This window comes from Triticum aestivum, chromosome 5D (genome assembly GCF_018294505.1).
Source record: "Triticum aestivum cultivar Chinese Spring chromosome 5D, IWGSC CS RefSeq v2.1, whole genome shotgun sequence".
Classification (NCBI taxonomy): domain Eukaryota; kingdom Viridiplantae; phylum Streptophyta; class Magnoliopsida; order Poales; family Poaceae; genus Triticum; species Triticum aestivum.
Genome location: NC_057808.1, coordinates 442,481,197 through 442,538,017, shown reverse-complemented (window position 1 = coordinate 442,538,017; position 56,821 = coordinate 442,481,197). Strand labels below are relative to the sequence as shown.

General features: G+C 45.6%; 2 protein-coding genes and 1 pseudogene across 2 annotated transcripts; 2 read left to right on the top strand and 1 right to left on the bottom strand.

The window, feature by feature from the left end:
• Positions 1-22,462: 22,462 nt before the first annotated feature.
• On the top strand, positions 22,463-24,397 carry LOC123125397 (uncharacterized). The gene is made up of 2 exons (XM_044545898.1): positions 22,463-23,795; positions 24,032-24,397. Exons 1-2 carry the CDS (start codon positions 22,466-22,468, stop codon positions 24,064-24,066), a joined length of 1,365 nt encoding a protein of 454 aa, XP_044401833.1. The 5' UTR covers positions 22,463-22,465; the 3' UTR covers positions 24,067-24,397.
• Positions 24,398-29,822: 5,425 nt separating this feature from the next.
• Positions 29,823-30,620, top strand: LOC123120864 (uncharacterized; annotated as a pseudogene).
• A 24,527-nt stretch (positions 30,621-55,147) lies between these two features.
• On the bottom strand, positions 55,148-56,428 carry LOC123125396 (uncharacterized). The gene is made up of 3 exons (XM_044545897.1): positions 55,883-56,428; positions 55,712-55,789; positions 55,148-55,493 (listed from the first exon to the last, which is right to left on the bottom strand). Exons 1-3 carry the CDS (start codon positions 56,285-56,287, stop codon positions 55,377-55,379), a joined length of 600 nt encoding a protein of 199 aa, XP_044401832.1. The 5' UTR covers positions 56,288-56,428; the 3' UTR covers positions 55,148-55,376.
• Positions 56,429-56,821: the final 393 nt, after the last annotated feature.

Genomic DNA, 56,821 nt, shown 5'->3' with positions numbered 1-56,821 from the left:
AAGATCTAAAAAAAGGACATATAAATAGATATACACACATACATATACTCATACATATACATATAATCAGAAAAAACATCATATATATGTGCAAAAAAAACAGGGAGGAAGGGGGCAGTGCCGGCCCTGACCAAGGCGACGGCGGCGCGTCGGGGCAGGGGCAGAGGCGACGGCGGCGTGGTCGGGGCAGGGGCAGAGGCGACAGCGGCGTGGTCGGGGCAGGGCGAGGCAGAGGCGACGGCGGCGTGGTCGGGGCAGCTGGGGCGACGACGACGTGGTCGGGGCAGGGGCGCGCGGCGTGGTCAGGGCGGGCCGCCGGCGGCGTGCTCGGGGAAGGGGCGGCTGCGCGTCGACGAGGCAGCAGAGGGCGGCGACGGCGTCGATGGGGCGACCTCGAGCAGCCTAGCGGCGTCGTCGGGGCGGGGGAACTGATGCAGAGATTAATCTGAAAAACGCTAAGTGCTTTCTTATATACTGAGAGCATTGGTACCGGTTCGTGGCACCAACCGGGACCAAAACCGGGACCAATGCCCCCCTTTAGTCCCCTTTGGTCCCGGTTGGTGGCACCAACCGGGACTAAAGGGGGGCATTGGTCCCGGTTGGTGCCACGAACCGGTACCAATGCACCCCTTTAGTCCCGGTTGGTGGCACCAACCGGGACCAAAGGCCTCTTGCTGCCCGTGTCGCGGCCAAAAGTTTAGTCCCACCTCGCTAGTTGAGAAGGGCTCGGAGTGGTTTATAAGCCCCGCTGCGGCTGCTGTCTCGAACTCCTCTCTATAGCAGGCTTCTGGGCCTAACTTTGGCGCGCTGCCCGTTGAGCCCTCTAGCCCTTCTGGGCCTGTATTTGCAAACCCGAGGGTTGGAGGGCCCAGCTGGCAGCGCCCCCACAATTTTTTTTGCTGTATTTAGTTTTTTTGTTTTCTTTTTTGCTTTATTTATTTTGTTTTGTTTCTACTTACAACAAAAAACTTATTTATTTTATTTTATTTTCTTCCCAATTACTTATTTATTTTACTTTATGATAATTCTTTTTGCTATTAAAGTTTCTATCAAAAAAAGTTTTTATGAAAATTCTTTTTGCTGTATTTAGTTTTTTTGTTTTCTTTTTTGCTTTATTTATTTTGTTTTGTTTCTACTTACAACAAAAAACTTATTTATTTTATTTTATTTTGTTTATAATTACTTATTTATTTTACTTTATGATAATTCTTTTTGCTATTAAAGTTTCTATCAAAAAAAGTTCTTTATGAAAATTCTTTTTGTTGTATTTAGTTTTTTTGTTTTCTTTTTTGCTTTATTTATTTTGTTTTGTTTCTACTTACAACAAAAAACTTATTTATTTTGTTTTATTTTGTTTCTAATTACTTATTTATTTTACTTTATGATAATTCTTTTTGCTATTAAAGTTTCTATCAAAAAAATTTCTTTATGAAAATTCTTTTTGCTTTTAATGATTTTGAACAGAAAATACTTCGATAATTTTAGTTGCATCAATTTTATATGATTTTAGTTTCAATAATACTAGAGGTTTCTTATAATGTTTTGAACAGAAAATACTTTGTTAATTTTAGTTTCATAAATTTTATTAAAGTTTATTTTATTTTGTCGGAACACAAGAAGTCCGGAGTTGTAATAAGTTATTAAAAATAAAAAAGAGGCGCAATGCTCGTTGATTTGCTTCAAGCCTTTCGGAATAGTGTAGACTGCACTGCACATAGCTCCATGCAGTCTACCTTATTCCTCAAGGCTTGAAGCTAAGCAACATGAGCATGGCGCCTCTTCTTCATCGTCTCTGCACTCAGGGCTTATAAACCGCTCCTAGTGCCTCTCAGCTAGCGAGGTGGGACTAAAAAACTGCTTAGTAAGAAACTCTAGTACCGGTTCGTGCCACGAACCAGTACTAAAGGTGCTCATGGGGCCATAGCCTCATTAGTACCGGTTCGTGGCACCAACCGGGACCAAAGGGTGGAATTGGTCCCGGTTCGTGCCACCAACCGGGACCAATGGCCTTGCACAGCGGCGTGGTGCTGGGAGTTTAGTCCCACCTCGCTAGCTGAGAGAGAGCCGCACCTGTTTATAAGGTGCGGTGCGCCTGAGCTGTCGAGCTCCTCTCTAAAGCAGGCTTACTGGGCCTAACCTCTCTGTACATGCCTGTGGGCCTACTGGTCCTTCTGCGGGCCTGAATCCTGGCCCATGGATGGGTTTCTAATCGTATTCAGGCCGTGGTGGCCCAGTAGGTGGCATAATTTTTAATTTTTGGCCTGTTATTTTTCATGCATTTACTAATTATTTTGAGCTACAAGACCCTAAAATTGAAAAGCATTTCAAATGAACTCTGAAAAGGTTGAAAGTTGGCATGGTATCATCATTTCATCCACATAGCATGTGCAAGAAAGTTGAGAGGGTTACGGCAAAAACTAGATGCACTTCGTGTACAAAACGGACAATGGTATCATACTCGTCTGTTACAAAGTTGGCATGGTATCATCATAATAGTTGCGGGAGAAAGTCTTCACTTTTTCTTCGCTTGTGTCATTTGCTTATTACGCCGTAACCATGGATAATCTTCATCGTTTATCAGGATGCTTGGGTCAGCCTTGACTTTGAAGGGAGGAATTTCATGAAACTTTTCATAATCTTCAGACATGTCTGTCTTGCCCTCCACTCCCACAATGTCCCTTTTTCCTGAAAGAACTCTGTGGCGCTTTGGCTCATCGTATGATGTATTCGCTTCCTTATCTTTTCTTTTTCTCGGTCTGGTAGACATGTCCTTCACATAGATAACTGTTGGGAATCGTAGCATAATTTTAAAATTTTCCTACGTTCACCAAGATGCATCTATGGAGTCTACTAGCAATGAGGGGAAGGGAGTGCATCTACATACCCTTGTAGATCACGAGCGGAAGCGTTCCAATGAACGTGGATGACGGAGTCGTACTCGCCGTGATCCAAATCACCGATGACCGAGTGCCGAACGGACGGCACCTCCGCGTTCAACACACGTACGGTGCAGCAACGTCTCCTCCTTCTTGATCCAGCAAGGGGGAAGGAGAGGTTGATGGAGATCCAGCAGCACGACGGCGTGGTGGTGGATGTAGCGGGTCTCCGCAGGGCTACGCCGAGCTTCTACGAGAGAGAGAGAGGTGTTGCAGGGGAGGAGGGAGGCGCCCAAGGCTGTTGTGTTGCTGCCCTCCCTCCCCCCCCCTTTATATAGGCCCCTGGGGGGGTGCGCCAGCCCCAAGAGATGGGATCTCAAGGGGGGCGGCGGCCACAAGGGGGGAAGGGGTTGCCTCGCCCCCCAAGGCAAGGGGGAACTCCCCCCTAGGGTTCCCAACCCTAGGCGCATGGGGGGAGGCCCAAGGGGGGCGCCCCAGCCCACTAGGGGCTGGTTCCCTTCCACTTTCAGCCCACGGGGCCCTCCGGGACAGGTGGCCCCACCCGGTGGACCCCCGGGACCCTTCCGGTGGTCCCGGTACAATACCGATAACCCCCGAAACTTTCCCGGTGGCCGAAACTGGACTTCCTATATATAATTCTTCACCTCCGGACCATTCCGGAACCTCTCGTGACGTCCGGGATCTCATCCGGGACTCCGAACAACTTTCGGGTTTCCGCATACATATATCTCTACAACCCTAGCGTCACCGGACCTTAAGTGTGTAGACCCTACGGGTTCGGGAGGCATGCAGACATGACCGAGACGCCTCTCCGGTCAATAACCAACAGCGGGATCTGGATACCCATGTTGGCTCCCACATGTTCCACGATGATCTCATCGGATGAACCACGGTGTCGAGGATTCAATCAATCCCGTATACAATTCCCTTTGTCAATCGGTATGTTACTTGCCCGAGATTCGATCGTCGGTATCCCAATACCTTGTTCAATCTCGTTACCGGCAAGTCTCTTTACTCGTACCGCAATGCATGATCCCGTGACTAACGCCTTAGTCACATTGAGCTCATTATGATGATGCATTACCGAGTGGGCCCAGAGATACCTCTCCGTCACACGGAGTGACAAATCCCAGTCTCGATCCGTGCCAACCCAACAGACACTTTCGGAGATACCCGTAGTGCACCTTTATAGTCACCCAGTTACGTTGTGACGTTTGGCACACCCAAAGCACTCCTACGGTATCCGGGAGTTGCACGATCTCATGGTCTAAGGAAAAGATACTTGACATTGGAAAAGCTCTAGCAAACGAAACTACACGATCTTTTATGCTATGCTTAGGATTGGGTCTTGTCCATCACATCATTCTCCTAATGATGTGATCCCGTTATCAATGACATCCAATGTCCATAGTCAGGAAACCATGACTATCTGTTGATCAACGAGCTAGTCAACTAGAGGCTTACTAGGGACACTTTGTGGTCTATGTATTCACACATGTATTACGATTTCCGGACAATACAATTATAGCATGAATAATAGACAATTACCATGAACAAAGAAATATAATAATAACCATTTATTATTGCCTCTAGGGCATATTTCCAACAGTCTCCCACTTGCACTAGAGTCAATAATCTAGTTACATTGTGATGAATCGAACACCCATTGCGTCCTGGTGTTGATCATGTTTTGCCCTAGGGAGAGGTTTAGTCAACGGATCTGCTACATTCAGGTCCGTGTGTACTTTAAAAATATCTATGTCTCCATTTTGAACACTTTCACGAATGGAGTTGAAGCGACGCTTGATATGCCTGGTCTTCCTGTGAAACCTGGGCTCCTTCGCAAGGGCAATAGCTCCAGTGTTGTCACAGAAGAGAGTCATTGGGACCGACGCATTGGGAATCACCCCTAGGTCGGTAATGAACTCCTTCATCCAGACTGCTTCCTGTGCTGCCTCTGAGGCTGCCATGTACTCCGCTTCACATGTAGATCCCGCCACGACGCTTTCCTTGCAACTGCACCAGCTTACTGCTCCTCTATTCAAAATATACACGTATCCGGTCTGTGACTTCGAGTCATCCAGATCTGTGTCGAAGCTAGCGTCGACGTAACCCTTTACGACGAGCTCTTCGTCACCTCCATAAACGAGAAACATATCCTTAGTCCTCTTCAGGTACTTCAGGATATTCTTGACCGCTGTCCAGTGTTCCTTGCCGGGATTACTTTGGTACCTTCCTACCAAACTTACGGCAAGGTTTATATCAGGTCTGGTACACAGCATGGCATACATAATAGACCCTATGGCCGAGGCATAGGGGATGACACTCATCTGTTCTATATCTTCTGCCGTGGTCGGGCATTGAGCCGTGCTCAATTGCACACCTTGCAATACAGGCAAGAACCCCTTCTTGGACTGATCCATACTGAACTTCTTCAATATCTTGTCAAGGTATGTACTCTGTGAAAGACCAATGAGGCGTCTTGATCTATCTCTATAGATCTTGATGCCTAATATATAAGCAGCTTCTCCAAGGTCCTTCATTGAAAAACACTTATTCAAATAGGCCTTTATACTTTCCAAGAATTCTATATCATTTCCCATCAATAATATGTCATCCACATATAATATGAGAAATGCTACAGAGCTCCCACTCACTTTCTTGTAAACACAGGCTTCTCCATAAGTCTGTGTAAACCCAAACGCTTTGATCATCTCATCAAAGCGAATGTTCCAACTCCGAGATGCTTGCACCAGCCCATAGATTGAGCGTTGGAGCTTGCATACTTTGTTAGCATTCTTAGGATCGACAAAACCTTCCGGCTGCATCATATACAACTCTTCCTTAAGGAAGCCATTAAGGAATGCCGTTTTGACGTCCATCTGCCATATCTCATAATCATAGTATGCGGCAATTGCTAACATGATTCGGACGGACTTCAGCTTCGCTACGGGTGAGAAAGTCTCATCGTAGTCAACCCCTTGAACTTGTCGATAACCCTTAGCGACAAGTCGAGCTTTGTAGATGGTCACATTACCATCTGCGTCCGTCTTCTTCTTAAAGATCCATTTGTTTTCTATGGCTCGCCGCTCATCGGGCAAGTCAGTCAAAGTCCATACTTTGTTTTCATACATGGATTCTATCTCGGATTTCATGGCTTCTAGCCATTTGTCGGAATCCGGGCCCGCCATCGCTTCTTCATAGTTCGAAGGTTCACCGTTGTCTAACAACATGATTTCCAGGACAGGGTTGCCGTACCACTCTGGTGTGGAACGTGTCCTTGTGGACCTACGAAGTTCAGCAACTTGATCTGAAGCTTCATGATCATCATCATTAACTTCCTCCCCAGTCGGTGTAGGCACCACAGGAACATTTTCCCGCGCTGCGCTACTTTCCGGTTCGGAAGGGGTGACTATCACCTCATCAAGTTCCACTTTCCTCCCACTCAATTCTTTCGAGAGAAACTCCTTCTCCAGAAAGGACCCGTTCTTGGCAACGAAGATCTTGCCTTCGGATCTGAGGTAGAAGGTATACCCAATAGTTTCCTTAGGGTATCCTATGAAGACGCATTTTTCCGACTTGGGTTCGAGCTTTTCAGGTTGAAGTTTCTTGACATAAGCATCGCATCCCCAAACTTTTAGAAACGACAGCTTAGGTTTCTTCCCAAACCATAATTCATACGGTGTCGTCTCAACGGATTTAGACGGTGCCCTATTTAAAGTGAATGCGGCAGTCTCTAAAGCATACCCCAAAATGAGAGGGGTAAATCGGTAAGAGACATCATAGATCGCACCATATCCAATAGAGTGCGATTACGACATTCGGACACACCATTTCTCTGAGGTGTTCCAGGCGGCGTGAGTTGTGAAACTATTCCACATTTCCTTAAGTGTGTACCAAATTCGTGACTTAAATATTCTCCACCACGATCTGATCGTAAGAATTTTATTTTTCTGTCACGTTGATTCTCGACTTCGCTCTGAAATTCCTTGAACTTTTCAAAGGTTTCAGACTTGTGTTTCATTAGGTAGACATACCCATATCTACTTAAATCATCAGTGAGAGTGAGAACATAACGATATCCTCCGCGAGCCTCAACACTCATTGGACCACACACATAGGTATGTATGATTTCCAATAATTTGGTTGCTCGCTCCATTGTTCCGGAGAACGGAGTCTTGGTCATCTTACCCATGAGGCATGGTTCGCACGTGTCAAATGATTCGTAATCAAGAGACTCCAAAAGTCCATCTGCATGGAGCTTCTTCATGCGCTTGACACCAATGTGACCAAGGCGGCAGTGCCACAAGTATGTGGGACTATCGTTATCAACTTTGCATCTTTTGGTATTCACACTATGAACATGTGTAACATCACGTTCGAGATTCATCAAAAATAAACCATTGACCAGCGGGGCATGACCATAAAACATATCTCTCAAATAAATAGAACAACCATTATTCTCAGATTTAAATGAGTAGCCATCTCGAATTAAACGAGATCCAGATACAATGTTCATGCTCAAAGCTGGCACTAAATAACAATTATTGAGGTTTAAAACTAATCCCGTGGGTAGATGCAGAGGTAGCGTGCCAACGGCAATCACATCGACCTTGGAACCATTCCCGACACGCATCGTCACCTCGTCCTTCGCCAGTCTCCGTTTATTCCGTAGTTCCTGTTTTGAGTTACAAATATGAGCAACCGCACCGGTATCAAATACCCAGGAGCTACTACGAGTACTGGTAAGGTACACATCAATTACTTGTATATCACATATACCTTGGGTGTTGCCGGCCTTCTTCTTGTCCGCTAAGTATTTGGGGCAGTTCCGCTTCCAGTGACCACTTCCCTTGCAATAAAAGCACTCAGTCTCGGGCTTGGGTCCATTCTTTGACTTCTTCCCGGTAACTGGCTTACCGGGCGCGGCAACTCCCTTGCCGTCCTTCTTGAAGTTCTTCTTACCCTTGCCCTTCTTGAACTTCGTGGTTTTATTCACCATCAACACTTGATGTTCCTTTCTGATCTCTACCTCAGCTGATTTCAGCATTGAATATACCTCGGGAATGGTCTTTTCCATCCCCTGCATATTGTAGTTCATCACAAAGCTCTTGTAGCTTGGTGGAAGCGACTGGAGGATTCTGTCAATGACCGCGTCATACGGGAGATTAACTCCCAGCTGAGACAAGTGGTTGTGCAACCCAGACATTCTGAGTATGTGCTCACTAACAGAACTGTTCTCCTCCATTTTACAGCTGAAGAACTTGTCGGAGACATCATATCTCTCGACCCGGGCATGAGCTTGAAAAACCAGTTTCAGCTCCTTGAACATCTCATATGCTCCATGTTTCTCAAAACGCTTTTGGAGACCCGGTTCTAAGCTGTAAAGCATGCCGCACTGAACGAGGGAGTAATCATCAGCACGCTGCTGCCAAGCGTTCATAACGTCTTGGTTCTCAGGGATTGGTGCTTCACCTAGCGGTGCTTCTAAGACATAATCTTTCTTGGCTGCTATGAGGATGATCCTCAGGTTCCGGACCCAGTCCGTATAGTTGCTGCCATCATCTTTCAGCTTGGTTTTCTCTAGGAACGCGTTGAAATTGAGGACAACGTGGGCCATTTGATCTACAATACATAGTGTAAAGATTTAGACTAAGTTCATGATAATTAAGTTCATATAATCAAATTATTTAATGAACTCCCACTCAGATAGACATCCCTCTAGTCATCTAAGTGAAACATGATCCGAATTCGACTAGGCCGTGTCCGATCATCACGTGAGACGGACTAGTCAAGATCGGTGAACATCTCCATGTTGATCGTATCTTCTATACGACTCATGCTCGACCTTTCGGTCCTCCGTGTTCCGAGGCCATGTCTGTACATGCTAGGCTCGTCAAGTGAACCTAAGTGTACTGCGTGTGTTCCGAGGCCATGTCTGTACATGCTAGGCTCGTCAACACCCGTTGTATTCGAACGTTGGAATCTATCACACCCGATCATCACGTGGTGCTTCGAAACAACGAACCTTCGCAACGGTGCACAGTTAGGGTGAACACTTTCTTGAAATTATTATAAGGGATCATCCTACTTGCTACCGTCGTTCAAGCAAATAAGATGCAAAAACATGATAAACATCACATGCAATCAAATAGTGACATGATATGGCCAATATCATCATGCTCCTTTGATCTCCATCTTCGGGGCACCATGATCATCTTTGTCACCGGCATGACACCATGATCTCCATCATCATGATCTCCATCATTGTGTCTTCATGAAGTCGTCACGCCAACGATTACTTCTACTTCTATGGCTAACGCGTTTAGCAATAAAGTAAAGTAATTTACATGGCGTTTATTTAATGACACGCAGGTCATACAAAATAATAAAGACAACTCCTATGGCTCCTGCCGGTTGTCATACTCATCGACATGCAAGTCGTGATTCCTATTACAAGAATATGATCAATCTCATACATCACATATATCATTCATCACATCTTCTGGCCATATCACATCACATAGCACTTGCTGCAAAAACAAGTTAGACGTCCTCTAATTGTTGTTGCAAGTTTTTACGTGGTTTGTAGGTTTCTAGCAAGAACGTTTCTTACCTACGTATGACCACAACGTGATTTGCCAATTTCTATTTACCCTTCATAAGGACCCTTTTCATCGAATCCGTTCCGACTAAAGTAGGAGAGACAGACACCCGCTAGCCACCTTATGCAACTTGTGCATGTCAGTCGGTGGAACCAGTCTCACGTAAGCGTACGTGTAAGGTCGGTCCGGGCCGCTTCATCCTACAATGCCGCCGAAACAAGAAACGACTAGTAGCGGCAAGAAGAATTGGCAAACTCAACGCCCACAACTGCTTTGTGTTCTACTCGTGCATAGTAACTACGCATAGGCCTGGCTCTGATACCACTGTTGGGAATCGTAGCATAATTTTAAAATTTTCCTACGTTCACCAAGATGCATCTATGGAGTCTACTAGCAACGAGGGGAAGGGAGTGCATCTACATACCCTTGTAGATCACGAGCGGAAGCTTCCCAATGAACGTGGATGACGGAGTCGTACTCGCCGTGATCCAAATCACCGATGACCGAGTGCCGAACGGACGGCACCTCCGCGTTCAACACACGTACGGTGCAGCAACGTCTCCTCCTTCTTGATCCAGCAAGGGGGAAGGAGAGGTTGATGGAGATCCAGCAGCACGACGGCGTGGTGGTGGATGTAGCGGGTCTCCGCAGGGCTACGCCGAGCTTCTACGAGAGAGAGAGAGAGAGGTGTTGCAGGGGAGGAGGGAGGCGCCCAAGGCTGTTGTGTTGCTGCCCTCCCTCCCCCCCCCTTTATATAGGCCCCTGGGGGGTGCGCCAGCCCCAAGAGATGGGATCTCAAGGGGGGAAGGGGTTGCCTTGCCCCCCAAGGCAAGGGGGAACTCCCCCCCTAGGGTTCCCAACCCTAGGCGCATGGGGGGAGGCCCAAGGGGGGCGCCCCAGCCCACTAGGGGCTGGTTCCCTTCCACTTTCAGCCCACGGGGCCCTCCGGGACAGGTGGCCCCACCCGGTGGACCCCCGGGACCCTTCCGGTGGTCCCGGTACAATACCGATAACCCCCGAAACTTTCCCGGTGGCCGAAACTGGACTTCCTATATATAATTCTTCACCTCCGGACCATTCCGGAACCTCTCTTGACGTCCGGGATCTCATCCGGGACTCCGAACAACTTCCGGGTTTCCGCATACATATATCTCTACAACCCTAGCGTCACCGGACCTTAAGTGTGTAGACCCTACGGGTTCGGGAGGCATGCACACATGACCGAGACGCCTCTCCGGTCAATAACCAACAGCGGGATCTGGATACCCATGTTGGCTCCCACATGTTCCACGATGATCTCATCGGATGAACCACGGTGTCGAGGATTCAATCAATCCCGTATACAATTCCCTTTGTCAATCGGTATGTTACTTGCCCGAGATTCGATCGTCGGTATCCCAATACCTTGTTCAATCTCGTTACCGGCAAGTCTCTTTACTCGTACCGCAATGCATGATCCCGTGACTAACGCCTTAGTCACATTGAGCTCATTATGATGATGCATTACCGAGTGGGCCCAGAGATACCTCTCCGTCACACGGAGTGACAAATCCCAGTCTCGATCCGTGCCAACCCAACAGACACTTTCGGAGATACCCGTAGTGCACCTTTATAGTCACCCAGTTACGTTGTGACGTTTGGCACACCCAAAGCACTCCTACGGTATCCGGGAGTTGCACGATCTCATGGTCTAAGGAAAAGATACTTGACATTGGAAAAGCTCTAGCAAACGAAACTACACGATCTTTTATGCTATGCTTAGGATTGGGTCTTGTCCATCACATCATTCTCCTAATGATGTGATCCCGTTATCAATGACATCCAATGTCCATAGTCAGGAAACCATGACTATCTGTTGATCAACGAGCTAGTCAACTAGAGGCTTACTAGGGACACTTTGTGGTCTATGTATTCACACATGTATTACGATTTCCGGACAATACAATTATAGCATGAATAATAGACAATTACCATGAACAAAGAAATATAATAATAACCATTTATTATTGCCTCTAGGGCATATTTCCAACAATAACCTGTGCCACATCATTGGCTAGGACGAACGGTTCGTCAGTGTACCCAAGATTGTTCAGATCCACTGTTGTCATTCCGTACTGTGGGTCTACCTGTACCCCGCCTCCTGACAGATTGACCCATTTGCACTTAAACAAAGGGACCTTAAAATCATGTCCGTAGTCAAGTTCCCATATGTCCATTATGTAACCATAATATGTGTCCTTTCCCCTCTCGGTTGCTGCATCAAAGCGGACACCGCTGTTTTGGTTGGTGCTCTTTTGATCTTGGGCGATCGTGTAAAGTGTATTCCCATTTATCTCGTATCCTTTGTAAGTCAATACAGTCGAAGATGGTCCCCTGGACAACGAGTACAACTCATCACAAACAGTGGTGTCACCTCTCAGACGTGTTTCCAACCAACTGCTGAAAGTCCTGATGTGTTCACATGTAATCCAGTCATCACACTGCTCCGGGTGTTTGGAGCGCAGACTGTTCTTGTGTTCATCGACATACGGGGTCACCAAGGAAGAGTTCTGTAGAACTGTGTAGTGTGCTTGAGACCAAGAATATCCGTCCCTGCATATTATTGAGTCCCCCCTCCAAGCGTGCCTTTTCCAGTCAGTCTCCCCTCATACCGCGATTTAGGGAGACCTATCTTCTTAAGGCCAGGAATGAAGTCAACACAAAACCCAATGACATCCTCTGTTTGATGGCCCATGGAGATGCTTCCTTCTGGCCTAGCGCGGTTACGGACATATTTCTTTAGGACTCCCATGAACCTCTCAAAGGGGAACATATTGTGTAGAAATACGGGCCCCAGAATGACAATCTCATCGACTAGATGAACTAGCATGTGCGTCATGATATTGAAGAAGGATGGTGGGAACACCAGCTCTAAACTGACAAGACATTGCGCCACATCACTCCTTAGCCTTGGTATGATTTCTGGATCGATCACCTTCTGAGAGATTGCATTGAGGAATGCACATAGGTTCACAATGGCTAATCGGACGTTTTCCGGTAGAAGCCCCCTCAATGCAACCGGAAGCAGTTGCGTCATAATCACGTGGCAGTCATGAGACTTTAGGTTCTGGAACTTTTTCTCTGGCATATTTATTATTCCCTTTATATTCGACGAGAAGCCAGTCGGGACCTTCATACTGAGCAGGCATTCAAAGAAGATTTCTTTCTCTTCTTTCGTAAGAGCGTAGCTGGCAGGACCTTCATACTGCTTCGGAGGCATGCCGTCTTTTTCGTGCAAACGTTGCAGGTCCCCCCGTGCCTCAGGTGTATCTTTTGTCTTCCCATACACGCCCAAGAAGCCTAGCAGGTTCACGCAAAGGTTCTTCGTCACGTGCATCACGTCGATTGAAGAGCGGACCTCTAGCTCTTTCCAGTAGGGTAGGTCCCAAAATATAGATTTCTTCTTCCACATGGGTGCGTGTCCCTCAGCGTCATTCGGAACAGCTAGTCCGCCAGGACCCTTTCCAAAGATTACGTGTAAATCATTGACCATAGCAAGTACATGATCACCGGTACGCATGGCGGGCTTCTTCCGGTGATCTGCCTCGCCTTTGAAATGCTTGCCTTTCTTTCGATGAAATCGACGATGGCCCAGGTACACATTCTTCCTGCTTTTGTCCAGGTATATACTTTCAGTGTCATCTAAACAGTGCGTGCATGCGTGGTATCCCTTGTTTGTCTGTCCTGAAAGGTTACTGAGAGCGGGCCAATCGTTGATAGTTACAAACAGCAACGCGTGCAGGTTAAATTCCTCCTGTTTGTGCTCATCCCACGTACGTACACCGTTTCCATTCCACAGCTGTAAAAGTTCTTCAACTAATGGCCTTAGGTACACATCAATGTCGTTGCCGGGTTGCTTAGGGCCTTGGATGAGAACTGGCATCATAATGAACTTCCGCTTCATGCACATCCAAGGAGGAAGGTTATACATACATAGAGTCACGGGCCAGGTGCTGTGATTGCTGCTCTGCTCCCCGAAAGGATTAATGCCATCCGAGCTTAAACCAAACCATGCGTTCCTTGGGTCGGCTGCAAACTCAACCCAGTACTTTCTCTCGATTTTTCTCCACTGCGACCCGTCAGCGGGTGCTCTCAACTTCCCGTCTTTCTTACGGTCCTCACTGTGCCATCGCATCAACTTGGCATGCTCTTCGTTTCTGAACAGACGTTTCAACCGTGGTATTATAGGAGCATACCACATCACCTTCGCAGGAACCCTCTTCCTGGGGGGCTCGCCATCAACATCACCAGGGTCATCTCGTCTGATCTTATACCGCAATGCACCGCATACCGGGCATGCGTTCAGATCCTTGTACGCACCGCGGTAGAGGATGCAGTCATTAGGGCATGCATGTATCTTCTGCACCTCCAATCCTAGAGGGCATACGACCTTCTTTGCTGCGTATGTACTGTCGGGCAATTCGTTATCCTTTGGAAGCTTCTTCTTCAATATTTTCAATAGCTTCTCAAATCCTTTGTCAGGCACAGCATTCTCTGCCTTCCACTGCAGCAATTCCAGTACGGTACCGAGCTTTGTGTTGCCATCTTCGCAATTGGGGTACAACCCTTTTTTGTGATCCTTTAACATGCGATCGAACTTCAGCTTCTCCTTTTGACTTTCGCATTGCGTCCTTGCATCGACAATGACCCGGCGGAGATCATCATCATCGGGCACTGGTTCCTCTTGATCTTCAGCAGCTTCCCCCTTGCAGCATCATTGGGCACATCGTCTGGTTCCTCTTGATCTTCAGCAGCTTCCCCCGTTGCAGCATCACCGTATTCAGGGGCACATAGTTGTCATCGTCCTCTTCTTCTTCGCCGTCTTCCATCATAACCCCTATTTCTCCGTGCCTCGTCCAAACATTATAGTGTGGCATGAAACCCTTGTAAAGCAGGTGGGTGTGAAGGATTTTCCGGTCAGAGTAAGACTTCATATTCCCACATATAGGGCATGGACAACACATAAAACCATTCTGCTTGTTTGCCTCAGCCACTTCGAGAAAATCATGCACGCCCTTAATGTACTCGGAGGTGTGTCTGTCACCGTACATCCATTGCCGGTTCATCTGCGTGCATTATATATAATTAAGTGTGTCAAAAACCATTACAGAACATCATGAATAGATAAGTAAGTGACCAAATTAATAGAAGTTCATCATCACATTAAAACCAAAGTACATACATAGTTCTCATCTAACAACATATATATAGCTCTCCAGAGCATCTAATTAATTAAACTATATATTGAAACTATGTAAAACATTTCAATGCGAAAACAAATGCGATCATAATCGCAACCAAGGTAACAATTGATCCAATGGCATAATGATACAAAGCCTCGGTATGAATGGCATATTTTCTAATCTTTCTAATCTTCAAGCGCATTGCATCCATCTTGATCTTGTGATCATCGACGACATCCGCAACATGCAACTCCAATATCATCTTCTCCTCCTCAATTTTTTTTATTTTTTCCTTCAAGTAATTGTTTTCTTCTTCAACTAAATTTAACCTCTCACCAATAGGGTCTGTTAGAATTTTCGGTTCAACCACCTCCTAGATAAATAAAATCTATGTCACGTTGGTCGGTATATTTGTCATAAACAATAAATGAACCAAATAGTTATAAAAAGATAATATATACCACATCCGAATCATAGACGGGACGAGCAGGGACGAAGCCAGAAAATAGAGATAGGGGGGCAAGAACAAAAAACATCAAAATCTTTGGATACATAGTCACATAACTTAGTAAATATTGGAAGATAAAAATAGTCAATGTACGTATGTTGCTCCATAATAAGAAAAAAAATTACATATCTATTAATTTGAAGTCGGATTTACGAGCACCAGTATCAAATATCTCAATAATATCGTCGGAGCTAAACTTGGCTGCTATTTCCTTCTCAATGTAGACTATAGTGCAATGACGAAGAAAATCATCTCCCAATTTACTTCGAAGACGTGTCTTGACAAGTTTCATTGCGGAAAAGGCTCGCTCTGCTGTTGCAGTTGACACCGGAAGAGTTATTACTAATCGTAACAACCTCTCAACCATAGGATAATCAGAAGACTTGCCAGTTTTAATTATCCCTTTTGTCATATCAGCAAGTGATTTGCAATTTTTGACATCTGGATGGTTCAATGTATCAAGCTGAAAATGTGGTAATTCACACTCCAACCGATCTCTTTCTTGACTAGTAAAATCAGCAGGATAGAATTTTTCCACTAGAGTGCATATCTTTGACTTGTCGAAGGCATCATGTCTAGGGTCCAATGATGAACAAAGATCTAGAAGCTCCGTAACTTGAGAACTGAATCGATCATTCAACTCTATCACTTGTTGATCTATTGCAACATTAAACACATCTACTTTGTAATGATGGATAACGGTGGTGTTGTCATGCTTATTTCTTGATTTTGTTACATCAACATACCTATAATTGCAATATATATAAAAACATGAATTAGTTGCATGATTTAGACAATAATGAGTAAGTTTGTAAGTGACTAAATCTCTACATTGGCATTTAATGAACATAGAGATAGGGAAAGAGACATACCTTTGATCCATGTCCGGGATATCAATCTCATGTTTCACACAAAATGATTTGACATCTTCAAAAAGACTTTCCCATCCATCTTGTCTCAGTTCAGCAAGCAACGACTTTGTGTTAGAAACACAATCCAGTGCATTAGCAATATCCAAACTTTTATTTTGAAGTTTAACACACAAGATATCCGTGATTTTCATAATTCTTTCCATTAGGTGCAGAATGAAGACAAAATCAAATGTGTTTAATATCTTCAGGGCACCTGCAGCGTCTCCTCTTGAATTCCTTGTAGCTGAGCGATCAGTTGCTACACTTCTTAGAACTGAAATAGTTGCAGCAAACATCTTGAGCAAAATTTTGATTAACTTATAGTGTGAACTCCATCTCGTGTCCCCGTCCCTTTGTAAAGATCCTATTTGATTAGCCCCTCTTCCAGTGTCAAGCTCTCCCAATTCAGTCTCTCTAGCAATTTGAGCTGCCTGGTTTTCTAGCAAATTGTCTTAAATTAAATATATGTTTCTTACCTCATGGCATCAATAGAAGTCTTAAGCCTCAGTCTTGCATCAAGAACCATTTGCTTAGTTTGCTTTTTCATCACCTTGTCAATATGAATTGGATTACTTTTCAGATTTTCGTAACACCGAACTGCAAAGTTATGAGCAGAGCTGGGAGTAGTGCCCATATGTTTGAGAAAAGCACATTCTTTTCCATTGTTAACCTTCTTCCACTTATCAAATCCTTTGACAGTGAATGTGTCCGAACCACACTTCCCAACTGGCTTCTTCGAAAAGAGAAAACAAGGCAAGCAATAGGCACATTTTGTATCAGTCGAATATTCCAACCACCAAAAATTTGTGTACCAATCTTTTTGGAATCGCCGACGAACAGCACTTCTATCATTATATTCATAATTATCCAATTCGGGCTGATAGGCCCCCTCACATATGTAAAAACGCCTAGCATCATCTTGCTTTTCTGGAGGGAGCTGCCAAATTTGAGGGCGCCTCCCTGGGTCTCGATCATATTTTGTGGTTATGACTGTAGCTTCTTCTGTAACTTCTGGCACTGGAACATCTTGAGCATCACCTTCAGCATGACTAGGGTTGTTCTCTTCGCTAGGCTGCACATCATTTGTATTAGCACCATCACCATGTTCACATGGCTGGGAGATTGAACCAATTGGCTTGAAATAAGTATGGATTGATTGAGCTCTCTTCCTCTTCATGTCGACAGAACACAATTTTGGACAATAAAAAAAATTCTAATTAGTTTTTAATGTCTATATTCTTACAATTACATTCCAAGGCAGAAATTATTCTAATGCTGGTGCTGCAAAAAAACTAACCTTTCTTCCTTGTTTGGTCGCTCATCAGTGTGGCCGGCCAGAATACGCGGGGCCGCAGGGGAGTGTGGCCGTCTGGGTCTCAGGGACGATCGGACAGAGGCCTTCCCTTCTGAACGGAACGGATGGAGAGATTACATAGAGGATAGACTATAGAGGCGACCGGCGGCAGCGAGCAAGTTTTTCGGATCGCAAGAACGAGCAGATTGAAAAGGAAGCAGAAGACCTGGTACACGCCGCTGCGGCGCTGCGTAGGTCGTGCGTATTGCTTCCAACTCCTTGTCTTCCATCCACGGACCACGGTGGGCTGTGTTTCCTTTTCCCTTTTGCTGATATATTTGGGCCTTTGGTGTTGTGTGTACCGTGTATGTACATGCGGCCTGCGTACATGACTCTGGGCCTCTGCCTATGAGAGCATGGGGGGCGAGACAACTAGAAATTCTGTGTGTACGAGGAAAAATATCGCTCCTAACTAATCGCTATCAAGGGATAACGAGATCGTTGGGGGGGGTCTAGCCCCCCCTGGCCCCCCCTTAAAATCATCCCTGAGGACGAGGGCCAACGGGGGCGGATACCAAAACCATCGCACTATGTAATAAGAAGGAATAATAAAAGTAACAAAATTAGACAAGTAACTATCTAAAGTAAGAATTTTTTTCCTTTCAGAAAGAAGATAAGAACAAGAGGCTCACCACGGTGGTGCTGGCGACGAGATCGGCGCGGGCGATCGACGGCGGTGAAGACGGGGACGGGACGTGACGGACCGCTAAACCTAGACAAATCTCGGGGAAAATGGAGCTCGGAGATCGAGTTTCGAGAGGAGAAAGATTAACTAGTGTGGCTCAGACATTTCATCGAACACCTCATGTGCATAGGAGGTGAGCTAGAGCACCCAAATGCCCTCCCCTCGCCGGTCAGAAAAAACAGAGCACTGTGGAGTGCTCTGCTGTGGCGATGGGGTATATATAGGGAACTATTTGGTCCCGGTTCGTGGCACCAACCGGGACTAAAGTCCTTTGGTCCCAGTTGGTGCCACGAACCGGGACCAATTCCCCCTTTAGTCCCGGTTGGTGGCACCAACCGGGACCAAAGGCCTTGTGCTGCCCCGCGTCAAAAGTTTAGTCTCACCTCGCTAGTTGAGAGGGCTCGAGAGTGGTTTATAAGCGCTGCTGCGCCCACCCTCTCGAGCTCCTCTCAACTGCAGGCTTTCGGGCCTAACCGTTCTCTTTGCCTGTGGGGCCTACTGGGCCTTCTGCGGGCCTGAATCCTGGCCCACGGATGGGTTTCGAGTCGTATTCAGGCCGTGGTGGCCCAGTAGGTGCCATAATTTTTTTCTCTGTTTTTTGTTTTCTCTTTTGCTTTATTTGTTTTATTTTGTTTCTACTTACAACAAAAAACTTATTTATTTTATTTCTAATTACTTATGTATTTTACTTTAATTATTTTATTTTTATTTATTTTACTGCTGCTATTTTTAATTTATTAAGGTTTATTTATTTTTATTTACTATAAAAAATGAACATAGATGCGCCTATAGAGAAAATTCAACCTAAATTCATAATAAATTTCTATGAAATTCAAAGAAATTTACTGTGAATTTAGGTCAAATTCCCTGTATAAGGGCATCTATTTTCACTTTGAGAGGAGCTCAACAAGGCAGAGAGGGACGGGCTTATAAACTGGTGTGAGCGCCCTTTGGTTGGCGAGGTGGGACTAAACACTGGCCGCAACTAGGACCAGCCCTTTAGTCCCGGTTTGTGGTATGAACCGGGACTAAAGGGTGGTGGGCCAGGAGCGTGGCCCATTGGTCCCGATTTGTCCCACCAACCGGGACCAAAGGATCCGGACGAACCGGGACCAATGCCCCCACGAGGCCCGGCAGGCCCCTGGCCGCACGAACCGGGACCAATGCTCACATTAGTCCCGGTTCGTGATTGAACCGGGACTAATGTGAATATTGCCCTGTGACCAAAGCCCAGTTTTCTACTAGTGAGACGTCTTTCGCTCGAAAAACCTATTAGACCTCACTGCATCAGGTAGTAGTTGTTCCGCACAGGAGCCAAGCGAACAAAGGTAAGATGGGCCGGTCCATGTAAGATGTTATTCATTCATCACATCCCGGTTTTAGGAACTTTCTAGATGGTTATTTGCCAGTTCTAGGAACCCTCTAGAAGGCTCTTGGCCCATTTTTTATTAATTTTTTTATAAGTTTAATTTCTTTTCATCATTTTTTTAAAGTTCAAAAATTTGTTTAAAAAATTGCAAAAAAGTTCAGATTTTTTTAAAAGTTCATAATCATGTTTGCTCTTTCAAAAATCGTTTACACTCCAAAAAATGTTCGACATTTTGAATATGTATGAAAATTTTAAAAATGTTTGAAAATTTTATGAAATATTCGGATTTTTTAATTGTTTAGTTTAATGGAAAAAATAACCTCGTTTTCAAAATATGCTGGCTAATCGGAAAAATGTTCGTGTTTTCAAAGATAGTTCAATATTTTGAAAAAAAAATTAGTGCTTTTCAAAGAATGCCACAAATGTTTAATTTTTTTCCCAAATTTAGAAAATGTGTACATTTAAAAAAAATTGTTGTTTTTCCGGGACAATGAATGAAAAAAAATGGTTGCTAAAATAGTGGTGCCATTAATAAAGTGTCAAGAAAATAACATGGATCAAGTAAGTTTTTTAGACCAAAGGAACTTGGTGCTCGGCTTTGACATTAATAAAGCCTGAAGGCATCCAAAAAGGTACATCAAGGGTATGTGCTGAGAACATCATGATCTTACAGTAAGGAACATCCACACAAAATAGAGGACTAGCTAAAAGAATAGAAGATACAAAGCGCATGCTAGCTTCATGGATTTCTCTGAGCAGCCCCATCTGTTGCACGAGCACCGCCTAATATCCTTCCGTTTGGTGTGCACCTTCCATACACGGCTGCAAAAAAGATGACAATTTTGAAAATAGAATCAGTCAGGTGATTAGATAAATTAACTAGATTGATTCTATGGTGCATTCGTATCAGACGTTCCATAAAGCCTTGCAAGAGGTCTCAAGAAAAAATCAAATGGTGGCCTAGCCTGCATAGCCCTTGATAAATAGCGAAGAATAGAAACCCTGAATAGTTTTCCATGGCCTAGGCAACATGGAATAACCTGTAGACACGTACCTTATTTCCAATGATTGGGTTGAATCCAGCAAAGAGTCCCAGCTGAATCCTGAATCTTTCCGTGGAAAGGCTGGAACTCGCACGTCCCATTGGCGATGTCAATGATCTTTAACTCTAACTGATTACGGTACACGTTATAGTCCATGCAGTAGATGGAATTCTCCTTGAACCCGGAGACGCTTGCTGCTCCTTCACTGTCGCCCTTCGTGAAATTAGTCGACACAAACAGTGTCACTCCGGGGGCGTTCTTCACCCTGATCCACTTCGGCCTCTTAGCGAAGATATTGCTCTTATAGACACGGCAGAGGTTGGTGCAGCCCGGCACTTTGGAGGCGACGAGGTACAGCTCGCCATTCACTTGCATATACTTGCAGGCCCAATCCGATTTCTTTTTGGGAGCTGCATGCAAAGATCGAATCCATGTCGCCGCGGGAGCTGCGCCGGCAACGTCGCAGATGGAGATCGCTCCAACTACCGCCACATCTGGGGAGACAAACCTGCCGTTATGCCCGTTGAAGATCGCCAGGAACCTGCTGCCGCCGAAGTGAACCACGGAGGTGACGCAGCTTTTTGGCCCGTTGGTGTCGAGCAACGTCCATGCAACGTCGACGCCCACGCGGCAGAACGCGACGGTGCTCGACTCCGCCAGCGCCGCCATCGCCACGCAGTCCCCGGAGCCGGGCGAGGACGAGGAGAGCACGATCTCGCGGAAGATCTCACTCTTCTTCATCTCTTCTAGCCTGACCCACTCGTGTTGGCCGCGGACGGCAGGAAGGATGACCCAGTTGCCGTCCGGGAACGCATAGTGTCTATAGGAGGCCGCCAGGACGCGCTCGTCGGCTAGCGGGAGCTTGACGGTAGCCCCGGTCAGCGGGTTGAGAAGTGTCACATACCCGGCCTCGTCGACGAGCGCCAGCCACCCATGCGATGAGCCGCGCAGTGTCTTGCCTCGCAGCGACGGCAGGTTCCTCGTGAAGGTCGTCTCGCCGCCGTCTGCCGCTGTGAAGAAGGTGACGGCGATGTCCGGTGAGTTGGGGCAGAAGGGCAGCATCATCAGCATCGGCGCGAAGTACTTGGTGAACGGCAGCGCGGCGCGCCAGCCCGGGCACATGGACCGGAACTTGAAGGCGTCACGCCGCGAGTGGAGCATCTTGCCGATGTGCTCCAGGAGCTCCTCCGGCAGACTGCTCCAGTCCCGATACTCGTCCAGAAGAACAGGTCTGGGGCTTGGCGGACGAGCCATGGTCGTCGTCGCCATCGCCGTCGAGAGGAGTCGGCACGTCATATGGATGGAGATGGATTGGATCGGGAGCAAGAGTAGACTTCAACGTATGGACATCAGATGGGCAGATGGATCGATCATGGAGGAGCTGATGATAAAATATATTGGCAAGAAGTTGGCAGCAAATTGGAAAGTTTTCACGGGCAAGAGAGGAAGAGGAATGCATTGAAACGTGCCTAGCTGTTCTGCTCTGGCGTGCGTGAGTGAACGCGCTCGCGTTTTCTTCTTTCTATAAAATTTCCGTGTGTTTCTGACCTTTTTGTAACGATTTTTTGTCTGTTTTCTTCTGAGTCGACCTAGATTTCCTTATGTCTAAATTAAATTGATTGTTGAAAATACAATTTCCATCATTTCCCGCAAAGTCCACTTTTCACTGAATGGGCCTTGCATTTTTACAAATTTACTGTTTGTGTTGGACGCATGCATCCGCACATGCAGCTCATGCAGCACCGACGTGACCACGTCCCTCTCCCTCAACTGCCTGCGCTTCCACCTCCACTCTGATCGCATGCAGCTAGGATCTAGGGACTTAGTTGGTTAGTTTAGTGTGTGCACGTTGTGCCTCTGTACTCATATATATGTACTACTTTGTGAATGAATATACAGTGCGTGTGATTGTTCCACTGCATGGTATCAGATACCTCGTTCTCTTTCCGATCCAAACCTCTCGCTTCCGCCTCCCTCCCAAGGATCTCTCTGATCTGACCTCCGGTGGCTCCTCTGGCTCCAACCCGTTCGCCGCTTCGGCCAGCAATCCGTTCGCCGCTCCGGCTAGCCTCCTCTCTGTTCCCCTCTCCACCATCCTCACTCTCAACATCCATGGCCAAATCCCCGTCACCCTCACCCTCACCCCTCCCAACTTCAAACTCTGGTGCTCCTTCTTCCACTCTCTCTTCATGTCATACGGCATCTATGACCACGTCGACGGCAGCGTCGACGCCAAGCACCGCCGCCACGACATCGCCTGGACTCAGGTGGACTGGTGCATCGTCCGCTGGTTGTACACCATGCTTTCCGCGGAGCTCCAAGGTATGGTTCCGCAGGACCAACCCTCTGCCTTCACCCTGTGGACGGCCATCTGCAGCTTGTTCCTGGACAACCGCACTCAGCGCGGCCTGATCGCCCTCGAGGAGTTCCACTCTCTTCGTCAGGAGCACCTCTCCGTCATGGACTACTTCACCCGCCTGCAGACCCTCGCCGGCACCCTCCGCGACTGTGACATGGCCGTCACGGACCGCGGCCTCGTCTCCAACATGCTGCGCGGCCTCTCCAACATGTTCAGTCACGCCATCGGCACCATGACGTACGACGAGACCAAGCTTCCGACGTTTCTCCAGGCGCGCTCCTATCTGCTCCAGGAGGAGCGGCGCATCGATCGCGCGGTGGCCCATGAGCCCGCCACCGCGCTCCACGTCGCGGCTCACGCCGCCGCCACGCCCGCGCCCACCCCGGCGCCCGCCCCGCCCGCTCCTCCGACAAACCCGGGCTCCTTCAACAACAACAACGGCCAGCGAGGCCGCAAGGGCCGCAAGGGCGGCAATGGCGGCACCGGTGGCTCCGGCCCTCCTGCCGGCCACGGCAGGGCTAGCGGCCACGCCCCCGCCCTCCCACCTAGCGCGCCCATGCGCCACCCTGCTCCCTTGTTCCCGGGGTTCAACCCCTGGACCGGCACCTTCCAGGCCTGGCCCGTGATGCCGCGACCCTCTGGCGCCGGCGTGCTCGGCCCTCGCCCCTCCGCTCATGGGCTCCTCGCGGCCACGGGCGCTGGACCCACGCCCACTCCTCCCGCTGCCACTTGGGACATGTCCTCGCTCCAGCACGCCCTCCTCTCCATGCCGCAACCCTACTCCGGCGGTGGTGACTGGTTCTTCGACACCGGCGCCACCTCTCACATGGCCGCCGACCCTGGTATGCTCTCACGTCCCTTCTCCACCAACACGCATCCCGGCATCATCGTCGGCAATGGCACCACCATGCCCGTCTCCCACTCCGGCGACGCCATCATACCCACCCCTTCCTCCTCTCTCACTCTCCGCAATGTGCTCATTTCGCCTCACCTTATTAAAAATCTGATTTCAGTTCGTGCTTTCACCCGTGATAATTTTGTTGCTGTCTCATTTGACCCATTTGGCTTCTCTATTAAGGATCTCACTTCCGGGACGGTGCTCTTCCGATGTAACAGCTCCGGCGACCTGTATCCTCTTCGCCCCACTGCCGACGATCACCAGCACCACTCCGCCTTGCTCGCCGCCGTCTCCACCGACCTGTGGCACCAGCGACTTGGGCATCCTGGCCGCGCCGCGTTATCCGCAATCACATCTTCTTTTGATTTTCAGTGTAATAAAACGCAGGTTCATACCTGCCATGCATGTCAGATTGGCAAAACTGTTCGGCAGCCATACTCTGCTTCTTCTTCCATTGCTACTGCTCCATTTCATTTGTTACACTGTGATGTATGGACTTCTCCCATCGTTAGCAACTCTGGCTTTGCTTATTTTCTTGTCCTTCTAGATGATCATACTCACTTTGCATGGACTTTCCCACTACGCCGCAAATCTGACGTGTTTGAGATCCTTGTTTCATTTCATGCGTTTGTGAGCACCCAGTTTCAGCGACCGATTCTCGCATTCCGCACCGACAACGGTCGCGAATTCGACAACCGCGGCTTCCGCGCCTTCCTCGCCAAGCATGGCATCGCTTTCCAACTCTCCTGCCCATACTCCTCGCCACAAAACGGCCGCGCGGAACGCATCATACGCACCCTCACCGAAGGCCTCCGCAGCCTTCTCTTCCATGCCTCCCTCCCCCCAAAATTCTGGCCTGACGCTCTCGCCACGATCACCTACTTGCTCAACCGCCGGCCGTGCCGTCTTCGCCAACTCACTACTCCCTACGAGCTTCTCCATGGCTCTCCACCCTCCTATCACCACCTCCGCGTCTTCGGCTGCTTGTGTTACCCCAACACCACCGCCACTTCCCCTCACAAGCTCGTCCCACGCTCGCACGCGTGCGTTTTTCTCGGCTACCCTCCCGATCATGACGGCTACAAGTGCTTCGATCCTTTGACCGGCCGCGTTTATATCTCACGCAGCGTGTTCTTCGACGAGCACGTCTTTCCTTTTTCTTTCGACGAGCGCGTTTATATCTCATGCCACCGGCCCCGTCTCGGCCGTTCCTCATCGACGACGGCCCCTCCGCCGATCCTCCCCCTCGCGCCCAGCGGCATGCCCGCGTCGGCGCACCCACGCCCTCGGCTTCACCACCTGGGTCCGCTGTCGTGGCCCCTAGCCCGTCTACTCCCGGCTCGGCTGCCACTGCGCCATGGCCCGGTGGCTCGGCTGCTGCGACAGCGGCCTCGACACCGTCATCACCTGCTACCTCGGTCGGCTCCCTCACCCCGGACGCGGGTTCGCCGCGTTCCCCGACGCTCTCCGCCGCGTCAAGCGCGGGCCCGGCCTCATCACCGCCTTCGTCTGGTGGCTCGCCTGGCCCCTCCGACGTGGCCGCGGCTTCACCGCGGTCCCCGTCACTCTCCGCCGCGTCCACCCCGACCCCGGCCTCATCATCGTCCTCGTCTACTGGAACATCTGGCCCCTCCGACCCGGCTTCAGCCTCGCCTGCGCCACGAGCATCGTCTCCAACCCCACCGGCCTGCGGCCACCGCATGGTCACGCGCGCCATGGCTGGCGTTCAGCGCCGCAACACAAAGTACGATGCAGATTATGTTCTCACCGCCGGGACTGCTGCGCCTTCGCCTATTCCGACGTCTGTGGCGGCCGCCCTTCGTGATCCGGCTTGGCGCCTCGCCATGCAGGAGGAGTACGACGGCCTCTGTGCGAACCGGACCTGGACTCTCGTTCCTCGTCCGCCCGGTACCCATCTCATCTCCGGGAAGTGGATCTTTCGACATAAGCTGCGCCCTGACGGCTCCCTCGACAGATACAAGGCCCGCTGGGTCATGCGGGGCTTTTCTCAGCGGCCTGGGATCGACTACACCGACACTTTCTCCCCGGTCGTCAAGCCCGCCTCGATCCGGCTCGTCCTCCAGCTCGCTGCCGCTCGCTCATGGCCAGTGCACCAACTCGACGTGAAGAACGCATTTCTCCACGGCGAGCTCACTGAACATGTCTACTGCCAGCAGCCAGCTGGGTTCGTCGACGCCTCACGCCCCTTCGACGTCTGCTTGCTATCCAAGTCCCTGTACGGGCTCAAGCAAGCTCCCCGGGCATGGTTCGCGAAGTTCGCCGGGTGCCTGTCTAGGCTGGGCTTCGCCGCGACACGCTCCGACGCGTCCCTCTTCGTCCTCAAGCACGGCCACGACATCGCCTACCTGCTGCTATATGTCGATGACATTGTGCTCACTGCCTCCTCCGACGCTCTCCTTCAGCGGATCATCAGCCAGCTTCATGCTGCCGTGTCTCTCAAAGACCTCGGGCCTCTCAAGTTCTTCCTTGGCATACAAGTGCAGCGCTCCAGCCGTGGCTTTCTCCTACACCAAGCGCAGTACGCCGAGGAACTCCTGGAACGCGCCGGCATGACCTCGTGTCACCCTGCCCCGACGCCCGTCGACACCAAGGCCAAACTCTCGGCCACCGCTGGTGACCCTGCCGAGGACGCAGCCTTCTATCGCAGCATCACCGGCGCTCTGCAATATCTCACACTCACGCGCCCTGACTTGACATATACAGTTCAACAGGTCTGTCTACATATGCACGCACCGCGGCAACCACATTGGGTGATGGTCAAACGCATACTACGGTATGTGCGCGGCACCACTGCGCATGGGCTCTTCATCGTCGCCACACCACCGACCGACCTCGTCGTCTACACCGACGCCGATTGGGCCGGCTGCCCCGACACTCGGCGCTCGACGTCCGGCTACTGTGTCTTCCTCGGTGGCACGCTCATCTCCTGGTCCAGCAAGCGGCAGCCCACGGTCTCTCGGTCTAGTGCCGAAGCTGAATACCGTGCCGTTGCCAACACGGTTGCCGAGTGCTGTTGGTTGCGCCAGCTCCTTCACGAGCTTCACTCCGACCTGGGCAAAGCTACCGTCGTCTTCTGCGACAACGTCTCCGCTGTGTATCTCTCACAGAATCCAGTACATCATCGACGCACCAAACACATCGAGCTTGACGTTCATTTCGTCCGCGAGAAGGTTGCCCTTGGCCATGTTCGTGTTCATCACGTTCCAACCAGCCAACAATTCGCTGACATCATGACCAAAGGCCTCCCTGCTGCAACCTTTGTGGAATTCAGATCCAGTCTGTGCGTTGTTGACAGCGCCATCGACGCTCACACTGCGGGGGGGTGTTGGACGCATGCATCCGCACATGCAGCTCATGCAGCACTGACGTGACCACGTCCCTCTCCCTCAACTGCCTGCGCTTCCAACTCCACTCTGATCGCATGCAGCTAGGATCTAGGGACTTAGTTGGTTAGTTTAGTGTGTGCACGTTGTGCCTCTGTACTCATATATATGTACTACTCTGTGAATGAATATACAGTGCGTGTGATTGTTCCACTACAGTTTGGACTTTGGATATGATTTTTAGGACCAGCACAACAATTATTTTAAACACGGACGTTTCCACGAGAATAATGTCTCCATCGTGCGTGTAAGAAGTTTTTGACTAAATTTTGGCGGGTTCTATATTAGTAAGTTGCCTGAAATTGCAGCATGTGTTGAGTCCTATTTCATTTGAGAGTGAAGACTATTCCAGGCGCAACACCACGCCAGAGACGACAACGAGCAGCAATGAGCTGTCGCGACCATGGCAAGGCCAAGCCAGGACCTTGCCGAGACGGGGCATCATCGGTGGAGGTGAGGAAGCAGGTAAACCGTGAAGGTGCGCAGGGGGGGGGGGGGGGGTCTTTAGCTCTGACCGCCACTCGAATTAGTTAGTTTCCTCACCGGAGGCAGGAACGCCACGGCAAGCGACAACGAGGAGTAGTGTGGCAACTGCAGGAGAGCTAGGGAAGCATGCCAGAGGAAGCGGTTGGAACAGGAAGAAGTTTCTCCGATTTGGATGGGGATTAGGGCTAGAGAAAGAAGATGAAGAAGAGCCGTTGGATTTTGATCCAACGGCTTAGAAAATCAACTTACTTAAAAAAAGTTAGACGGCCGTCAAATTCTTTGGGGTTGCAACAGCATCCTCCCATGGTGACGGCGATGTTATTTTTCCATAAAAGGCATCCGGTTCCAATCCCATTTCGGTGCTACTTCCTTGGGCGTGTCTTCATAAGATAAATTGTTGACTTCTCGGACAGTCCCTTATTTTGAGGCATTACGGCGAGTGAGTTCCAGCATGGGAAAGTCATTTTGAGTGTTTCCGTGATGTACCGGTGGATCTGAGGCCATCCGCTTTTTCTGAGATTCGTGAAACGGTATGGCCCACCTAGATGTATAGCACTAGTATATTCTTGTATCTTTATTTTTAGTCAAATCAATGACAACATAATGGACCTCAAAGTACGCCTTTTGTCAGGGACGGTACGCATGCAAGACTCTACTCTCACACTACCCACGGAACAAATCATAGACTTTAATTCCTCTTAGACAATTTAAATCAACCATATCTTTTGAACTATAGACTTGTTTTTAAAACTTTTTATATATTTGGACTCCTGGGGTCAAGAACTTTAAAACTAGACCAATTTTGGATATATTTCAAACACATTTAATTTTCAACGTTTCACATTTCATATGTGAAATAAACCCATTTCACTAGAAAAATCTGAAACTAACATATTCCACTAGAAAGATGTGAGTAACATTTTTCACATAAACATATTAAACCCAAATATGAAACTCAAATGTCAACTTTTGAAACTAATTATTTGGAAGTGTGTTACATTTTTATTTCAAAAGAGTGAAATAAGTTATTTCATAAACGTGCAATTGAAATAGATGTGATTTTTGTGAAAGAAGCCAGTGAAAAGTGAAATGCACCTAGAAAAAAAAACGTGAAACTAAAATCTCAACTTGTGAAATTGAAAATTATGAAACGTGTAATGATTTACTTCAAAAGAGCGAAATTTTCTTTTTCAGTACTGGAAATTAAAATAGGTGTAATTTTTGTGAAACAAGCTAGCGCAAAGTGAAATGTAGGTTCTAAAAGTGAAAAAAATGTTATTTAAAAATTGTGGGACTGAAATATATGTGAATGTTTGTTAAATGCGGCCTTTGAAAATGACAATAATACCAAACTGAAATGTCAACTTGTGAGACTGGTTAGTTGGAAATGTTTAACTGTTTATTTCAAATGAATGAAACATGTTATTTTAAAAATATGAAATTGAAATAGATGTTATTTTGCTGAAACAAGCCAGTGAAAAGTGAAATGTGGGTTCTGAAAATGAAAATAATATGTAACTGAAATGTGTAACAATTTATTTGAGAAGAGTGAAATATTTTTTCCAAGAATGTGATATTGAAATAGATATGATTTATGTGAAATATGTTGCATAAATTTCAAACCGATTTAAAATGTATCTAAAATCGGTCTTGTTTTAAAGATCTTTTCGTCAGGAGTTCAAATATATAAAAAGTGTTGGAATCGGAATTTTTGTTTATGAGATATGAATGATTTAAGTTACTAAAGGTGAAACAAATGGATGAATTACTTTGGAAGAGAGAAAGAGAGAGTGGCAGCAGATGCATGCAAAACCTGTACCATCTGACTAAAAGCTAACTCTGATGAGACCTCGCATACCGTATTGACATGTTTTTTTTTTGCATGATAGCTGTGTATTCTCAAAGCAAAATGACTAGCTTTTTATATTGCACAGTGTTGCCGGTACATCACGGAAATGGTAGAGTTTCCGCTTCAGTTCCAGCATGCTAATGACTCACTTGTGCTACATGAGGGGAAACCCAGTATTACGCATACATTTCCTAGCCCAACCTTTTCTGATCGAGATCCACGTGCCCAGGCCATGGCCGACCGCCGCAAGAATTCCCAGAGGGGAACCCCGCGGGCGGCCGAGATTGACGTCCTCCTGGACAAGCTTTTTGAGCTGGTGTTCTTGCGCCTCCCCTCGCATGCCCACCTCGTCCGCGCCGCGAGCACCTGCAAGCGCTAGCACCGTGTAATCGCGGGTGACAGCGGCGGCTTCCTCCGCCGGTTCGGATCTCTCCACGGCGTACCCGACCACATCGTTGGCCACTACTGCATCGAGGACGGCTACGGCTCCCCGCGCCCGCCTAGCCTTAACCCCGTCTTCATCTCCTCCTCCTGTGGACACCATCGCCTATCAAAAACTGGCGCTCGACTTCCTCCCGCTGGGGGAATTTGGCGATTGCCGCTCGGAGCTCGCCGACATCCGGGGGGCCTCCTGCTCCTCTTCCACAGGTCGCGGGCGCCACGCCTCCTCATCTGTGATCCCTTGGCGCGGCGCTACAAGGAAATATCTCGCTCGGCGTGGTTCCATTGTTGCAACATGTTGGGCGCTTTCCTCCTCGACGGCAAGGATGCGGACGCGGACGCGGGCATCAGCCTCTCAAACTTCAGGGTGACGTGCATGGTTTTTTGCCTTCGGGACAGCAACGCCAGGGTCTGCGCCTTCTCTTCTGCCGCCGGCGGGTGGGTCTCCACCACCGCACATAGCAGCAAGCCAGTCGTCCCCGACGGGGACTTGGACCCCATTCATTTCGCAGGGAGCGACAATTGGTCTGCCTACTGGACGGTCGGAGACAACATTGTTATTGTTCTGGACAAGGACGCCGCTAATTAAGCTCCTCTCTTTTGTCGTGCCGGACGATGAGGAGTACGCCGCGCTCTGGGAGAAGCGCCGCGGCACTAGATGCCATGGCCACCTATGATCCAAGCTTGCTTATCTCCTAGCTGCATTGGTTTGGTGGGCTGCGGATAGGCCATGGCGTCGTCCCAGGTTCTGAACTCCTCAATCGGCCGTTTATTGTGATGATCCTAGAGCACCATATCATATGTATGTTCTCTAGGCATCAAGTGGCAAACAATTTCAGAAGTTCTATTGCGTTTGTTTGTAATCGTATACAAATTCAGTACATTATTGGATGGTTTCTTGTTGTTGTTTTGAACATTTATCTGTTCTTAAGATTACTTTCATAAACTTGAAACTGTTTGTAGCTATTTTGAACATTTATTTGTTCTTAGGATTTCTTTCATAAACCTGAAATTGCTTGTTTAATTAGGAGAGGGGGTTTGCCGGTGAAGTTTTTTTTGCGGGCGCGGGGGGGTGGTTCCAATTATGGCACATCGAACATATTTATGGCAAATTGTGACACGTAAGTTGTCATAAAAACTTTCGATTTGCCCTGCTTCAAAATCCAACGTCATATTACTAGCATTTATGTTTTCCTGTTCATAACACTAAACTTCGAACAGTGACCGGAGAAACACTGATGAGAGGATAGATAAGAAGCTGGATAGTTGGCGGTACAAATTCCTTAGATGGTAAGTTGGTTCTACTGTAGTCCAGCTTAAACAATATTCCATACTCATATTGTATGATGTCTCTGTTTGAAATTCCTGATGCAACCGGTTGCAAGGTAGCAAAAATTATCTCATAGATATCTGGTTAATTGGTCGTCCGTGTTGCCACCCTAAAGGCAGGGTGTCCTATGGATTATAGATCTAGAGGTCAGGAATGATCAACTATTGCTGATGTTAAAGTCAAACCCGATCCATCACATTCTATGCATATATTCTATAAACCCTGATGGGCTACCCCAGCCATACAAGCCATCTGAGCACGCGAGCGATCTATGGCCGCCTGATCTTTTTAATTTGGTTGTTTAACTGCTCGGCAGTTCATCCATTTTCCACACACGCGCTTGAGCTGATGCTGGATGACTACTAGGGTCGTTGTCCTGTGGTGCAAAGGGACAGTGGCAGGTGTTTCTCTGGTTTGACGTACGTGAACTGGGAGGTGTGGAGTAGATCACGTTGAGTGTGGTGAAAACCCTAGCACCAACCCCTCTCGTCCTCGGCGCATGCTCTCCACCACCATTGCTCCTTCTCCTCCTCCTCGCTTCTCTGTTCCTCCGCTCTCGAAACCTGAATGCATGGTCGTTGCCGCCTCTGCTTTCTCTATCTTCCCGTAGGACAACACCCTCACTTTCTCCATCCACGGTTCCATCCTCGGAGTTAAGCCTCCTATTTGTGTGATTAAGCCTCCTTCTTTTTAATGTGTTTTTACACCGGCGGTTATGCGATTGATTGCTTTGTTGTGTGCATCACCTGAATTGGGTTGAGTTGTTCTTGCACATAACACACCTAGGAGTGGATCCAAAGGCAGCACACATCAATGATTCACCCCCTTGCAGGTGGGCCCACCAGCGACCCCTAAAGCCCTGATGCAACATGAGCCAATACTCCTAGGGAGCTTAGAATCTTAGAAGATATGAACGAAAGTGATAAGGAAATTAGACGGGTCATTAAGTTGTCTTTTAGTCTACATGTATGAACCCCATCTGCCTATAATTCCTCTGAAGAAAACTCAATTGGACTAATGTCGCATGAGATAATCAAACAGATAAGCTAATATGGTAGCTTAGGTAATGTATCTGTATGGAGATCAAGGTCACTAATTCTACAGGATAACTGTACACCATCCTCGACACGTTGGTACCGTAAGTTCATGGCATGTTGTCAGTTTTCATCATTCATTATGCAGAATAGCTGTACTCAATCTTAGACCCTTTGGTATTGTCAAGTTCATGTCATGTTTTTAGTTTACATCATTCATTCTTCCATGGTGCTTCTCATTGCATAATTGGTTCATCATATATTGGCCCATGAAGGCACCTGCCTAATCCTGCACAACGGATAGTTGCTTCATCAGCATCCTCGTTCTCCACCCCACAAGTCTGCAACCCTTTATCAATCACATCTGTATTGCAAACTCCATCTTCGCCCCTCCTCCAGCTTAACGGTGATGCAGCTGGTGTAGCCCATCAACTTGGCCAAGGCTCTGACGAGTTAAACTCGGGGAAGAGGGTTCGGGGCAGGAGACCAGTCTTGGAGAGTCAGATGAATTATTTGGTGAAGTAGTAGATGCCCTCACTGAAGTATACACAAGGACTACAGTTGGCGGTGGGAGGAGATCGGAGGGAGTTGACATCCTGGACGAACTTGCCGAGGCGGAAGGCGGCCGAGGCTAGGCTCGATGGACTTGAAGCGAGCGGATTCAAAGCACATTTAAATTAGATAAAGTTACTCAGTGCCCATGAATTTTGATAGATCAAAATCCAAAAGAATTTTTAATCTCCTGAAATTTGGATATTTCAGTGAGATCTAGAATTTTTGAGTTAGCAAAATTTCAATGGTGCAACTTGCACTTTTTCATTAAGTTGAGGTTTTGTGAAAGAAAGTGTAATTTACATTTCTCATTATGCAAAACTAGCACTCCCCCCTCTCACCATCCAGGATCGTGATCATTGCTAGATCATCTCCATCTTGGCCAGCCACCAACCACCTAATTTGTAGCCAGCAATCAATTTCACTCTCTTTCCTTGAGACCATGGCGGCACCCTCCACTATTCAAAGAAGTCCGAGATTGTAGGGCCGCATCATGGATGTGTCATGAAAACTCAACCCGTTATGTGCGGCATCATGGTTGGCACTGGTGGACGAGACAGCCTTCGTGACGCTGCTCAACCCATTCATATGCAGCACCATCGTGCTCCCGCTGGCCAACACCAAGCTCATGGCGGCCTACATTAGATAACTATACATGGACATCGACAGACGGTGGGTCGTCCATTCCTTTTTCAAGGAGTGTGGTATTATGCTAAGCAAGATGTGGGAGCTACTGTCCACACTAACTCGACAGACTACATCCGATGGTGGTCCCACCAGCAGAGTCGTCTTCATACAGTCTGCGGAGTCGCGCAACAGGAGCTTCTGGCAAAGGTGCATAGGAGGTTGCATGCCTTATCGGTGATGCACTTGCAGCCACTCTTGGAGCTTCGAAAGCGCCCCTTCACACCATATACAATAAAACATCCGCTTACTCTATACAACGAAATTGAGTTGTACTCCACCCCAAACCAAATACTGACACCGCACCCCAACCGTGCTGCAGAAACCAGGGGGAAAATCCAGCCCCCAGCCCACTTCCCACTACTCTTCTCCATGATCGTCCCCCACCTCAACCCCAACCAACCCCATTATCCCCGCCCATGTTCTTCCTCCCCCGGGTAACCTTCCCCATGATCCACCAGCTGTGTCGCCCCTCTCTACCTCCCACCATGTCGGTGCCCTCCCCGCGCCTCCCCGCCATTGGATCCGCGGCCACGGTCCCGAAGTTTTCCTATGACGCCGACTTCACAAGACACCACGCAAGACACACCGCCTCGGTGCTGCACGAGCATCTGAGCCACGCACACCACCCCACTACACCCAGTGCCTCCTGCCGTTGTGGATCTTGCCACTCCTCTCTGACTAGTTTCCTTCCACGCGCCACCACGTCCCGGTTGTGTACTATTGCACCCAACTTGCACCGATCCCATCCCATGAAACTCTCATGACAGTCGCCGCCAGACCGAAGCTAGCTTCTCGATGCCGACACCTCCTGCACCCCGATTTGCTACAAGATCCACCGGCACCACAACCACCCCATCGCGTTGCCTTCACCCCCATATCAACTAGTCGCCCTACCCCTCTGGTTTCCTCTCCGGACAGCAACGCCGCCACCACTCCACCTTCCTCTTCCTTCGCAGCGGAGCCACAACCCTCCACTTTCCTCTCCAGGAAACGACGTAGTTCGCCAGAGCAACCCCCGCCACTCTCTCCTCCCCAATACACAGATCACAGACATCACAACTATCCGCTTTGCTTTTCCCATGCTTTGTTTGTCCCCTGTTTTATTCATGGTTGTTGATTGAGGAGAAGAGAGCTCCATGGTAAAGAAGGAAGGACCTTGCTGCCATTGCAAACTCACAAGTGAGCTCCTCTTCTTGAAAAAATCTAAAATTTTCCCCTTTTTCTCTGTTTGTTTCTCCGCGAGTTGTGCATCTGGGAAGCGGATGAAATCTCTCAGAACTGGGGTTCCAAATCTTGCTTCTTAGTCGAGGGTTACGTCGGTTTGTTGCTGGTGGATAACATCTCATAGAGAAATAAACAAAGAAAAGGGGGGGTTAGATTTGTTCAAGAAGAGGATCTCACTTGTGACTCCGCAATGGCAGCAAGGCCCTTCCTTCTTTACCATAGGAGGCGCCCAATCTTTGAAGCTGCTCAACCCATTCATGTGCGGCACCATCACGCACCCGTCGGCCAAAAACAAACTCGGGGAGGCCTACATTAGATCACTGTACATGGACGTCGACGGACAGTGGATCATCCATTCCTTTGCCAAGGACCTTGCTATTATGCTAGACGAGATGCGGGGGCTGCTATTTGGCTACATCGTGTTGTCCTCACAGTCCGACTCCAGGAATTACATGGCCATGATGCAGCTTGCTTTATCTTATAGTGTCGCCTTCTGGGGTGTCGGGGTGGACAGAGTGTAGACATTGTTCCACGAAGACCTGAAGACCAAATCAGGTCAGTCATTCCTGCCGATCGGACAAGTCATCGTGGTCTCCATCTTTGACCTTGCTGATGCTACTTGGAGTCCGTGGCCGCTGCGGAAATGCCTCCGTCCACCAGGACCCCCCCCCCCCCCCCCCGCCCCCCGCAGGTACCTGCAAGTGGAGGTAAGCTTCACCTCGTTTGCGATGTGCTACAGATTTAGAACCGCCACACCCAGGTCTACATGTGCGATGTTTTTGCTGGGAAAATGATGTGGTCTAGACTGAAGGATGCTTGCCATCAGACATTGTTCGTGTCAAATATGAAATATGTTCATGTCAGGCCATTGTGGAGCAAGCATTGTGGGGTGCAATACGAATTATGACCACAACCAAAACAAGTGATGTGGGCAAAGCGGTCATTCTGGTTTTGCTTTGAGTTGGGTTGGGGTGCAGGTGTTGGGGTTCTAGGAAGTTGTGGGGCAGCATACTCTTGCAGTGGTGGTTCCTAAACACGGGGCTTGTTGTTTCCTGAGCTTCCTAGTGCCGGCTTTTTGCACTTGCGAATGTCTTTTATTGTGTGATGCTTGTCTTCAAGCAGGGAGGGCCTTGTTCGCCATTTCTAGGAAGTTTGTGAAGTCATAAAACAATAGCCGGTATTGCATTTCTTCATGCAATCCTTACATAAATCGTTCCATATTGATGGCTTCGGTAACTCCTTGAATGGATTGGAGGAGGACATCACGAAATGTTCAATCTGAATGAACATGTCCAGATGGTAGGTGCACGAGCGATCCTGTTTGCCGGTGTATGTGACTAAGCTCACTTTGAGGAAGCCATTGGTGTTCACTGTAGATTTAAAATTAAGCACACCGAAATTTTCTCGTATCAAAGTCGGTTTTGAAAGCGGTACTTCAATTTAGTGAAAGTGCAACTCATGTATAAAAATCTCAACTATATTTTGGTGGGTACTGAAATTTTTGTAGCCTCGCTATTGCAAACAAATTGAAGTTGGGTAAAATTAGTTAAATTTCAGAAAATTGTGATACATTGAAATCTGATTTATTTATTTTTGTAATTTTGGATATTTTAGTGAGGTCTGGAATTTTTATGGCGCAAAAAAAATTGATCCTCGGTGCAGCTTACACTTTTTCACACAGTTGCATTTTCGTAAAAGTGCCCATCACATTTTTCACTAAACTAATCTAATGCTCTTCTGAAAGCAACTTAATTAGATATAAGAAAATATCACTTTTATTTTCTGTCGTTCATATTTTCTTTTGTCTAATACAATGTTCGAGAAGTGGAACATGCACTTTTTCACGAAGAGTGGACATTTGCTGCCCCTGGGTGAGGTGCATGGCATACCTGAATCTAAGAGATGAAAACAATCGAATATGTCCATATCACATATGATTGACCATATACCGTTATAAATCCGGGACTTATTAGATATATCTCCACAATTGATGTACATTGGGAATAAGGCACTTTTGGGAAGGGTGATGTTAAGAAGCAAAACTCGACCAAATTCTTGGAAACATGCTCTGCATAAAAAGATTAGACCAGAAGTACTTACTTCGTGTTGTACAACTCCCTTGGATTGAGAACTAAATAATTTGACCCAGTTCCATACCATGAGTTTATCCAACTCATATCAGTGTTCAGTTTAAACAGATGGACCATCCTTCCAAATAACAATAGACACATTATAAGAAAACCATCCCGATGTAACCATTTGGTTGAATTACACTTCGATCGCTGGGTACATCAATCGATCACATCTTTGAATCGCAGGCAAATACGATTGAGCATAGCTAAAGTAAAGTGAATCAAATACAGAATTCAGATAACTTAGCGGAACAATTTAAACATTTAGGTGACCCCAAAACAATCCAAGCCTTAATCCTAGAGCTTCAAAGTGAGATCAATCCCGTTAGCAGTAGTCTCTTCCTGATTCACTTGACGCACCCCTTGCTGGCGTGCCAGGTGACCTCCATCTCCGGTCCCGGGGTAGCCGCTGGCCGCCTGCACCAACACTGCAGAAGATGGTTGAGCCGGAGGAAGGCTTGTGCCGGTTTGCCATGGCAACGAAGGCGGCATGAAGGCCTGGGGTAGTAGTGGGCGGCAAACAGGTTGGCATGCAGGCGAGCGTTGTGCAAGTAGGTGGCGTACGACGGCGCCCAGGTCATGCGCGGCAGGGACCAAGCGGGACGACGCTCCATGCGCGGCTTGTGGTGGTGCACCTTCTGGTGGCTGGCCCGCCCCCGCACGGTCTTGAAAGTGGATGGGCAAAACCTGCACTTAAACGTGCCTACCTGCACCTCCTTGTTGGAAGACGATGACGAGTCGGCTGGGAGGGTGAACGCAGTGGAACCAGAGGAGGACACCATCTTTCTGGATTCGTTGGAGCTAGAGATGTGTAACTAAGTACTGTTCGTTTTGTGTGATTGCTTGTAGTCTATGGTGGGGATTTTATAGCAATGGAGCGGGGTAAGGGATGGGTCATGTGACTGCTAGCTAAGAATGGAAGTAAACGCTTTTTTGGATAAACATGCATGGTAACGTTATTTGTAGGAGGGAAATCATTTTCATAATTCTCCGTATAATTACTCACTAATACCTACTAACCATATGTATTTCCTCTCAGTGATGTCATAAATTCAGTTTGCATCCATTAAAATTACTCTTTCTCATTCTTGAAAAATGTTTTTCTTTCTCATTAAAAAACTATATTAGACTAATAAACTTGTAATGCTACAGTTGTAGAATCTACTTCCACTACACGAAAATCGCAATACGCTGATTATTAAAAATACTCGATGAAGCAACATTGATCTCGGCGAACAATTGAAATAATCTTTTCACAATATGCCATTAGCATCTCAGTGAAGCACGAGGGTGCTGCCAGTCAGAAAACCATTGAAATGCATGTCCTTCCTAGTTAACTGCGCTAGCCCCACGACCCGTGTTAGCCACCTATCTCTTGCGCGTACACAACATGGCTTTAAAGACGGTTTTGTTAGACAGCCCTTGGTCGATTTTAGGTTTCCATTACTAGCTTGAGACCTCAAAACAGTCTGGAAGCGAAAAATGTTTTATGACTATTTTAATTTATATTTTTGCAGCCAGCCCTGCTATCTAAATCACAATGAATGGTACACAGCAAGTGATCTATGACCAACCAAACATATGATTGTAGGATTGAAGAGGTGTCAAAGGCCAGGGTGAAATCTCCACTCAGCTTACCGATGCTGGTATCGGCGACACATGAGGATGTCATCCCCTTTTGGGGGGGCATTGACATGGCCTTTCGCCTGTGTCCCTCTTCGAGCACTGGGGCAAACACTAGGTCCGGTTGCCCGGATCGAATGACGGCAGCATACCAACATCGTCCCCTTCAAGAAGTGTTGTCTTGGTTTCTCGTGGTGTCTCCAGTGTTGGAATTGACAATGTCAGACGTCGTGCTCGGTTTTGGGCGGCTTCTCAAGACGTGGGAATTCGGGGTGCAATGTAGAACTCGCCATCGCTTCCTTCGTGGCTTCTTCCTCCGGTCCTGTTTAGTCCTACAATCCACTTGCCCACTCCTCTAGGCTCTTAATCTGTCCCGGATCGTGGCCGCATGATGGAGGTGCCTAGCATTGGTCGTGACACGCTCTAGCTGCTTTGGGTCTCATCTTCTTACCTTCCATGACTGGAGTTCGGGATAGGCGAGTATGTGATGTGTTGTAACCCCCCCTCCCTCCCCTATCTTACTTCGGCATACCCAGAGAAAATTGGTACCCGCCAAAAAATATCTCGGTTTATATAGGAAACTTGGCATAATCCAGAGTAAGCTGAGCACCCTCAAAATAATATTTGTTGGCAAGGTCCTCGGGGCAGCCAAGCGTAAGTTGAGCACCCACCAAAAAATATCTCGGTTTATACAGAAAATTCGGCATAGAACGGAAAAAAACACTCGGCTTACACCAGAGGCTCAGCAAAGTACTTGCCACGTGGCCATCCTCATCGCACTTGTCGGCTCCATGACGACAATTGCAATAAGCCGAGTACCATCTAATGGCACACTCCGTTTACATATTTCATTTTCTTTTTAAATACGCCCTAATGTAAGCCAAGTGCTTGATAAAAACACTCGGCTTACACTTGTGGATTTTGTTTCCATGCATTTTTGCATTAGATAATACACAAAGTATATTTTTCAGTTTTAGTTTTCTTTTATTGTATATTCTTTCTTCCCCATCTCTTTCCCGCCAATTTTCAGCCACCCATTATAATCCCTCTACTTCTCGCTCTTTCTATCATTACCGCCACTTTGCCATTTCAAAGTTGTCTATTGACTTTTTCCTCATTACACAACCCTAGTGTACCAATGCTAGGTCCCCATGCAAATGGAGGAGTTGTTCAGACACTTCCTCATTATGAGGAGTGGTTCTAACAATCTGAATAAACATGTCCATGCGGTGGGTGGTAGTGGGGAGGGATCTCGTGTGTCGGCGTATGTATATGAAGAAGCTCATTATGAGGAAACATTTGGAGTTCATTTAGATTGCATCCAATCTCACTGAGATTTTCTAACGCGCAAGTCGGTTTTGAAAGTGGTTTTTCATTTTAGAGATAGTGCAACTCAAATTTCAAAATTACTACAAATTTTTGGTTGGTATCGAAACTTTTGCAGCCTAAATATTTTGGATAAGTTTCAAACTATCGAATCAAATTTAAATTAGCTAGAAAATTAAAATACAAAGAATATTGATAGATTTAAATCCAAAATAATTTTGAATTTTCTCAAATTATGATATTTCAAGTTGCAATCCCGATCCCCCAACCCCACGTGAGCAAGTCTTTTTCCTTCCTTTTTGATAGCCTAGTTCTTTCGTTTTGTCAAGAACGTGCAAGCAGCCTAGCGCTGGCGGGCTGAGGCCTAGTGTGGCCACCTGGCCCATGCGCGGAGCGGGAGCATGTATGAATAAAAAAGTTGACCAACGTACGAACAATGTTGACTCGGGAAAAAGGATGAAAATCTGGTATTGATGTACGAAAATGGACGAAAATTTGGGAGCAAGAATATTTCCTCCTTTTAATAGTAGGTATAGATAAGGCAGAGTCTTCTAATATATCGTGACCATTAAATATTAAATATAATGGCTAAATTAATCTTGTGGATGTGAATTAACGTGGAGGCACGAAAGGTGCCTCCAATTAGTAAATTTTAAGATATATGATATAAGATGATGATCTCGTTCGCAAATATATGGTTATAAGAAAAGTCCTTATACCTATGCCTATTTTTATTATAAGTGTTTTCAGTTTCAACTTGATTTTGTTCAGGTCAAAAGTTGGAACTAATAGGCTTGCAAAAGCTTGGTAGAAACCCCTGACTTTAAGGGTGCCTTCCTCTTGTGGGTTCAATAACTCGGGGTCAGCCCTAGGAAAAAGCGAGAATCCTTTATGCTCCTTTACTGGGTCACTAAAGGGAATAATTGGTCGTGTAAGAGTTCGTGCCCTTTGTCGGTTATGTTGGAGCCCCCCAGTTCCTTGGCAGATCTTTGAACTGGCCATGGCAAGGCTGCTAGAGTCCATTCCCGATGAGGGCCCCGTGGCCCGCTATGCTCCCTCCAAGAAGAAGAAGGAGGTCATTGTAGCCCGTGAAGAGGAGGTGAGCATGGCTGTCGCGACTACCAAAGAGGAGGAACCGATGCCGACTGCGAGGAGGAGATAGGCGATGATGCCAAGGAGGAGGACAACGTGTCCTTCAAGGAGGAAGAGGCCATAGGCGAGGAGGACACCACCGTGCCTTCACCTTCGCGGGGTCTGAATAGGGGCCACAGCGGAGAGGCTTCCTCCATCACGGTGGGATCTCAAGAGCAACAACAAGGATCGTTGAGAATCGATGAGCCCATTGGGGCTCTGGGCGCCTCTAGTGCAGGCGGTCCCTGTCACGGTGTTGAAGCCGCCGCAGAAGCATAACGTCCATGTGAAAGGCTGGTAAGTCCTCTGCCTATGTCTTTGGCATTGCTTCTTGATGATACTCTGCTTCTTCATGATACTCTCTATGTTCCCCACCTAAGTCTCACCCCTTCAGGCCCGCCCGTTCAATCAAGGAGGTCGGTGTGGCTTGGGGTTCTACCGGTGGTGCCTGAAGCCCCCGCGTCTGGTGATCATGATGCCGCAGGGAATGATTAGGAGCAGTCGTTGGAGACCTCCATGACCAGAGGAGGTAAGGGCATTGTCATTGTCTTTTTTTCATTTTTAGGCGCAATGAGACGTAATCTTAGTTCTGCCTGCTGGTGATACGTCTCTGTCGTATCTACTTTTTCAAACACTTTTGCCCTTGTTTTGGACTCTAACTTGCATAATTTGAATGGAACTAACCCGGACTGACGCTGTTTTCAGCAGAATTGTCATGGTGTTATTTTTGTGCAGAAATAAAAGTTCTCGGAATAACCTGAAACTTCAGGAGAATATTTTTGAAATTTATAAAAAATATTGGCGAAAGAATCAAGACCAGGGGGCCCACACCCTGTCCACAAGGGTGGGAGGCGCGCCCCCTGCCTCGTGGGCCCCCTGTTGCTCCACCGACCTCAACTCCAACTCCATATATTCGCGTTCGGGAAGAAAAAATCAGAGAGAAGGATTCATCGCGTTTTACGATATGGAGCCGCTGCCAAGCCCTAAACTCTCTCGGGAGGGCTGATCTGGAGTCCGTTCGGGGCTCCGGAGAGGGGAATCCGTTGCCATCGTCGTCATCAATCATCCTCCATCACCAATTTCATGATGCTCACCGCCGTGCGTGAGTAATTCCATCATAGGCTTGCTGGACGGTGATGGGTTGGATGAGATTTATCATGTAATTGAGTTAGTTTTGTTAGGGTTTGATCCCTAGTATCCACTATATTCTGAGATTGATGTTGCTATGACTTTGCTATGCTTAATGCTTGTCACTAGGGCCCGAGTGCCATGATTTCAGATCTGAACCTAGTATGTTTTCATGAATATATGTGAGTTCTTGATCCTATCTTGCAAGTCTATAGTCACCTATTATGTGTTATGATTTGTTAACCCCGAAGTGACAATAATCGGGATACTTACCGGTGATGACCGTAGTTTGAGGAGTTCATGTATTCACTAAGTGTTAATGCTTTGGTCCGGTACTGTATTAAAAGGAGGCCTTAATATGCCTTAGTTTCCAATAGGACCCCGCTGCCACGGGAGGGTAGGACAAAAGATGTCATGCAAGTTCTTTTCCATAAGCACATATGACTATATTCGGAATACATGCCTACATTACATTGATGAATTGGAGCTAGTTCTGTGTCACCCTATGTTATAACTGTTGCATGAGGAATCACATCCGACATAATCATCCATCACCGATCCAATGCCTACGAGCTTTTCACATATTGCTCTTTGCTTAGTTATATTACCGTTGCCACTGTTACAATTACTACAAAACTGCTACTGTTACTTTTGCCACTATTACCGTTACTTCCATACTACTTTGCTACTAAATACTTTGATGTAGATATTAAGCTATCCAGGTGTGGTTGAATTGACAACTCAACTGCTAATACTTGAGAATATTCTTTGGCTCCCCTTGTGTCGAATCAATAAATTTGGGTTGAATACTCTACCCTCGAAGACTTTTGCAATCCCCTATACTTGTGGGTTATCAAGACTATTTTCTGGCACCGTTGTCGGGGAGCATAGCTTTATTCTTTGAGTCACTTGGGATTTTTATCTGCTGGTCACTATGAGGAACTTGAAAGACGATAAAACCAAGATTTATCCCTCAACTACGAGGGGAGGTAAGGAACTGCCATCTAGCTCTGCACTTGATTCACCTTCTGTTTTGAGTAAACTTGCGACACCTAAACCTGCTTCTGCTATTAATTCTGATATGTCGCATGTTATTGATGATGCCACTTCTGCTATGTGTGATACTTATGATGAAACTACTTCTATGCTTGATAATACTGTGCCACTAGGTGAATTTCTTGATGAACAACTTGCTAGGGCTAGAGAGAATGAAATTATTAAAACTGATAATATTGATGAAAGTGATGATGAAGATTCTCCCCCTAGATATGAATTGTCTGTTGTGCCTGAGGGTTATGTTATGGATGAAGAAACTGCTAGAGATTTTCTTGCTTGCAATGATAGATATGATTTTAAGAAATTATTAGCTAAACTGAAAGAAAAGTCTTTGAATGCTAGAATGAAATATGACCCTGCTTTTGCTACTTCACCTATCTGTATTTCCGATAAGGATTATGATTTCTCTGTCGATCCTGAGATAATTACTTTGGTTGAATCTGGTCCTTTTTATGGCTATGAATCTGAAACTGTTGTGGCACATCTTACTAAATTAAATGATATAGCCACCCTATTCACTAATGATGAGAAAACTCGCTACTACTATATCCTTAAATTATTTCCATTCTCATTAAAGGGTGATGCTAAGACATGGTTTAATTCTCTTCATCCTGGTTGTGTGCGTAGTCCCCAGGATATGATTTATTACTTCTCTGCTAAATATTTCCCCGCTCATAAGAAACAAGCTGCCTTAAGGGAAATATATAATTTTGTGCAAATTGAAGAAGAGAGTCTCCCACAAGCTTGGGGGAGTCTTCTCCAATTACTTAATGCTTTGCCTGGTCATCCTCTTAAGAAAAATGAAATACTTGATATCTTTTATAATGGACTAACCGATGCTTCCAGAGACCACCTGGATAGTTGTGCTGGTTGTGTTTTCAGGGAAAGAACTGTTGATCAAGCTGAATTGTTATTGAATAATATGTTGACTAATGAAAATAATTGGACACTTCCTGAACCAACTCCTAAGCCAACTCCGAAGAAAAGGGGTATTCTATTTCTCAGTCCTGAAGATATGCAAGAGGCAAAGAAATCTATGAAAGAAAAGGGTATTAAAGCTGAAGATGTTAAGAATTTACCACCTATTGAAGAAATACATGGTCTTGATAACCCGACACAGGTAGTAAAGGTAAATTCTCTCTATAGATTTGATGAAGGTGATATTCCTCGTTATAAAACTGCTAGCCAATGCTTGGATGAGTTTGATAATTTTATTGTTAAACAAGAAAACTTCAATGCTTATGTTGGTACACAATTGAAACGTAATGCTTATATGGTTGAACACTTCAGTGATTATATGTCTAGAGTTAAAGGTGAACTTAAACTCATTAGTAAACATGCTTCTATGGTTACCACTCAAGTAGAACAAGTGCTTAAAGCTCAAAATGATTTGCTCAATGAATTAAATAATAAGAAAAATGATCATGCTGTTAGAGTTATGACTAGAGGAGGTAAAATGACTCAAGAACCTTTGTATCCTGAGGGCCACCCTAAGAGAATTGAGCAAGATTCTCAGAGAACTAATGTTGATGTGCCTAGTCCTTCTAAGAGGAAGAAAAGGAAAAATGATAGGACTTTGCATGCTTCTAGCGAACATGTTGTTGACACACTTGAGAATCCCAATGATATTTCTATTTCTGATGCCGAAAAACAATCTGGTAATGAACATGAACCTAGTGATAATGTTAACGATGATGTTCATGTTGATGCTCAACCTAGCAATAACAATGATGTAGAAATTGAACCTGCTGTTTATCTTGATAACCCACAATCAAAGAATCAACGTTATGATAAGAGAGACTTTGTTGCTAGGAAGCACGGTAAAGAAAGAGAACCATGGGTTCAGAAACCCATGCCTTTTCCTCCTAAACCATCCAAGAAAAAGGATGATGAGGATTTTGAGCGCTTTGCTGAAATGATTAGACCTATCTTTTTGCGTATGCGTTTGACTGATATGCTTAAAATAAATCCTTATGCTAAGTATATGAAAGATATTGTTACAAATAAAAGAAAGATACCGGAAGCTGGAATTTCCACCATGCTTGCTAATTATACTTTTAAGGGTGGAATACCAAAGAAACTAGGAGATCCAGGAGTACCAACTATACCATGCTCCATTAAAAGAAACTATGTTAAAACTGCTTTATGTGATCTTGGAGCCGGTGTTAGTGTTATGCCTTTCTCTTTATATCGTAGACTTGAATTGAATAAGTTGACACCTACTGAAATATCTTTGCAAATGGCCGATAAATCAACTGCTATACCTGTCGGTATTTGTGAGGATGTGCCTGTTGTGGTTGCAAACGTTACTATTTTAACGGACTTTGTTATTCTTGATATTCCCGAGGATGATAGTATGTCGATTATTCTTGGGAGACCCTTTTTTAATACTGCAGGGGCTGTTATTGATTGCAACAAAGGCAATGTCACTTTTCATGTTAATGGTAATGAGCATACGGTACACTTTCCGAGAAAACAACCTCAAGTCCAAAGTATCAATTCTATTGGAAAAATTTCAACAATCACTATTGGAGGTTTTGAATTTCCTCTTCCTACTGTCAAGAAGAAATATGATATTCTTATTGTTGGGGACGTGCATATCCCCGTTGAGGTAACCTAGTGTTATTCGAAAATTCTCCGGTTTCATGTTATTCGGAAAGAGTTTGTTAACAAGACTTGATCAACCTTGTTAGTGGATTCCTTTTGATGAGCATGAGATGGATGAAGTTAGAAAGCACAACTTTCTGTACCCGCCTTTTACTTTCTGTTATTTAGAATAAATAAAGCAAACATAGTATTTTTCTGTCTGTTTCCTGAATTACCCTTGCAATAAAAAATACCCCGAAAATAAAAGTTCTCCAAATGCCCCGAAATTGAAATATGATTTTTTCTAGAATATTTGAGAATATTTGGCACTGAGAACACATCAGGGGGAGCTAGCACCTGGCCACGAGGGTCCAGGGCGCGCCCCCTGCCTCGTGGGCCCCTAGTGGCCCCCTCCACTTATTCCTGCACCCACACACTCCGTCTTCCTCCAGAAAAAATCACCACCTATCTCAAACTCGTGTTCTAGCTCATGTTGCTGCGATTTTCGATCTCCTTGCTCAAAGCTCCATTCACAAAATTGTTTTGGGGGATTGTTCTTCGGTATGTGACTCCTCCAATGTTCCAATTAGTTTTTGTTCTAGTGCTTTATTTATTGCAAATTTTTTGCTGCTTAGGTGACCCTGTTCTTGAGCTTGCATGTCAAATTTATATGGTCCCAAGTAGTTCTAATGCATGATATAGTCTCTAGGCATTTGTGGGAGTAGTTGCTATCAGTCTTGTTGAGTTTGGTTCACTTTTATTTGCAGTTACTAAAAATTTCAGAAATTTTTCAGAGGAAGAAATATGTTTAGGAAAATGTACCAAGGTGGTTCTTCGAAGAAGCAAGAACCAAGGATCGCGATACGTGAGCAGGACTATGAACTACCAAGAGAAGCTCAAGTGCGGCCTTGTGAATGACCGTCAGAAAATTTCATGGTCCAAGCAGGAATTAAGGATGAATTTGACGCGTATGTGCGTAATGTTGAACTCGAGGGCTTCTTGTTAGATAAGTGCCCTCAATATTACCACCTAACTGATTCCTTTGTGAGAAGGTTTAAATTTACATCATCACGCAATTCTCACACGGTTCTGTTTGATCTTTATGATAAATCTTATACCATGGACTTAGAAGATTTTAATACTGCTTGTAAACTCCCGCAGTGGGGTAATGTTAGTGAACCTCGCAAATCTGAATATGAAGACTTTCTTGCTAGCATAACTGTGGGGGAATCTAGAGAAATCACGCAAGCTACCATTTGGAGCATTCATTTTCCTGCTATACATTATTTTGCTCTCTTTATAGGTAGATGTATTAATGGTAAAGATGAAGCCTGTCACATGTGCATTCCAGATCTTTGTGTCCTCAAGAGTGCTGTGTTAGGAGATAAACAATATAACTTGGGGGCTATTGTTGCACGAAGGCAGCATCATAACAGTATTAGCGGAGATTTGTTTGGTGGAATTTATGCAACCCGTTTAGCTAATTTTCTTGAGGTACCCATTCGTGAAAATGATATGGAGTTGCCTCCTACTTATCTAGATTACAATGCTATGGTTCGCCATCAGTTTATTGAGAGGAATGAACAGCCTCTCCAGTACCGACGAATCTTTGACAGACGTCGCGCTGTCCATATTGCTCTCCCTGCTCCTGCTTTATTTGACTTTCAGGCAAAGGGGAGATATGTCATAACTAGGGAGGAGGCAGACGAGTACGAGAGGAGGGCGGAAGCAGAACGCCTCCAAGCTGCAGCCAAGAGGGCAGTAGCTGCTGCATCTCAGTACGACCCTAGTTACAACTTTGGATATCCGTCAGGCCAGCCGTGGCCATAGACCAACTTAGTCCAAAAGCCTAAGCTTGGGGAAGTACGTATTTCTCACCGACATTACATTCATGTTCACACACTCATTCTAGCTGTCGGTGCTCATACTTTTTCATTGTACCATCCATGCTAGTTTATTTTCTGTTTTAAGATTTCTTTTTGTGTGTTTGAAAAACCTTAAGAAAAACCAAAAAAATAGTTGTAGCTTTTAGCTAGTTTATTTTCCATGCTTGTAGTAGTAATAATTAAAAGAAAACCCAAAAATAGTTCATGTTCTTCTTTTGCTTGTTGGGAGCTTTCCCGTGTAAATAGTTTTATTTCTTTTCTTTTCTTCGGGGGTCGAGAGGAGAAGACCATGATGAAAATGTTGAAGTGGCTCTTATATGCATTATTGTTGATTTAACCAAGAGCCCATATTACCTTGTCTTCTCCTTTGTATCAGATGCTTGCAGATTCCAGCTTAGTCCAATGCACGTGCACTACTATTATTATACACACCGTTCGGTCGTGCAAGTGAAAGGCAATAATGATGATATATGATGGACTGATTGAGATGAGAAAAGCTGGTATGAACTCGACCTCTCTTGTTTTTGTAAATATGATTAGTTCATCGTTCCTGATTCAGCCTATTATGAATGAAACATGTTTGCAATGACAATTAGAGATCATAGTTGCTTATGCCATGCTTAATTAGCTAGGAGTTTATAATGGTTTACCTTGCGTGCCAACATGCTATTAAAATGGTTGTGATGTGGCATGATAGGGTGGTATCCTCCTTTGAACGATTCGAGTGGCTTGACTTGGCACATGTTCACGCATGTAGTTGAAACATAATCAACATAGCCTCCACGATATTTATGTTCATGGTGGATTATATCCTACTCATGCTTGCACTCAATGTTTATTAATTTTAATGCATGTTCATGACTGTTGTCGCTCTTTAGTTGGTCACTTCCCAGTCTTTTTCTAGCCTTCACTTGTACTAAGCGGGAATACTGCCTGTGCATCCACTTTCACAAACCCCAAAGTTATTCCATATGAGTCCACCATACCTTCCTATATGTGGTATCTACCTGCCGTTCCAAGTAAATTTGTATGTACCAAACTCTAAACCTTCAAATAAAATTTTGTTTTGTATGCTCGAATAGCTCATGTATCAACTAGGGTTGTCTATATCTTCCATGCTAGGTGGGTTATTCTCAAGAGGAGTGGACTCCGCTCCTCACTCACGAGAAAATGGCCGGTAACCGAGATGCCCAGTCCCATGCTCAAATCAAATCAAATTAATTGCAAACAAAACTCCCCCAGGACTGTTGTTGGTATGGACGGTACCCATTGTTTTGGACCAGCCGTGGAGTGTACTTGTTGGTGGTGGGGGAGTATAAACTTTACCATTCTGTTTGGGAACCGCCTATAATGTGTGTAGCATGGAAGATATCGAGATCTCTTGGTTGTTATGTTGACAATGAAAGTATACAACCCAAAATATTATTTATCTCTATTTCAAAATCGAGCTCTGACACCTCTACAAATCCCTGCTTCCCTCTGCGAAGGGCCTATCTATTTACTTTTATGTTGAGTCATCACCCTCTTATTAAAAAGCACCAGTTAGAGAGCACCGCTGTCATTTGCATCCATTACTATTAATTTATATTGAGTATGACTGTGACTGGATCTCTTTTACCATGAATTACAATGTCTAGTCAGTCCTTGATCTGCAGAGGTGCTCTGCATTTATGTTTTGCGGTCTCAGAAAGGGCTAGCGAGATACCATCTTGTTATATCATATTATGATTGTTTTGAGAAAGTGTTGTCATCCGAGATTTATTATTATTGCTCGCTAGTTGATTATGCCATTGATATGAGTAAACATGAGACCTAGATGTTATTGTGAATGTGGTTAGTTCATGATCTTTGCTGAAAACTTGAATGCTGGCTTTACATATTTACAACAACAAGAGCAAACAGAGTTTGTAAAAGTTTTTCTTTATCACTTTTAGTTTGTTAACTGAATTGCTTGAGGACAAGCAAAGGTTTAAGCTTGGGGGAGTTGATATGTCTCCGTCGTATCTACTTTTCCAAACACTTTTGCCCTTGTTTTGGACTCTAACTTGCATGATTTGAATGAAACTAAATCTATGAGGTCCGGGGTTCTTCGGGCACTTTCCTGGATTCAGCCGAAACCAAATCTATGATGACAAGGTACGTACATATCTGTCCTGTTATTATTTGATGTTGTTTTTTGTTGTATCTTGATCTGTGGCGCTATTAGATTATAGAAATTAGATTGTATCTCATTATTCCATGCCAGTTTCCGTTGTAACTAGGCTTTACATATTCTGCAAAATATTGATGTACGTGTTCGCCACAAATATTATATGTCATGTTGTGGATCACCATTAGTCGATCAATGGTAAAAGTGAGGACAAAATTAAGACCCTGCAACCTCTAGATAAGGTTTATAGCTTATGAAAGAAAACTAACATATATCATTTTCATGATGACGGGTAGCGACAAAAAGGGTAGAAATTTCATACTCGGTGGTTATGTCGTTTTCAATTTTCAACGGTGGTGGTAGTTAGCCCACTGAATTTTAGAACTAATGGTATTTGTCTAGTTACCAAATCCATGGTTTCCTAGGTCTAGCTAGGGTTTTCATGCTCTCCTAGAAATTTCAACCCTCTTGGTTGGCAAGAACGAAAATCATGTATGGCAAGTTGGGAAACACATTTGGAAAACCCGTCATTATTTCGTTTTGAAATTTAGATTGTGAATCATATGTGAACACTTACTCCATTCATGTTGTGTTTGTGTCATCTTGATTTTAAATGGCATAGGAATCACAAATATCAAGTTTGTGATCATATATGGGTAACGACAATAGGTTAGATTTGTGTCATCTATTGCATAGACCGTTATATGCTTTGCAACGATACTTACTTACATCTTTTTATTTCTCTGGTTCTAGCTATATCTAGGGTTTGCCTGATCCGCTAGGTATCTCAATTATTTTAGGTTCATCGTTACAAGTGACATCTGAAAAGTTATGTATGTGATGTCTGTGGGAAAGCCATTATTTTATTTCAAACAAGGATGGTAGGACCTTGCACCATACCCTTGAGGATGTAGCGTACCTACAATATACTCCCTCCGTTCGGAATTACTTGTCTTGAAAATGGATGTATCTAGAACTAAAATACGTCTAGATACATCCATTTCTGCGACAAGGAATTCCGAACGGATGGGGTAGATAAGAAAATGACAAAAGTAAAGACTGAAGCATGAAAACTGAGCACTTTTAAGTGGGCGGTTGAGAAAGTGGCAGCATTGCGCCTCAGCTCACAAGGTTTCAAATATTTGGATTCACTCTGCGTGCATAACTAATTACTTTGGAAGTGCAAGCTATAGATCTTACCCAGTTTACAATATAATTAAGTTCCATGTGCCCTTGTTAAGAACCTAATTTTTCTAAGACATGACCTAAGATTAATTTCTGGGAAGATTGTAGTGTTCCCATCAAAATCGCAATGACATCCACTGTTGTTTTGCTAATATAAAGTTCTACCTTTTTTTCATGTACACTTGTATTTTACTATAACATATTGGGCATGAAACTATAGTTTTCCTGATTTATTTATTTTAAATCTAAATTTGAATGGTTTCATATCCTATATCTTAATTTTACTTTTTGTCAACTGTTATTTCTCTCTGAGCTGTCAACAACAAATTTTGTGTGAAAATTCTGGTCATGTACTAGTTATTCAAATTGCATATTTTATTTTACAAGCTTCCACGTATTGTCAAGATTTTCAGCGATGTTGTTGCGGAGTTCCGTTTAAAGGTGTGTACATACAGATGTTTATGCATAAGTTTTGCCTAGAAAAGAAGTGTTAGTGCCACAATCTGTCACAATACTTCGAAGTTTATGGCTAATAGAGGACGGGTTCATGGAACCCGATTGGATTGTAAAAAAATATCAAATTTTTATACTATATCCTTATTTACGTGTAGATGCATATGAACGTGGCATATGTGCCTATAAAATTATTTAATACACATATTTTAATATGTGGTACATACACTTTTTTCTTGTGTGTAATATGTCGTACATACACAAAAAGGGTAAATATGTGGATCTAAAAATAGTGTGGCATTTGATACTGCAAATACACAAATTGTCTTTTTTAAAGCTCAGATGCTAAAGTACTATTTCTAAATAAACCTTGCACATAAGTATAATACAACGCACACGTGTAGAATTGTTCCCGGAAAAGTTTTTAAATTTCTACAAAGAGTTAATTCTGTGTTTTACCCAATGTTTTGTTATTTTTGCCAAAGATTGCCCCGTTTAAGGGAAATTCTTTCATCTTATCCAATTTAACTACAAGTTTGCCGGGTTTTACATATTGTGTATTTTGTTTGCACGTTACCAAGATGGTCCTAGATGCCGCTCGACTTTTTTCCCAGTCAGTCAGACATATTTGCATATAGATGCATACGAGTGTGATATATGTTCCTAATAATTGTATTGAATACACGTATTTCTATATGTAGTACATACACCTTTGTTTCTTTTTTTTGGCATCGAATACGATAAATATTTTGATCTCAAATAGCGTACTATTTGATATCTCAAATACACAAATGTGTGCTTCTTGTATTGCTCGATGAAGTACTATTTGTTGCTAAAACATTACACATTACATGGAATACACTTGCTCACACGTAGAATTGTTTCTGGAAATATTGAGAACATCTAAAGACAGGATTTTTGAACAACTCGAACTGTGGAGTCGAGTACTAGTCCTATTACCACACAGTATGTGTGGTAAGCACTTTGTGAATTTAAATTAAGTTATGATCATTTAAGTCGAGCTGAAAAAATCCAGAAAAGGAGTACTAGGCCTATCGGTGTTTCGTTGGCTATTTGGGCGGGAGAAGAACAACAGACGTTGTTTCATCGGTAAACCCTATTGGACGCTCACTTCATGAAGTAGTGGTTGTTCAACACAGGATGCGAGCGAACGAAGGTAACATGAATCAGTCCATGTAAGAGCGTGCCAAGTGGTGCGTTCAGCCGCCGCCATGTGTCGCATGTTGGGCGCTTCCTCTGGTTTTTTCTATATGTGTTTTTGGATTTTAGATGATTTATATTTTATTTTTTGGATTTTCGATTTTATCTGGTCTCCTTAGGTTTCAGAGAATGTTGTTTCTCGAAGGACAACTTTGCTTGCATCCCTGAGAAGCAGAGTTGTACTTCTCGAAAAGAGACAAAATATGTGATTCCACGATAAGCATAGATTTGGTTCCTATGCTTTTGGGGGGAAAATATGTGCTTCTCAAAAGGGGAAAAAGGGAAAAAAGAACGCAACTGCGCTTCCGGACTCTGGATTTTTTGCTGTTTTTTTTTTCTTTTCTGATTTTTCTTTTTTTCGCTTTTCGGTTTTTCCTTTAAAAAAATCGCGAACCTCGTTAAAATGGGATCTTGTTCGAATATTTCGACGTGACAAACCCAACGGTGAAACGAGTCGAAATTTGGACGCGCGATTCAAGAGACAAACCATTTTGAATAAGTGAATCTATGCAAAAAAAAAGAGGGGGAAAAAGGTTGCGACAAGTCACATGCCTACAGTGCACCATTTGTAAGCGCCCGAGAAAGTGGGAAATGATTTATGCAAGGGATAACCCTTACTAATGAATTCGCCATTTCAGCAGGCCCATTGTGGGCCAGAACTCCTGTTTTTTTCCTTTAATATTTTTGTTTGATTTAAAAAAAATTGGATTTTTTGAATTGTGAAAAATGTTCGTGTTTGAATGTTCACAAATTAGGCCTTTTTTAAAAAAATGTAAAATAAACATTTAAAAAATGTTCATGCTGTTCAACCAATGTTTGTGAGTTCAAATTCTCTAATTAAAAAATATTCATGATTTCGAAAAATGTTCTCCAATTTCAGAAGAAATTCATGAATCTAAAATTTTTCATGAAATTAAAGAACTGTTCACGAATTCTAAAAAAATGTATGTGAATTCCAATAAATGTTAAGGAATGTCAAAGTTGTCCTGAGTTCGAAAAATATTCACGAATTTCCAAAAATGTTCATGAAGTTCATAAAACGTTCTTCGATTTTAAAAATGTTCAGGAATTTGAAAAACATATTCATGCATACAAAACAAATTTACTAATCTAAATAAAATTGGTGACTTTGAAAAATGTGCATGAATTTCAAAAGAATTCAAAAAAAATCACGAGTTTGAAAAAAATCAGGACTTTCAAAAATTATTCTCAAATTTGAAAAAAAAAAGTCAACAAGTTTCCAAAAATGATTGTGAATTTGAAAATTATTCTACATTTTGAAAAAATCTCATGTATTCGAAAACATTTCATGATTTTAAAAAAGTGTATGCATTTTTATTTGTGAATTTGAGAAAATAAAAAATGGAAAATTAAAAACATGAAAGAAGAAAACAAAAACGAAAAGGAAAAGAGGAAAACAAAAACAATAAACAAGACGGACAGTACAAACGCGAAGACACATTAACGGGCCGGTCCATTCCTGCAGGCGGGGATATGCGTTTGGTCGCTATCCCCCGACCCCGAAGGGGAATAGGATCTGCCCGCTTTGACGCTGAATGCATCATATAGGAAGTCCCATTTTCGTTGGCGATTCGTGCACTATGTGGCCTATCGTGAGCAGCAGGCTGCTCTATGCGGCGAGCGTGCGGCCATTAGCCCAAGAAACAACACAGCCGTTTATGCTTAGCTAGTTGGGCCTAGAAGCAAGAAGCAAGGCCCAAGCATTTTTATTTGTCCGGGCAAATCACGCCAAAATTAGCTGACAACTGGATCATATCACATACGAATCTACACCAGCTTGCCGCCGAGTGAGCCCCGGCCCGGTAGCTGCCCCGGGTCACACTCACCGGGTATTGGCTCCACCTTGCTGCTGCTTCTCAGGAAACTCATATACTCCAGACACACAATTATTCTTCCCAACAAAAAGGGAAATCAAGGGGAAAACCAGGAATAGTGCATGTTTTAATGGCATTATTGTCCTTTAGATCCTACTGGTGTAGTTATTCTAAATAGCTCATTGGCTTACCTACTGGTCTGGACGGCAGAAACCAAGGGGGCGAAACCCATGTCGCAGTGCGGCAAACATGCTGGTGCTTTTTTTTTTTTTGGTGGCTCATGATTTCTTTGGACGCTGGCTGTTCCTAGGATCGGATGGGCCTGATGCTACTGCTGGTGAGAAGCTGCTGAGTTGCAGTTCTTTACTATGATTTGGTGCGGTTTCAGTTAGTGCTTCGTTTTGTTGCTGATCTGTTGAGCATAGGTGTGGCTGTCTTGTGTATACCGAGAGTGATGTTCCCCTGTGTTTTGTCCCCTGGGGAGTCTGTTTAGCTCGGCAAGCTAGTTTTGCTGCGGGCGTGCTGTTTTGGGGCGATAGTTTTTCCTCCCTTTCTTGGTGATTGTTTTTTCAGTTCCGTGAAAATGAGATTCGGAGCCTGGGCTCCTTTCCTTTGCTCGAAAGAAAAAATAGAGAAGGAAGTCATGTGTAGACGAGCGATTCATACAAGTTCTCTATACGCTGAACATTCAAAACCATCCCATATCATGTATGGACGCAAGCAGATAGTACCAAACAAGCCATTTGATTTCATTCGGAGGCCTTGCGCAGAACAATTTGAAACAGGCCAATGTGGCAAAGAAAGGGATCAAGTGCTGCTGCTTTCGGTTGTCGCTTCCCTTGTCGGCGTCGCCAGCAGTCCCTGATCGGAGGGATCTGCTCCGGCTTCTTCCTCTAGTAATGTTGAAGCCACTGTGACCGGACCCTGAAACATGTGAATGGAGTTTCGAATCAGAATAAAAAGCATTTCGTCCAGGCAAACAATACAGTATAGGATCCTGATTTCTAAACGAATTTTAAGCGTGTGAGATTCAGTTCAGGAATATTTTTGTTTCTCAATGAATTTAAGCATGTGTTAGATTCAGGCACAATTTTTGCCAATCAGTGATGTGAAAATAAGAACGGGGAGCAGAGAGCATTTACCGGAGGATCTGAAGACGCGGTCCCCTGTTTCCTCTTCCTCTCCTCCCTTGATCTCAGCGATTCCACCGGAACATACACCTGCCGCCGCCACGATCAGCATCATCCCCACAGAACTTGAGAATCGAGCGGCAGAACGTCTACCAAACGGAATCGAAACAGACGGAACCGTACCTCGGGCATCCCGATGAGGCGCATCAGCTCCGCCACGACCCGGCGCTGCTCGTCCGCCCGGCGCTCCCACTCCCGCATCTCCCGCCGCAGCGCCTCGTCGGCCTCCGCCAGCGCCCGCTCCGTGACCTGCCGCGCGGCCCGCAGCCGGCCCCGCCGCTCCCGCGCCTTCTCCAGCTCCTCCGCCAGCGACACCTCCTTCTCCCTCACCACCGCCGCCGCCCTGCTCTCAACCTCAGCCCTGCCGGCATACGACCTCACCGACGGCGGAGACGCAGCAGCCGCCTTCGCCTTCGCCTTCGATTTTGCAAGGGCGGCGCCGCCCAAGGACGGGGAGGCGGCCGCGTTGCCGTCCCTCGGCCGCAGCGGAACCCGCCGCGCGCCCCCGGACCTGGCCTCCGACGCCATCGGAGTGGACGAGGAGCCCCGCGCGCGCCTCTCCCGGGGTGAATGGATGATTGCTTGATTGATTGCCGTGAGGAGGCGTTGATTTGGGGATTTCGCGAGCGGTTTGGGGGGTTCGAATTTGAAGGGGTGGGAGAGAGGGTTCAGACTAGTAACAACGGCTAGTAACTCTGGGCACGGCGTGGAGGCGTGGATGGACGGGTTTGCCCGTGGGGAACGTGGGGGCGCAGGCAAGATGGCCGAGGGCAGTCTCGGCCTTGCCTGGTCTTCGTTTGGATGGCTTTCGGCGGCGCTGAGATGGATAGATGCATGATGACGATGCTCTTTTGCGGGGTTCTCGGGGAACGTTTGCCGGATGACGTGCTGGGTATCTTTTCCTTTTGAAACGAATGAAAGGAAGAGCTATATTCCAATACGGACTACTTATGAAGCAAAATGAATGAATTTATAGTCTAAAATATGTGTGCATACATCTAAATGTAGTACATATTAAAATTTATAAAATTGCTTATATTTAGAAACGGAGGGAGTAGTATG

Excerpts from the sequence above, each read along its gene's own strand:
- LOC123125396 (XM_044545897.1), bottom strand. The coding sequence starts at position 56,287 with ATGGCGTCGGAGGCCAGGTCCGGGGGCGCGCGGCGGGTTCCGCTGCGG. Across the intron at positions 55,790-55,882 it reads GCCTCATCGGGATGCCCGAG|GTGTATGTTCCGGTGGAATC; the intron begins GTACGGTTCCGT and ends TGGCGGCGGCAG. Across the intron at positions 55,494-55,711 it reads CCGCGTCTTCAGATCCTCCG|GGTCCGGTCACAGTGGCTTC; the intron begins GTAAATGCTCTC and ends CACATGTTTCAG.
- LOC123125397 (XM_044545898.1), top strand. The coding sequence starts at position 22,466 with ATGTACTACTTTGTGAATGAATATACAGTGCGTGTGATTGTTCCACTG. Across the intron at positions 23,796-24,031 it reads TCACATGGCCGCCGACCCTG|GATCTCACTTCCGGGACGGT; the intron begins GTATGCTCTCAC and ends TTCTCTATTAAG.